Below are 66,691 nucleotides of genomic sequence, written 5' to 3' on the forward strand. Positions count from 1 at the left end.
ATAGTATGTAAGACAAGTTTTCCACTGCATCTCACCAATCAACCAATTCCAATTCCAATGGCCCAACTTATCCATGCCAAACAAGGTAACAGCCCATGACCTCTTGCTGTAGTCCCACTCAACTTCAATGGAAAAAGCCTGCTTGCATTTACCCTATCTCATAATTTTGTATACCACTATCAAATCTCCCCTCAATCTTCTATGTTCCAAGGAATAAACTCCTAATCTTTTCAAAATTTCCTCATAACTCAGGTCCTCCAGTCCCAGCAATATCCGTGTAAATTTTAACTGTACTCTTTCAACCTTATTTACATATTTCCTGTAGGTAAGTGACAAAACTACTCAATACTCTAAATTAGGCCTCACACCCAATGTCTTCTACAACTGAAACATAATACCCCATCTCCTGTAATCAATGCTTTGATTTATGAAGGTCAATGTACCAAAGCTTTCTTTATAAACCTACCTAACTGTGACACTACTTTCAATTAATTATTGGCCTGTATTTCCAGATCCCTTCGTTCTACCACACTCCTCAATGTCCAACTGTTCACTGTAAGACCTACCCTGGTTGGTCCCACCAAAGTGCAACACCTTGCACTTCTTTGCATTAAATTCCATCTGCCATTTCTCCAGCTGATCCAGATCCCCATGCAAGCTCTGATATTCTTCCTTGCTGTTTGCTACACTATCAATCTTGGGGTCATCTGCAAATTTGCTGATCCCGTTAACCACCTTATCATCCAGATCATTGATATGGATAACAATCAACAACGGATCCAACACTGATCCCTGCGGCACTCCACTAGTCACAGGCCTCCAGTCAGAGAGGCAGCTACTACTACCATTCTCTGGCTCTCCCACAAAGCCAATGTCTAGTCCAATTTTTTACTTCATCTTGAATGCCAAGCAACTGAACCCTCCTGACCAACCTCCCATGCGGACCTTGTCAAATGCCTCGCTAAAAACCATGCAGACAACATCCACTGCCTTGCCTGTTGATCTGCCTCTCTACTAGAGGACTTTAGGTTCAGACCAAGGGAATAATTGTCAAACACAGTTTACTTAAAATTACATACTGTCCATTAGCAAGCTTGCGACTCAGTTGATATTACAGAGCCCCGTTCATAGAGCCTGGAAATCTGTAATTAAGTGAGTCCTGAGCACTCTCTGGGGCTGCTTGTTAAACATTCGCTATCACACACGTACTCTGATGATTGCCAGACACCCTTGATTAGTGTTTATGCAAAGCAGCTGTCACATGCAGCATGCACTCCTTTGTTCCTTGCATCTACCCCACGGTTAGCAGATTAGTTACCTTGCAACATTCAACACCATCGTCCCAGAAATCCTCCACTCCAAACTCACCCAGCTCACTGTTTCCCCCGCCATCTGTCAGTGGATCACAAGCTTCCTGACTGACAGGGTGCAGCAAGTGAGGCTGGGGAGCATCATTTCTAGCACCCGGACAATCAGTACCGGTGCTCCCCAGGGATGTGTGCTCTCCCCACTGCTCTTCTCCCTTTACACTAATGACTGCACCTCACAGGATCCATCTGTTAAACTCCTGAAGTTTGCAGACGACACAACTGTCATTGGCCTTATCCGAGACAGTGATGAGTCTGCATACAGACGGGTGGTGGAACGGCTGGCCCTCTGGTGTGGTCATAACAATCTGGAGCTAAATACGCTCAAGACTATGGAGATGACAGTGAACTTCAGGAGGAGCCCCCCAATACTCCTCCCACTCACTATACTCAACAGTATTGTGTCTGCTGTGGAGACCTTCACGTTTCTAGGTGTCACAATCTCCCAGGACCTGAAGTGGACACCCAATTCGGACACTCTTATGAACACTTGAATTTTAGTCTATTATAAACCAAGTCCACCTGTACATACACAGGTATACCTCATTGTAAATAGTTCACAATTATTTGCACTATTGTTTTGTTTGCTTTTTGATTCTGTACAGCGAGAGCTCAGGGAAACCGGCATCAAATTCCCTGTATGTGTCCACATACTTGGCGATAATAAAGGATTCTGATTATTCTCATAGCACGACTAGTCAAGCTACAAATGTCAGTCAGGTTTTAGCCCTTTTAATTCTGTATATAATTCCGCATGCCTTCATAACTTTCCTGATAACTTCCTTGAAAAACTCGACCAACCATGCACAAAGCCTAGTCAGTCCATGTCTATCCTAATACTCTCTGTATACACAGTGGAGTTTCCAGCATCGCTGCCTCTCTCCCAGATGAGCTAAATCTTTTCTACACTCAATTCAATGTCGCCAACACTGAGCCCCTGAGGAGACCTGCAGCTGATGTGACCTGCAGCATGGTCATCTCTGAGGCCGAAGTATGCAGGTGTTTCCAGCGAGTGGACAGTTGCAAGGCTGTAGGACCGAATGGCATCCCAGGGCAGGTGCTCAGAGTGTGCGTGGCACAACCGGCAGGTGTGTTTACAGACATTTGTAATCTCTCTCTCTCTCCCAGTGTAGAGTGACGTCCTGCTTCAAAACATCCACCATTGTTCTGATACCTAAAAAGACCAAGGTAACATGTCTTTACCACTAGCATCCTGTCGCACTCACCTCAATAATAAGCAAATGCTTTGGGAGGCTGTTCAAGGACGACATCTGCAGCTTGCTACCACCCACACTGGACCCCCCTACAATTTACCTACCAAAACAAACAATCGACAGATGACGCAATAGCCACAGCTCTACACACCCTCCTCACACACCTGGAAAAGAGGGATGCTTATGTGAGAATGCTGTTCTTGGACTACAGTTCAGCATTCAACACCATAATTCCCTCCAGGCTTGACAAGAAGCTCAAAGACCTCGGCCTTCACCCTGCCTTGTGCAGCTAGATCCTGGACTTCCTGTCAGATTGCCAACAGGTGGTAAGAGTGGGCTCCCTCACCTCTGTCCCTCTGACTCTCAACACAGGTGCCCCTCAGAGCTGTATACTAAGCCCCCTCCTTTACTCCCTGTTATACCCATTACTGTGTCACCACCCACAGCTCCAATCTGTTAATTAAGTTTGCTGACCACACTACATTGATTGGCCTAATCTCAAATAATAATGAGGCAGCCTGCAGAGAGAAACTCATCACCCTGACACAACTGTGTCGAGAAAACAACCTCCTCCTCAAGCTCGCAAAAACAAAGCAGCTGGTTATGGACTACAGAAGGAATGGAGACAGGCTAACCCCTCTTGACATCAATGGATCTGGGGTTAAGAGGGTGAACAGCTTTAAGTTCCTCGGCATAAACATCACCGAGGATCTCATGTGGTCTGTACATACTGACTGTATGGTGAAAAGGGCACAACAGTACCTCTTTCACCTCAGATGGCTGAAGAAGTTTGGTATGGGCCCCTAAATCCTAAGAACTTTCTATAGGGGCACAATATGAGCATCCTGACTGGCTGCATCACCACCTGATATGGGAACTGTACTTCCCTCAATCGCAGGACCCTGTAGAGAGTGGTGCGGTCAGCCTAGCACATCTGTAGATGTGAACTTCCCACTATTCAGGACATTTACAAAGACAGGTGTGTAAAAAGGGCCCGAAGCATTATTGGGGATCTGAGTCACCCCAACTACAAACTGTCCCAGCCGCTACCATTTGGGAAATGGGACAGTAGTATAAAAGCCAGGACCAACAGGCTCTGGTACAGCTTGTGTTCCCCTACACAAACTTCTGTCATCTGCCCAGTCCTATTCCCTAATAGGAAATCAAATATTGCACATTCTTAAAGATTTACAAGGATGCTACCAAGATTCGAAGGTCAGAGTTATATGGAAAATTTAGGCAGACTCGAACTTCGAGAGGTTGTCATGGATGACATGCAGGTGGATACTAATTGGTCGGCATTGATAAGTTTGATCAAAGGGTCTGTCTCTGTGCTATATTACTCAAATGACTACGATCTATAAATTTCTGGATATTAAATATTCAATAGGTAAAGGGAAGGGTGGATAATAGCACTGCTGCAAAGCCAGGCTTTGTTGAAAGATGGAGCAGTTTTAAACAGGAAAATGGCCAGAATCTATTTCTGACCGTCACAATTTTATATATCTCGCCTTATTACAGCAATAGAAGTAATTGCTCTCAAAATATATTCTGTGTATGTCTGTCACCCAGCATGGAAAGGACGCGCAAAACGGCCCAGCCCGCTGCCGTCAGTTACGCCCCTCACAAAGATGGCGATGCTGGTGAATCGTTTCCGCGGTAACGGCGTGGAGTAACTTATGACGTGGCCTACGTGGCTGTTTAAGGCAGTGGGGTCGAAGGTGTGCTGCTTTTGAATGTGTTTGCTGCACATAGTGGCCCGCGGATCGCCAGCAGGATAAAATGGTGAGATGTGACGGTCGCGAAATTGGGCTGTCCAGGCGGGAATGTCGTTCCATCTTCTTTAAGTTCCGTGACCAGGTTACGGTCGCCCCTCAGTGGAAGGCCCGAGTGTTACACCGGAGAGGCCCACGATGCTTCTTCGTATTATGAGAGCCTGGTCCCTGAACTTCAGTGAAGATAAGGGCCTCTGTGAATCGGAGGTCACCTGTAGGAAAAAATGACAACGGTCACGATTTGTTTTGATACACTACAGGGAAGCTGTCCCTCTTAGTATTTGTGTGGTTTCAAACCTGTAACGCCGACCGTCTATTTCACTTCACAGATGCTGCCTGATGACCTGCAAAGTTCTCCAACATCTTACTTGTTGCCCCCATTAGCAATTTAAGGTTGCACACTTAAAATTTTCCGCAGGGTGTGTGTGATTCATGTTGACCGTGCTATGATCTGGAATTCATTGCTGAAAAAGTATAAGAAAATAGATGAGGGAAAATGTTTTGATATATTGCTTTATTGTCACATGTACTGAAGTACAGTGAAATATTTTGCTTTGCACACCATCCCATACAGATTACTGTATTTTATTACAACATTCAGGTAGTACGAGGGAAAACAATAACAGAATGCTGAATAAACTTACAGTAATAGACAAAGTGCGTTACAGGCAGCCATTAAGATTCAGGATCCTAACAAGATAGTTTCTGAGATCAAGTATCATTGTAGGGGACCATTAAGTAGTCGTATAACAGTGGGATAGAAGCTGCCTTTAAGGTAGAAGAGAGAATATCCAGCGTGAGTGGAGTCAGTGATTTTTTTGCCTGTTCTACCAATTCAATGAGAAGTGCTGACCGAGTACACGAAGGAGAGGGTGGTTTCTGGGATGTGCTGAGTTGCGCTCAGAACTCTGCAGTGTCTTGCAGTCTTGGGCAGATCTCTCCATACCAAGTCATGATGCATTTGGATAGGATTCTTTCAATAAATATTGGTGGGAGTCAAAAGAGATATGCCATATTTCTGTAGCCCTTTGAGGAAATAGAGGTGCTGGTGCTGGCGTAGTTTCTTGGCCCTGGCGTCTATATGGTATTTTGCAGGGTTTTAGGGTGGGATCTGATGGGATTGTTTGACTCAGACTTAACAGGCTGAATGACCTCTTGTCCTCTAATAATTTCATTGTAATGGCCCATTCCTAAACTGGAATTTGTACTCTGGACGTTAGTTTGTAAAACTGAAAGTATGATGACTCCTAAACTCCACTCAAGACAGGTACCAATGGAGGAAAAAAATAATACATCGCAACAGAAGTTTTGTTCTGTTTTGAAACTCAGGAAGGAAGTTAGTTAACTCCATTTTTAAAAAATAATGCTGGAGCTAATCAGTATGTTAGGCAACTTCTACAGTATGAGAAGCATAATATTTCAGGTTGATAACTTTTCTTCGACTGACCTGTCTTTTGTTTATAATTTGAAGTTCCAACATCTTCAATATTTGCTGTTGTGTGTAGTTATGATGATTGGAACACATTTGTTTCTGATGCATGGGATCCAGGGTGAATTGGGAGTTTGTATTCAGAACCAGCTTGTCCATAGAAGATAGAGAGTAGGATGAAAGGCTGTTAAGGTCGGTGATCATTGTCATTCCACAAGGGCCAGTGCTGCGATCTATGTTGTTTGTTGTATGTATCAATAATTTGGATGAAAATGTTGGCGGATGAGCAAGTTTGCAAATGACACCAAGATTGATGGAGTTGTGGGCAGCATTAAGTACCTTCAAAGAATACAGCACAATGTAGATCTGTTCTAGACATGGACAGAGAAATGACAGATGAAGTTTAATCTGGAAAAGTGTGAGATGTTGCACTTTGGGATGTTAAATGAAAGGAGAAAGTACATTTAATACAGAGGCAAAGAGTGGGAATAAATGGGGCCTTTGCTGGTTGACTGCCAGTGATTAGTGGTGTTCTGCAGGAATCAGTGTTGGAACTGCTTCTTTTCATGTTATATGAGGGCACAGCCTCAGATGGATGCCCCTTTAGATCAGAGATGAGGATGAATTACTTTAGCAAGAGGGTAGTGAATCTGTGGCATTCATGCTACAGTTGGCTGTGGAGGCCAAGCCATTGGATATATCTAAAGTGGAGGTTCTTGGTAGGTCAGAGTGTCAAAGGTTACAGGGAGAAGGCAGAAGGATAGGGTTGCGAGGGAATAATAAATCAGCCATGATAGAATGGCAGAGCATACTCTGAATGGCCTAATTCTTCTCCTATGTCTTATGGTCATAATGGTAGACTTCTTAATTGCACCCGAGGTACAGAGGGATCTTTGGATCCAGATCCATAGTTCACTGAAAGTTGTTATGTAAGTGAATAAGGTGGTAAAGAAGATATTTGGCAAGCTTGCCTTTATTGGTAAGAGTGTTAAGTATAAAAGTAAGGAAGTTCTGCTGCAAATATATAAAACCGTAGCTAGACCCCACTTGCATTACACGTGCTTTCCTGGTTCTCCCATTATAGGAAGGATGTGGAGAAGGTGCAGAAGAGATTTACCAGGTTGCTTCCTTAATTAAAGTGTATGTTTTATAAGGAAAGGTCGGACAAACTTGGGCTTTTCTCCTTAGAGCATCAGAGGCTAGGGAGAAATCTGACTGAGATTTTTTAAAATATGAGAGGTGTGAATAGAGTAGACAGTCAGAATCTTTTCTCCAAGGTAGAAATAATCAAACAGCAGAAAACATGCTGTAAGGTTGGGGGCATTTAAAGGTAACTCGGGGCATGTTTTTTTAATGCAGTGAGTGGTAGGTGGCTGGAATACTTGACCAGGGGTAGTAGAGGAAATAGGCAATATAGTGGAAATAGGCTTTTAGATAGACATATGAATATGAAGCGAATGGAGGGATATGGATGATACACAGGAGAAGGACATTTCATATCGATGGCATCAAGATTGACGCAACATAGTGGGCCAAGTGCCCTGTCCAGAGCATATGTTTAACAAAGTCTCCCAAACTTGCATAATGTGTCACTCAGTGGGTCAAGGGCAGCAAATGTGTGGGAATACCAGTACTTGCAAGTTCCCTTAAAGTTCAGCTCCACTCTTGAGTCTCCAGATAATTAGTTGATTCATCTGTGGTGCTGTAAAAATAATTCTCTTCAATATCATCTTCAAGGCTTCTTTGCATTTTATTAAAGTACACATTAAAAGTTGCTCTAGTCATAGAGTTGCGTCTTTCTCCAATTGGTCTACTAATTCCTGTTAAGCTCTCTATGAGCTCATCCTGTGATTTACTACTTACTGCCTTCATCCTTTTTCCAATAAGAATTTCCCTTCTTGGCTCTTGTGTTAGCTAGTATTATTAACAGCTTTCTTTCCTCGGGTACTGTTAGCTTCACTAACAAAACCACCATCATCATATCTCCTCAGAAAACCTCTTGGTTTTTTGTTCAGCAGCTGTCATCTCATAACTAACTTTCTTTTCTCCAAAAACATAGCCTCAATTTTTTTTGCCCCTCTTAGTGAGTACTTCTGGTGTGAATCCTTCTGTCAAGTTTTTGTTCTTCGTATGGTAACAAAGCATTGAACACAGCACTGGACAAGATATTTCAAATGACAAGTCTTCCCAAAGCGTCATCTACCTCTTTTTGTTCTGCACCTCTATTTCCTCCTTTGAGGTGCTTCTTATAACCTATATCTTATAAATTGGCTGTCATAAATTGATTTTTAAATGAATTAGAAAATGCTAGAAATATAACTTTAGAAAACTAGTTAAGCTACATCTGGAGTATTGCATTCAGATGTGGTTGCCCCATTATAGAAAAGATATTGAAGCTTTGGATAGGGTGCAGAAGATGTTTACCAGGATGTTGCTTGGATTAGAGGATGTGTTATAACGAGAGGTTGGACAAATTTGGGTTGTTTTCTCCGGAGCAGCAGAGGCTTAAGGGTGATTTGATGGAGGTGTACAAGATTATGAGAGACACAGATAGAGTAAGACAATAGTTTTTTCAATGGGTTGAAATGTGTACTACTAGAGGTCATGCATTAAGGTGAGAAGGGATCATTGCAAAGCAGATCAGAATCAGGTTTATTATCACGGGTATGTGATGCAAAATTTGTTAACTTAGCAGTTTAATGCAATACATAATCTATGAGAGAAAAATAATAAATAAACAAATCAATTAGGTATATTAAATAGATTTTTTTTAATGTGCAAAAACAGAAATACTGTATATTTTTTTAAAAAGTGAGGGAATGTCCATTTAGGAATCGGATGGCAGAGGGGAAGAAGCTGTTCCTGAATCGCTGAGTGTGTGCCTTCAGGCTTCTGTATCTCCTATCTGATGGTAACAGTGAGAAAAGGGCATGCCGAGGTGCTGGACGTCCTTAATAATGGACGCTGCCTTTCTGAGACACCGCTCCCTAAAGATGTCCTGGGTACTTTGTAGGCTAGTGCCCAAGATGGAGCTGACTAGATTTACAACCTTCTGCAGCTTCTTTCGGTCCTGTGCAGTAGCCCCTCCGTTCCAGAGTGATGCAGCCTGTCAGAATGCTCTCCAAAGTACAACTATAGACATTTTTGAGTGTATTTCTTGACATGCCAAATCGCTTCAAACTCCGAATAAAGTATAGCTGCTGTCTTGCCTTCTTTATAACCACATGGATGTGATGTGAGGGGCATGCTTTTTACACAGAGAGTGGTGGGTGCCAGGAATGCACTGCCTGGGGTGGTGGTAGAGGCAGAAACATTAGGGACTTTTAGAGATGTTTAGATACCACATGAATGTGAGGAAAATGGAAGGATATGGACATTCTGTAGGTAGAAGAGTTTAGCCATTTGATTACTAATTTAATTGGTGTGGTACAACATTGTGGGCCTATTACCCTGTTCCTGCACTGTACTGTTCTATGTCTTAAATAACAAGGTTGGTAGCATCTGTGGAGAGCAGAAGAATTAATGTTTTGGACCTTTCTCAGTCTGACCTGAGTGTTTCCAGCATCAGATATTGTCTGTGCTTGAATTGTTTCTGCTTGACACGCTCCTCAGAATTTTGGCTATGTTAAAATAATTTTAATTTTTTTCTTATGACATAGAAGGAGGCTACTCAGCCCTTTGGGTTTGCCATTTCCATTAGTCGTATTCTCTATTTATTTCTCTAAGAACTATTCTTTATTATGTGCACACTAATTGTGCCTTGATTATCCTGCTACCCATTTCCATTCAGTTTATTTTCAGTAGCCACTAAACATACCAGCACAATATTAAATCAGAACACACAGGGTAAACCTCCCTCTTAATATCATCAACTGATTTAAATTATTCAGACCTACAATTCAAGGAATAACGCACTTTGTGATATTATAGGTACTTAGAAGGCCAAAGGACATTAAAGCCTATTGGCTCAAATGGATATTTTTGCTTCCACTCTGCAAATGTTCATTCTTTAATTCTTCTGTGATCTTGTGTCAATAGGTAATCTACTAATAGCCTCTTTAGGCAGATTTTTTTTACCAAAGATTTCTGCATTTGAACAAAATTCATTATGTAAAACAAATAGATAAATGATTCTGTTGATTGTCACTCAGCCATTCAGATTTTAAGTAGGAGACCTATGACTATTGTGTCCATGCTAGAATGAGTGTTCGGTTAATCCTAATTTTGGTGGGAGGAGAAGATGGCGGCATGACGCAGCTCGCAGCAGCCGCTCCGGTGGTGATGTCTGTTATTTGTCAAGTTGGGTGCTGTGCACAATCCTGATTTGATGGAGACGGACGTGAGAGCACAGAGGAACATCTGGTGAAACTTCTGAAATGCCTGCTTTGCTGCTGCTACTGTGTGGTCCAGAATCTCCGGAGGAGAAGGCCCTGAGTCCTGGGCTTTGCTTGTTGCTCGGCGGCCGGGGAGGGGTCGAAGCGCTCGGCAGAGGATGGTGCTTGGAGGGGCTGGTCGGAGGCTCGAAATTTTCGGACAGACTGAGAGTCCGCTGCGCTTGGGTGCTTCCAATGGTGCTGCATTGGCAAGTTGGCGGCGCTTGGAGGTCCATGGCAGGGAGAGTTCCTCCCTTCTGCCGGCTGCGTGAGATGATGAGCCTATCGGGACTTTGAGACTTTTTTTTACCGTGCCCATGATCTGCTCTTTATCAAATTATGGTATTGCTTTGCACTGTTGTAACTATATGCTATAAGTTATGTGGTTTTGTCAGTTTTAGTGTTGGTTTGTCCTGTGTTTTCTTGTGATATCATTCTGAAGGAACATTGTATCATTTTTTTTAATGCATGCATTTCTAAATGACAATAAACGAGGACTGAGTGTCCTCATAATCTAATCTAAAGCTCTTGTTTCTCAGACTATTATTGCTTAATTAGATACTTTTTAAATGTAAAGAGAGCTTCTGTTTCCCCCACTATTTCAGGCAGGCTGCCACAATTCATCAATTGAAATAAATTTTCTTAACTTCCTACTAATCTTTCTGCCAATTAACTTTAATTTCTGTTCCTTATGCATAGCTTATCTATTAAGAGAAGCAAGACATGAGCATGAGAGATTCTGCAGATGCTGGAAATCCAGAGCAACACAGAGGAACTCAGCAGGACAGGCAGCATCTATGGAATAGTTGATGTTTTGGCTCAAGACCCATCATCAGGATTGGAAAGGAAGGGGGAAGATGCCAGAATAAAATGGTAGGGGTAGGGGAAGGAGGATAAACTAGGAGTGATAGGTGAAGTCAGGTGAAGGGAAGTAGCTGCCTACCATTCACCTGTCTTGGCTCCTCAGATTTATATAGACTTGTACAACAGATTTACTAATGGCAGGACTTAGTTTTGTAGATAAATGAGGATGCTTTGTTTGTTTGCCTTGGAATAAAAGAGGTTGCAAGGCAATCTAGTTGAGGTATCTCAAGTTATTAACAGAGGACATGGGTGAAGTTAATTAGCAATAGAGGAAAAAAACATAAAGTGTGGTTAGTGCCTGGAATGCAGTGTTGGGGATAATGGTAGAGGTAGATTTAGCTGTATTCAAAAAGGAGGCGGATATGTATCCAAAATGAAAGAATGAGGAGGGCTTTAGGGAAAGGATAAGGGGGTTGAAGCAACTGACCTGCTCTTAAGTAAAACATACTTGACCTCCTTCCATGATGTAACATTTCTTTAAGTTGTTGGTCAGCTATGTTTAGTTGAACCTCCTGATGTTTTTCTCATGGGATATTAGGCCAGATAGATTTTCCTGAGTGTGGATAATTTTGTAGATGTAAATAAATGGATCTAAGTTTCTGGACTTACTGAAGAGTATAAGTGTATGGCCAACACCCGTTGCCCAGGAGAGAAGTCTTCATTGTACACACAAAACTTTACCATCTATCTAAACAGATTACTTTCTTTGAATCAATTTATTTCAGCTGCCACTTGATTCTGCAGATTTGTTGTTTCGTGTAAAGGGAGGAATTAATCTGGATGGATTTGTGAGCAAAACAGATGGTGAGTTTTTAAAAATCTTAAACATATTTTTGTCATTTTTTTCTTTCTCCTTGAAATATTCAGAATCTTTAACACATGTTAAGTGAGATATTGTGTGAGAAAATTATGTTCATTACTTTTGACTCAGACCAAAAAGAGTGTCTAAATATTATTCAGCTTACTTTATTTTTTTAAGAATGGTGATCTGGTGCTTTTTTTGATTTTTGCAGTTTTGTTGCCCAGTGATACTAAGAACATTCCATTCCAGCCACTTGGTTTTCTTGGTTGTACATAATCATTTGAATTGATTACGGTGATGTTATTGTAGCCTAAAGCTAACAAAGACAGTGAGTGATGAAGCTGTCTCAGTAGAATTCTTAAGAATGTAACAAAAAATTCAGCTTAGAAAATATCCAACTTGCAACCAATAGCATACTGAATTTTGACAGAAAATGTTGGAAATACATAGCAGATTCCTGGAGGGTAATAAATGGAAGCACAGAAAGTGCAAATGGTAGACTTTGATTTATCATCATCACCATCAGGTGCCGTGCCCAGTTTGAGCTTTGACTGCCATGGCCCACAGACTCCTGTTACGGGTCAAGTGGATCAATTAATTGGTATTCATTTCCATTTCTCTGGCTGCTGTCTCCATCGTCATTTGTCTTTGTCTTCCTCTTGCTTTCTTCCCTTCAATCTTTCCCATAATTACCATGCATTCTAACTCCTCTTTCCTAATCACATCTCCAGTGAAGTTATGTTGCCTTTTCATGATCTCATAGATTATTTCTCTTTTTTGTGTGTGTTCATGACATCCTCGTTAGATATTCGTTTCGTCCATGATATTCTTTGCATCCTCCTTAAAAGCCGTATCTCTGCTGCTTCAATTTGTTTCCTCATATTATTAGATATTGTCCAACATTCTGAGACTTTGATACAGTGCCTATAAAAAGTATTCACTCCCCTTGGGAGTTTTCATGTTTTATTGTTCTACAACATTGAATCACAGTGGATTTGATGTGGCTTTTTTTGACACTGATCAGCAGAAAAAGACTCCTTCATGTCAAAGTGAAAACCGATCTCTACAAAATTATCTAAATTAATTACAAATATAAAACAGAAAATAATTGTTTGCATAAGAATTCACCCCTTCAAGTCAGTATTTAGTAGATGTATCTTTGGTAGCAATTACAGTCTTGAGTCTGCGTGGATTGGTCTCTATCAGCTTTGCACATCTAGACACTGTAATTTTTCCCCATTCTTTAGAAAACTGCTCAAGCTCTGTCAGAGTGCATGGGGATTGTGAATGAACTGCCCTTTTCAGTCCAGCTACAAATTTTCAATTGGATTTGAGGTCTGGATTCTGACTTGGCCAGTCCAGGACATTAACTTTGTTTTTAAGCCATTTCTGTGTAGCTTTGGCTTTATGCTTGAGGTCATTGTTTTGCTGGAAAACAAATCTCCCAAGTCGCAGTTCTTATGCAGACTGCATCAGATTTTCCTCCAGGATTTCCCTGTGTTTTACTGCATTCATTTTACCCTCTACCTTCACAAATACCAAACATATTGTTTAGTCTAATGACCAAAAAGCTCAATTTTAGTTTCATCAGACCCATAGAATCTTCTTTAGAATCTCCCACATGCCTTCTGGCAAACTCTACCCAAGATTTCATGTGGTATTTTTTTTTTCAACAGTGGCTTTCTCTTTACCACTCTCCCATAAAGCTGTGACTGGTGAAGCTCCCAGGCAGCAGTTGTTGTATGTGCAGTCTCTCCCATCTCACCCACTGAAGCTTGTAACTCCTCTAGAATTGTCATAGGTCTCTTGGTGGCCTCTGTCATTAGTCCCATCTTACATGATCACTCAGTTTTTGAGGACGGCCTGCTCTAGCTTGCTATCTGCCATAATAAATCCTTGCACGGCTATGTCATATTTTGTTAAATAACTCTTGTGGAGTATTTAAGGATTATGACAATTTTCATGAGATTAGTAACCATAGTAGGTCATTCCAAGCTAGTTCACACCAAGCAATTTTAATACTGCAGAGTTACAGGAGGATTTGTAAACAGGAAGGACAGTTTTAAAACCGAGACATTGCTTAACCAAGACCCAATAAATATTAGTAAATATCAGGATGTTGGATAAATGGAACAGTGTAACTCCAGATTCTGGAAATTTGAAATGAAGACTGAAATTGTGGAAACACTTGGCAAGTCGCTTAGCATCTGTGGAAAAAGAAACAGAAATGTTGCTGGTCAAAGAACCTAATGAGAATCATGAAAAATGTGATCTGGTGTCCAAATTTAAGATTAGAATCAGATTTATTTATCACATATATATCAAAACAAAAAGTGAAATGCATTGTTTGTGATAACAACCAACACAACTAGTAGCATGCTTGCTGGGGGCAGCCCAGTGTTGCCACACATTCCGGCGCTACATGGCATACTCACTATGCCATTAGAACAACATAGAACAGAACAGGCGACAAAACAACAGCAGCGAATCAAGACCCTTTACTACACACACGGGCTATTCTCTATCCCCAGGACAGGTCTCCAGGCTCCAGGCTTCATCTTGCAGACTTCCAATTGACTTTCGGGCTCCAATCTTCGCTATCATCTCCTGGACCTGCTGATGATAGGACCCCAAACTCTGGGCACCATAAGATATCAGAGCAGAATTGGGCCATTTGGCCCATTGAGTCTGCTCCACCTCTCACCACCGTTCAATAATAGCTGAACCTATTTGCCCCCCTCCTCAGACCTACTCCCTGTAACCTTTGATGTCATGGCCAATCAAAATCCTAACAATCTCTGCCTTAAATACACCCAACAACACAACTGCCTGTGGTAACAAATTCCACAACTTCACTCTCTGGCTAAATAAATTTCTCTGCATCTCTGTTTTAAATGGATGACCCTCTATTCCGAGGCTGTGCCCTCTTGTCCTAGACTCCCCTCCCCCACCATGGGAAACATCCTTTCATCTGCTCTGTATGGGCCTTTCGACATTTGGGAGGATTCAATGAGATCCACCCTCATCCTTCTAAATTCCAGCAAGTACAGGCCCAGAGCGATCAAACGTTCCTCATACGATAACCCTTTCATCCCCATAATCATCCTTGTGACCTCCTCTGAAATCTCTCCAATGCCAGCACATCTTTTCTTAGAAAAGGAGCCCAAAACTGTTCACAATACTGATGGTGAGGCCTCACCAGTGCCTTATAAAGCCTCAATATCACATCCCTGCTCTTGTATTCTAGATCTCTTGAACCTCAGATTTTGGATTTTCTCCCTGTTAAAAAAAATAGTCTACACATGTATTTCTCTTACCGAAGCACATGACCATGCACATTCCAACATTTTACTTCATTTGCCACTTTTTTGGCCATTCTCCTAATCTGTCTAAGTCCTTCTGCAGCCTACCTGTTTCCTCAACACTACCTGCCCCTCCACCAATCTTCGTATCATCTGCAAACTTGGCAACAAAGCCATCTATTCCATATCTAAATCATTGATAATACAGCATAAAAAGAAGTGGTCCCAACACTGACCCCTGTGGAACACCATCAGTCACTGACAGCCAACCAGAAAAGGCTTTTATTCCCACTCGCTGCCATGCTAGTAACTTTCCTGTAATACCATGGGTCTTAACTTAGTAAGCAGCCTCGTGTGTGGCACCATGACAAAGACATTCTGAAAATCCAAATATCCAACATCCACTGCATCCCCTTTATCTATCCTACTTGTAATCTCCTCAAAAGAATTCCAGCAGGTTCATCAGACAAGATTTTTCCTTAAAGAAACCATGCTGACTTTGTCCTATGTTGTCCTGTGTAACCAAGTACTCCATAATCTCATCCTTAACAGTTGACTCCATCATCTTCCCAACCACTGAAGTCAGGCTAACTGGCCTACAATTTCCTTTCTGCTGCCTCCCTACTTTCTTAAAGAGTGGAGTGACATTTGCAATTTTCCAGTCCTCCAGAACTATGCCAGAGTCCGATGATTTTTGAAAGATTGTTTCTAATGCCACCACAATCTCTAACACTACCTCTTTCAGAATCCTAGGATGCAATTCAACTGGTCCGGCCTGAACTGTGGATGTTCTGATTACCCGTCAATGTTGCTAGACTTTGAAAGTGAAGTGGAGGCCTAAACTCTTAACTCCTATATTCCTGTCCCTAAACCCTAACCTGTCCTCTCTTTCCACTCTTTGTCCCTGAAATCATCCCTACAAACTTAAAAGAAAATTAAGTTCTAGCCACGATTTCAACCTTGACATGTGCATCATACAATGAAGCAGACTCACCAGGAGTAAACTGGAATAGTTATGTTTTGAAGTTATGAAAAGCTAAATAATGGTTTTAGCAGAAACCAATAGGTTTAGTCATGAAAATGACGATTTGTTATCAAAGAGGCAATTGATAGATTATGTGGTTCAAATGGTAGTTTAAAATTGCTTAAGGTAACAGAACTGAAAAACAGTTTGCTTCAGCCTCAAACTGTGATAGGGAGGAGGATGGACTTGGAGTTCATGGTGGGGTCAGAAGGTCTGTGCCTTGGTAGCTGCATTATTGATTACTGAATATCCATTAGTGGATGAGAGATGAGCAGACTCGTGAGGGCAGGTTCAAGGCAGGTGGTGAGAGAGAACTGGGTTATGTCTTAGCAGAAATGAAGAAACTCTCATTGCTTTTTCAGATATTGTCATTGAGGGCAGACTGCAGAGAAGGAATGGCTGGAATGAAGGATCGGTCCTTGGGGAAATCCGAAGGAATAGCTTAGGAAATGGATGCAAAATCATTGTGAATGTTTTTTTTATGGATAAGGTTGGATAGCTAAGTGCAAGGCATGGGCACTTTTGCCTTGCTAGATAATCCAGAGGATGTTGTGTCAATCACGTAATTGTATAACTAAATTTTAAATATGAATATCGGGATTTACAACATTTAATATAATTGTTTTCTTCTCTGGAATTAGAAAGAGGAATTATAAAAGGTGTCTCAGATGCCATCTCAGATGCCATTAATAAGGTGAATTCACAAGGTATCATCCTATTTGGTGTGGAAAGTTCCCTGTTTATGTGGTCTGCATCTCATAAGTCTACACAGCCTTCAGAACTGCACGAGAATAGTAGCTGCAAATCCATCTTAAAATTTGTTCCGTAAGTAACAGTGGAATAAATTAAGTATATTAGTAATAATTTTGTGTAATGTTTTTGGGACTATCATTAGGAATTAGTACTTGAAGTGTGGGTACTAAACCTTTTTAAATTACAGGTGAATATCTATATTTTAAAGTATTTGTTTTTTTTCCAATTTTAATTTGCATTTGGAGTCACTGAATTCTTTGCTATTTCATTCACACAAGAACACTTTTATTCAGTCTTGTTGAGAATCTGTAATTTTAATTCCTTTACCTTTGATGGTCATGCTATTTTAGCCAAGACTCTTGAAGTTCTATACCTCATCCTCTCTGGTCTTAACCTTTTTTCCATTAAGATGCTTCTTAAAGCCTATTTGTCAGATTACATTTATCCTAAAGGCTGTCTCTGTGGCTTGTTGTCACTCTTTGGGTTGATTTGCCCTTTTTTTTTCAAGCGCTATATACAGTGGCATGCAAAAGTTTGAGTACCCCGGTCAAAATCTCTGTTACTGTGAATAGCTAAGCGAGTGAAAGATGAACTGATTTCCAAAAGGCATAAAGTTAAAGATGGTACATTTCTTTAATATTTTAAGCAAGATTACTTTTTATTTCCATCTTTTACAGTTTCAAAATAACAAAAAAGGAAAAGGGCCCAAAGCAGAAGTTTGGGCACTCTGCATGGCAGTAATTAGTAACACCCCCTTTGGCAAGTATCACAGCCTGTAAACGCTTTTTGTAGCCAGCTAAGAGTCTTTCAATTCTTGTGTGGGGGATTTCTGCCCATTCTTCCTTGCAAGAGGCTTCTAGTTCTGTGAGATTCTTGGGCCATCTTGCATGCACTGCTCTTTTGAGGTCTATTTTAACTTCATCAGTCCACAGGACTTGTTTCCAAAATGCATCAGGCTTGTTTAGATGTTCCTTTGAACCTGTTGAATAGAACTTTTTGGCCGCAATGAGCAAAGGTATGTTTGGAGAAAAAAGGGTGCAGAATTTCATGAAAAGAACACCTCTCCAACTGTTAAGCACAGGGGTGGATCGATCATGCCTTGGGCTTGTGTTGCAGCCAGTGGCACCGGGAGCATTTACTGGTAGAGGGAAGAATGAATTCAATTAAATACCAGCAAATCCTGGAAGCAAACATCACACCGTCTTTAAAAAAAAGTCAAAGATGAAAAGAGGATGGCTTCTACAACAGGATAATGAACTTAAACACACCTCAAAATCCACAATGGATTACCTCAAGAGGCACAAGCTGAAGGTTTTGCTATGACCCTCACAGTCCCCCGACCTAAACATCATTGAGAATCTGTGGATAGACCTCAAAAGAGCAGCGCATGCAGGACGGCCCAAGAATCTCACAGAACTAGAAGCCTTTTGCAAGGAAGAATGGGTGAAAATTCCCCAAACAAGAATTGAAAGACTCTTAGCTGGCTACAAAAAGCATTTACAAGCTGTGATACTTGCCAAAGTGGGTGTTACTAAGTACTGCCATGCAGGGTGCCCAAACTTTTGCTTCAGGCCCTTTTCCTTTTTGAAACTGTAAAAGATGGAAATAAAAAAGTTTTCTTGCTTAAAATATTAAAGAAATGTGTCATCTTTAACTTTATGCCTTTTGGAAATCAGTTCATCTTTTACTTGCTTAGCTATTCACAGTAACAAATTTTGATCAGGTGTTCCCAAACTTTTGCATGCTACTATAAATGCATTTTGACATAAAGATTAAAGATTAGGTTAGCCTTTTTTTTTGTCACATGTACATTGGAATTTATGGTGAAGTGTGTCATTTGCATCAAATCAAATTGGTGAGGATTGTGCTTGGCAGTCAGCAAATGTTGCTATGCTTCTGACATCAACATAGCATGCATACAATTTACTAACCCTTGCGAATCTTGCGAATCTTGCGAATATGGGAGAAATCTGGAGTACCTGGAAGAACCCCAAGCAGTCATGGGGGAAACGTACAAGCCCTCTACAGACAACAGCAATAATTGAACCCTGATTGGTGATTGCTGGCGCTGTAAAGCATTTGGCTAAACACTACACTACCATTCCACCTTCATTTATATCTCCCCGTATTCATCAGCCCCTTTAACCATGCATCCCTCTGCAAGTTCTTGACTCTCAGAGTTTAAACATTGATGGGCCCTTGTTTAACTGCCTAGGGTCAAGGTCTGGAGTTTCCTCCCAAACATTTCTCCCTTTCGACCTCTCTAACCTTCTAAGAGTTCCTTAAGAATGAACCTTTGTACCAATCTTTTAGTCTCCTTGTGAGGAAATGGGTACCATAAGTTTCTGAGCAGCAAAGGAGACAGCGGTCCCATGAGTTTAATAGAGTTGGTCAGAGTTTGATGAACAAGGGAGTAAGTCTGCTTTCATTTTAAAAATGACTCTGTTTCAAGTTTAAATTCTCGGAGCCATATATTTTTATCACAATGAAATAAAATGGCAAGTAAAGTAGCACGAGGAGATAAAGCACTTTATTCTGCAACTATTTCATATATTTGTATGTCCTAATGAAGGGCCTCAGCCCGAAATATCAACTGTTTATTCGTTTCTATCGATGCAGCTTAATTTACTGAGTTCCTCCAACGTTTTGTGCACTTTGCCTTGGATTTCCAGCATCTGCAGATTTTCTTATGTTTGTCATTTGTTTGTATGTAGCCTTTATTCTCCTGGGTAATTGGGTAACTATATAACCATATAACAATTACAGCACGGAAACAGGACTTCTCGGCCCTTCTAGTCCATGCCGAACTCTTACTCTCTCCTAGTCCCACCGAACTGCACTCAGCCCATAACCCTCCATTCCTTTCCTGTCCATATATCCATCCAATTTAACTTTAAACGACAACATGGAACCTGCCTCAACCACTTCTGCTGGAAGCTCATTCCACACAGCTACCACTCTCTGAGTAAAGAAGTTACCCTTCATGTTACCCCTAAACTTTTGTCTTCTAACTCTCAACTCATGTCCTCTTGTTTGAATCTTCCTCACTCTCAATGGAAAAAGCCTAACCACATCAACTCTACCAATCCCCCTCATAATTTTAAACACCTCTATCAAGTCCCCCCTCAACCTTCTATGCTCCAAAGAATAAAGCCCTAACTTGTTCAACCTTTCTCTGTAACTTAGGAGATGAAACCCAGGCAACATTTTAGTAAACCTCCTCTGTACTCTCTCAATTTTATTGACATCTTTCCTATAACTCAATGACCAGAACTGTACACAATACTCCAGATTTGGCCTTACCAATGCCTTATACAAATTCAACATTACATCCCAACTCCTATACTCAATGCTCTGATTAATAAAGGCCAGCAAACCAAAAGCTTTCTTCACCACCCTATCTCCATGAGATTCCACCTTCAGGGGACTATGCACCATTATTCCTAGATCCCTCTGTTCTACAGCATTCTTTAATGCCCTACCATTTACCATGTCTGTCCTATTTTGATTAGTCCTACCAAAATGTAGCACCTCACATTTTTCAGCATTAAACTCCATCTGCCATCTTTCAGCCCACTCTTCTAGCTGTCCTAAGTCTCTCCAAGCTTTGAAAACCTACCTCATCATCCACAACACCACCTATCTTAGTATCATCTGCATACTTACCAATCCAATTTACCACCCCATCATCCAGATTATTAATATATATGACAAACAACATTGGACCCAGTACAGATCCCTGAGGCACACCGCTACACACCGTCCTCCAATCTGACAAAGTTACTCACCACTACTGTCTGGCGTCTTCCATCTAGCCACTGCTGAATCCATTTTACTACTTCGATATTAATGCCTAACGATTCAACCTTCCTAACTAACCTTCTGTGTGGAACCTTGTCAAAGGCCTTACTGAAGTCCATATAGACAACATCCACCGCTTTACCCTCATCAACTTTCTTAGTAACCTCATCAAAAAATTCAATAAGATTTGTCAAGCATGACCTTCCATGCACAAATCCATGTTGACTGTTCCTAATCAGACCCTGTCCATCTCTAAGAATACTTTCCATCAATTTACCCACCACTGACGTCAAACTCACAGGCCAATAATGCCAGGTTTACTCTTAGAACTCGTTTTAAACAATGGAACCACATGAACAATATGCCAGTCCTCCGGCACCATCCCCGTTTCTAATGACATTTGAAATATTTCTGTCAAAGCCCCTGCTATTTCTACACTAACTTCCCTCAAGGTCCTAGGGAATATCTTGTCCGGACCGGGAGACTTATCCACTTTTATATTCCTTAAAAGTGCCAGTACTTCCTCTTCTTTAATTGTCATACTTTCCATAACTACCTTTCTTGTTTCCTTTACCTTATACAATTCAATATCCTTCTCCTTAGTGAATACCGAAGAAAAGAAGTTGTTCAAATTCTCCCCCATCTCTTTTGGCTCCGCACATAGCCGTCCACTCTGATTCTCCAAGAGACCAATTTTATTCCTCACTATCCTTTTGCCACTAACATAACTGTAGAAACCCTTTGGATTTATTTTCACCTTACTTGCCAAAGCAGCCTCGTATCTTAGCTTTTCTAATTTCTTTCTTAGATTCTTTTTACCTTCTTTATATTCCTCGAGTACCTCATTAACTCCAAGCTGCCTATATTTATTGAAGATCCCTCTCTTTTTCCGAACCAAGTTTCTAATATCTCTTGATAACCATGGCTCTCTCAAACTTTTACCTTTCCTTTCAACCTAACAGGAACATAAAGATTTTGAACCCTCAAAATTTTGCCTTTAAATGACCTCCATTTCTCTGTTACATCCTTCCCATAAAACAAATCCACTCCTAATTCCTAACTAGCTAGAATTGGTTAATTGAAGTCATGTAGTACAACAAAACTGATACCAGGCAGCTAAATCTATGAAACCAGCTAAAAATAGCTTTTTTTTTTGTTAGTACACTATCTTCTGAGTGCAGTGTCCGTAGAGTGTGTCCCTCATAGTTGTACAGAAGAGAAACAAACCTTTGGCCCACAGCATCTATGCTATTTTTTGTCCATCTAATCCTCTTTCCCCCTCACTAAGTCTGTATCATTCTATGCCTTGCCTTTTCAAATGTATGTCTAAGTGTCTCTTAAACCTAGTGGTTGTATGTGATTCCAGCACCTCCTCTGACAGCGAATTCCAGATGTAAGCCATTATCTGTAAAAAGAAAATTTTTCCCTCAAACCCTCTTTAAAATTCCTTACCTTCACCTTAAACTAAGGCTTCTTGTTTCTGATACCTCTATCTTTGGAAGGCCATATGCCATCTTCATACTACCTAACTATCCGCCACTTTAAGGGAACTGTGTACGAGTGAAGCCCAAGTTTCTTCTGTTCATTAATTGTTTCTTAGTGCAGTACAATTTACTACATATGTCCTACTCCTGTCTGACTTTCTAAAATGCATCAGCTTACACCTGAGGGGGTTAAATTCCGTCTGCTAACTCTAATCCACCTTTCCATCCTATTTACATCCTGCTGTAGCGTTGGTAAACCTTCTCGCTATCTACACGTCACCAACTTTCATATCACCTGCAAATACCTTCTCCATTCATGTCCCAGTAATTGATGTAAATGGCAAATAACAAGGTCCTAGCATTGATCCCTCAGTCATAAAATTCCTATCAAAAAGGTATGCATCCATCACCATCTCTGACTCCTATCACAACCCAGTTTTGGATCCAATCAGCCAGTTCAACTTGGATTCTATCTTCTGGATAAGTCTACCATGTGGGATCTTGTCAAGTCCATTTGGACAAAGTCTACTGCCTGCACTGCCTTCATTAGTCAACTTAATTAATTCATAGTCATAGAAATGTACACCATGAAAACAAGCCCTTTCAGACTGACCGTTACATGAATCTTGCATTAATTCTAATTCCCCTATCCATGCTTCTTATCAACTAGCCCCAATTTAACCACTCATTTGCATACTAGGCACAATTTAGAATGGCCATTTAACCTATCAACCTGCTTTGGGATTTGAGAGCACTGTGAGGAAGTCCACACTGTCACAGAAGGAAAGTGCAAACTCCACACAGACAGTAAGAGAGGTCGTAATTCAATCTGTGTCACAAGGTCTGAGGTAGTGCTTAGTTGTAGCCATCTCCTCAAAAATCTCAATCAAATTAGTGAGGCAGGACTTTCACAAAATCATGCTGACTGTCCCTGATCAGCTCTTGACTTTCCAACTGTACAGAAATCAAGATTTTCTTCATTAATTTCCATACCAGTGATGTAAGGCTCACTGACCTGTCATTATCCCTACTACCCTTCTTAAATAAAGGAATAACATTAAATATCCACCTCTGTTCTGGTACCTCACCTACGATGAAAGGAGATGCAAAAATCTCCAATTAACTTAGGTACTTTGAGAGGTAAGAGTGACTGACAAAATTAAATAAAGTGATTAAATTAAATTAATTATTTTAAAGCAGAAGTAGTATAACGTGATTTGTTGCAGGTCTAGTATGTAGGAGTTGATGATTGACCATGAGCTGAGTATGTTTGGAACTACAGAAAATGGAATGAGGCTTTGAATAATCAATTAATAAACCTGGTGTGCAATTTTTCATCATAGATGCCAATGTTTAAGTAAAAATATATTAATGGAAGATGTTTAACAAATTGGTTGTTAAATGTATGAGTGAATGAACTGCATTTTTGCAGTTGTTTCTATATGTGTATTGTCTCATCACAGATTTATAATTTTCTTGCAGCATTGAGGTCAATGACTATCTGAAAAAGATTCCCAAAAAGAAAACTCTGAAAATTGAACCTGTGGTAAGCATACAGGTTTTGAGAAATGTTTGCTTTTACATGTATTTCTGATGTAAAATATGTAATGGTTTAATCATTTTGTATTTGTGTCAGTATAGTAGTAGCAATACACATTTGGGGCAATTTACCATGACTTTAATTGTACAGGATTTTGCCCTTGCAGAGCAATTTATTGATTTAATATAGCACAAATTCACATACAGTAAATTTATTGCACTGAGTTAGAATCACAGTTCTCCCTGAAACTGTTTGGTAAGTTGTTTAAAACATCAAGACTCAGCAGTGTTGTCAAAGACAGAATGTTTAAATGGCCGAATGCTATTCCTAAAATAGATAATCAATACCTGCCTGGTATTTTTCTACAGAAGGCCATTTTTTACATTAAATATACAATTTTTGGAACTGATTAATTCTCAAGTAAACCATTAGATCAATTACACCACTCTCATAGATATTCAATTACAACAGGAAGAGTAAGGTGAGGGGTGGGCATGGGTGCCTGCATTTCTGTTGTTGGCATGAGCTGTTGGATCTAATGTACATTATGTGACATTTCCTAGCAAGTTGACTACATATTGAATTATCAGATGTTGCCCGTTTCTGGACCATAGCGAAATTATTTTTTGGTTGAAACTTGATTGACTCCTTTGTTTCTGAACTTGTATTAATCTACTTGTAAGATCTTGAAACCTGTAAAGAATTACAAAGTGTTTTTTTTACCCTTTTCCTTAATGCCATTGCTTTTTGTTATTAAAAAAATTATTAAGTAGAGATTTATGTTGGTTCTAAATCATTTTGAAACTCTTTATTCAGGGATTTTCCATGTGTGTGCTTATTTTACAGAAGCAGATTGCTTGTTTTTTTAATACTATTTATTACATGGTTTTATTTTTATTTTTGTTTTAATTATTTTAGTTGTTTAGTTAGGAAATTTCAGCAAGATCCAATTTTCTGTTGGAGTGTATAGAAAGTCCAACTGGGAAATGGTGTTGGAGCTCAACTCGTCCACCCAAGACTTCAACACTTGTCAGAATCCTCAGAACTAAGCAGAATTTATTCAGAAAATATAAAATTTTCCCAGCAGATGTCATATTTTCTGTCCTTTTTGTTTGTCGGCCCATTGTTTTATGCCAGAATCGTGGAAGTATTTATTGACATTAAGAACTGCCTAGCAGCAAGGAAGAATGAGCTGAGTATTAATTAGATTTGTAAGCTAAACTTCACATATATGACTCTTTTTGCTGCATTAAAAGTAGCATATTTAAATATTATTTTCAATGATTTGAACTTCTATATCTTGTTAAACCATATGATAGTTTAATTACCTTGATTGTGACATTACTGTTTCTATTTTTCAGCGAGTCATAAACCTGGAGCTTTTGTTTGAGATGTCAAGGCCTGGCACAGTTGAAAGTGTGTTCATCCAGCAGGATGCCAAGTCACGGTTACATTTTAAGCTGACTCTTCCTATTGATGTTGTAATATTTGCTAATCCAGATGACCAGTGGGCAAAGTATGTGACATTCTAAATACTAAGTAGTTTCTGAATGCATGTACATGGCTAATGACACTTGGATAAAATAGAATTTGGCAGGTTTGCTCCATGATACTAAAGTGGAATGTTTGCAACAGGATGTGAAATTTGCTGTCCAAGTTTGTTTGCTTTTATTCTGAGGCATTAGATTTATAATTATTTAATTTTCTTTAGCATTGACTTATGCACGTCCAAGGAAAGATTTTTAAGCATTCTGATACACTGTTAATTTATGGACTCCCCTCTAAAGATCAGTAGCAAATATCAACTTGTGTCTATAGATTTATAGAGTCACAGCACAGAAACAAGCCATTTAGACCATTGAGTCTGTACTAACTATTAACCATCTATTTTGTATTAATCCTACTTTAATTCCATTTTCAATTTTCCCCACATTATTACCAATTCCTTCTATTTTCTACTGTTCATCTACACAACAGGGGCAAATTACGGTGGTGAATTTACCCACCAACTTGCTTTTAAATTCAGAGCACCCAATGAAAGCTGCAATCATTGCAAACCAGCAATTAGAAGAGAATATGCAAAGTCCACCCAGGTAGAACCCAAGATCAGGACTGAGCCAGAGTCTCTTGTGTTGTGAGGCAATGGCTCTATTGTAACTCAGTTGACATTGGCTACTTTCTGTAACAGGGAGGCACTTTTTCGTATGATGGAAATGTTAATAAACCCTGAAGAAGCGCAGAATCCAAAATCCAATTTAAATATGCTAATTCTGAGTAAAAACTGAGTAGATTTTTTGTATTCCTCTTTTGTCATCAGATTTCCGTACAACTATTTTGTCATTGATGTTGGTATGCAGGATATTTATTAAGAATTCTATTGAAAAACAATATAATTTTATCATGAATTTTTCAGTGAATTGTACGGGCAAGCAGTAGTGGACTTTCTGCCATAATGTCCATTAGTTTAATGTGATGTTGAACTGCTTAATGTTGCAACCTATTTTGTCACAGCATGTTTTAGCATTATGTGAATTGCCTTCTAAGGGTAGTGACTATGGAGATGGGGTTTGGTGAGTAATGGGATTATTTCAGCTTTAAGTTAACCATTAAAAGTTTCTATTTCATATGGTAACCAAGTAATAAAAATTGATAAATTGCAGGCTTTAGCTTGCCTGGTGATTAAGTTAACTAGCTTCAATTGTTAGTAGAAAATGGCTGACTTAGAACTTGAACAGGTAGGTATTTAAGTCTCTGGGTTCTACTAAGGCTCAGGTTGCTTTACTATAATGCCTGTTAACTATATCTTTTGCATGATATGGACATTGAGTAAGAGGCTGTCAAGATACGGGAAATGATGTAGTTTTATTCTTAAATAATTAGATTTAAGCAGGCATGCATGAGCAGTTGACGTAGTACGTGGGAACTAATAGAAAGCATTTATTCCATGGCGACAACATTGCAGCTTAAGTAATGTAGCTCAAAGAACTTTAGGCCAGAATTGATAAGTTGTAGTTGGAGATTTGGGCACTGCAATTTTTTAGAGAGAGGGAAAGCTTTTTGAAAGAGGCAGTTGTACCTCTTAGATTAAGTACTGCAGAATTGATCCATCATTATGACCCAGGCTGGCATGGGGTTCTAAAGGGTAGTACTGCAGCCGTTGTTCATCAGGTACAAGGTTCTTGTAGCCTGTGTGGAGCAGGGAGAATGAGCAATGATCACATGACTGTGGTACAGAAGGACATTCAGCTTGGGGAATGAAAATGCATGTAGTAATACTTGGAGATAATGTAGTAAGGGGGAATGACGCTGTTTGCTGCAGTCATATGATTCAGCCCCAGCTGTGTTGACTACCCACTGGCAGGATTAAGGAAAGGAGATTAGTGTAGAAAGGAAAACATCTGATTGTTATAATTCATATGAAAGACACTACATTGATAGGACCAAGGAGGAGATTCTGTTGAAAGAATCTGAGAAATTAAAAAATAAAATCACAGAAGTATAATCTCCGGATTATTTCAAAAGCAGTGTGTAAATTGGCATTGTGTCAATAAGATCAAGAAGATTAGCTGAATTTAATATGTATCCCTTACAGAACTTTGAAACACGCCTTGAAATGATTTCTTTTGGCACAAGTTACTTTGACATGGGAACTTTTCATATCCAGGGCAGACACACTGCCAAACAATGCAGTTTATTTGTCTGCATTGATTAACAAGACATTGTTTTCACCAGATGGCAGGTCAATCTGTGGTATTGCCTGACAGCAAAGATTTAAGGTCAGGTTTATTACAGGTTTGCATGGGTCATTTTAAGACAAAATTTTTTCCTTATTTTCAGGATTTTAATATTTAAAGAAACAGTTTTAGTATGATTCCACAAAGGATATTAATTACTATGAATAAAAATGAAAAGAACATTGACTCAGAAGTTAGTAATTATAAACTGATGTTTTACTACCTGCTTAACTAAAACATAATAATTTCATAAAGAAAATTCACAGGTTTGAGTGCTGAATTTAAGAAAGGGGAGATAAATGGCACACAAAATAGAGAACAGAATTTAAATCCTTTGGGAGCTTTGGGAGGAAATCCATAGTTCCCTCCTTAATAGAGAATGATACAATAGAGAATGATTGTGGAGGTGTATGCGAGAATACAGAAGAGATTCACCATGATGTTGCCTGGATTAGAGAGTATTAGCTTGGGTTCTTTTCCCTGGAGTGTCAGGAAAAAAAAAAGAGACCGGATAGAAGTAGTTAAATTTATGAGAGGAATAGATAGGGTGTTTCCATGGTGGAAATGTCTGATACTAGATACAAAGCTTTAAAGTGAGGAGGGGAAATGAAAGTTACAAGACACGTTTTATTTTTACACAGTGGTAGGTGCTTAGAAGACATAGTCAGGTGAAATGGTGGAAGTAGATACAATAGCAACCTTTAGAAAGGCACATGAACAGGCAGGGAATGGAAGGATGTAGGCTATGTGCAGGCAAAGGGGATTAGTTTATATTTGCCCAGAAATTGTAGGCTTAAGGGCCTATGTCTTTGCTGTATTTTATGTGTTCTATGTTTATCATCATCTGAGGAGAATGAGCAGTGGCTGAGAATGAGTGGACTGGAAAACTAGTCTTTTTAATAAAATTATGCTATCAAAAACATTTTAATCAATTTTTTTTTTTGCAGACTACTGGATCGAATTGTAGAATCAGTTTCTTCACAGCTAACTGAAATGGAGAAGTGTATTCAGAGATATACAAAAGGACAAACTGTTCCAATACCACAAGCATTTCACTTTGAATTGCCAGAACAGCCTACTCTTACTACTGTAATATATCCTGCTGGAATCACTGATGAAGAACTGGAACCACAACGCAAAGTATGGTTAGAGACGTATGCATTATGATGTGTACAGATGAGCAAATTATAAATTTTAGATATAATTTTTTAGTTTTAAATTGGTATTTTTTATCATTTCAAGTGTATTTGAATTGGGCATTAATGGGTAATATAACCATATAACAATTACAGCATGGAAACAGGCCATCTCAGCCCTTCTCGTCCGTGCCGAACTCTTACTCTCACCTTGTCCCGCTGACCTGCACTCCCATAACCCTCCATTCCTTTCCTGTCCATATATCTATCCAATTTAACTTTAAACAACAACATGGAACCTGCCTCAACCACTTCTGCTGGAAGCTCATTCCACACAGCTACCACTCTCTGAGTAAAGAAGCTCCCCCTCATGTTACCCCTAAACTTTTGTCCTTAACTCTCAACTCATGTCCTCTTGTTTGAATCTTCCCCACTCTCAATGGAAAAAGCCTATCCATGTCAACTCTATCTATCGCCCTCATAATTTTAAACACCTCTATCAAGTCCCCCCTCAACCTTCTACACTCCAAAGAATAAAGACCTAACTTGTTAAACCTTTCTCTGTAACTTAGGAGATGAAACCCAGGCAACATTTTAGTAAACCTCTTCTGTACTCTCTGAATTTTATTGACATCTCTCCTATAATTCGATGACCAGAACTGGACACAATACTCCAAATTTGACCATACCAATGCCTTATACAATTTCAACATTACATCCCAACTCCTATACTCAATGCTCTGATTAATAAAGGCCAGCGTACCAAAAGCTTTCTTCACCATCCTATCCACATGAGATTCTACCTTCAGGGAACTATGCACTATTATTCCTAGATCCCTCTGTTCTACAGCATTCTTCAATGCCCTACCATTTACCATGTACAGGTTTCCCCCGCCATCTGAAGGTAGAGCGTTCCTATGAAACGGTTTGTAAGCCGAAATGTCGTAAAGTGAAGAAGCAATTACCATTTATTTATATGGGAAAATTTTGTGAGCGTTCGCAGACCCAAAAATAACCTACCAAATCATGCCAAATAACACACAAATCCTAAAATAACAGTAACATATAGTAAAAGCAGGAATGATATGATAAATACACAGCCTATATAAAGTAGAAATACTTCTCTACAACAATTGCCTGCACAGATCTCCGTAGCAAAAATCTCACGCAAGCGCTGTTGGCATAAACGCGCTCTCCAATAACCTTTAAACTATGAAGCTGCCTAATCTACCAAATAACACAAAAAATACACAGCCTATATAAAGTAGAAATAATGTATGTATAGTGTAGTATCACAGGAATTCGGAAGACATCGAGCACACTGATGATGGTGTGTTAGACTGAGTCGTCACAGGTTGGGGGTGGTGCAGTGGCCCCCACCCTCCAGGCAGCCAACTGATACATTGCCACGAAGCACGCAGGGGTAGCCGGGAGGCACACAGCACATCTTCAAGAAAACAGCTGAAATAAACATGCTAATTAATTAGGTGCTGCCCGGCACGTAAATGTCGGCGCAGATCAGAGGCGATTGCCGATTGCATCGGCACTGGTCTGGGCCGGCAATTATGTGCTAGGCAGCACCTAATTAATTAGCATGTTTATCTCGGCTTTTTTCTTAAAGATGTGCTGTGTGTCTCCTGGCTACCGCTGCATTCTCCGCGAATCGGTACAGTATCTGTCCAGGGGGTGGGGTGGTGGGACACGGGGGTGTCATCTCATCGTCGATCAGGGCAGGCAGCTCATCTTCTCCTATGACTGCCTGCCTTGATGTCAAAGGGTTCGTCGTCTGCTGTGGCTGATGTGGAAGGCTTACTTGACTGCTGAGCCTCGAGCATTTTTATATCACACAGTTCTTTGTAAGGACTCAAACCATCTTGTAAATATCCCCTAAACCTACGCACCCTTTCAAAATTAAAGTTGTACTTTATCATTGCAGCAAAAATCTCACACAGTTGCTTCACGTTCAGTTCCTGGACGACTTCACTTTCGCTACTGCATTCGGTTTCAATTGTTATCCTTTCCTCTTCCAATTGCATCAGTGCTTCATCTATCAGTTCTTGATCATGGGATGCGAAAACCTCTTCAACATCATCTTCGTCAACTTCCACAAGCCAAACTCACTTCGTCCTTGCTTCGTTCACCACGATCGAAACGCTTAATTATGTCTAGTTTTACGCTAAGTGTAACACCCTTATGAGCTCTTTCAGGCTTTTCCGACACCTTAGAACTCATCTTGCTAACGGCTGTTCAGTGCAACGTGTTTAAGCAATGCCGTTCCGAATCCGGGGGAGAGCGGCTGCTTGGGGTGCGTGCTGCCTTTTATCGCGCGCTGCCTTTCTTCATAACAGTGAAAACACCTTCTGAAAGCGAAAACAGGGTACTAATGTAGGTCTTTCATAACAGTGAGGTTTCGTAAAGCGAATGTTCGAAAAGCGGGGGACACTTTTTATGTCCTGTTTTGATTAGTCCTACCAAAATGTAGCACCTCACATTTTTCAGCATTAAACTCCATCTGCCATCTTTCAGCCCACTCTTCTGACTGTCCTAAATCTCTCTGCAGCTTTGAAAACCTACCTCATCATCCACAACACCACCTATCTTAGTATCATCTGCATACTTACTAATCCAGTTTACCACCCCATCATCCAGATTATTAATATATATGACAAACAACATTGGACCCAGTACAGATCCCTGAGGCACACCGCTACACACCGTCCTCCAATCTGACACACAGTTATCCACCACTACTCTCTGGCGTCTTCCATCTAGCCACTGCTGAATCCATTTTACTACTTGCATATTAATGCCTAACGATTGAACCTTCCTAACTAACCTTCCGTGTGGAACCTTGTCAAAGGCCTTACTGAATATGGTGTAATATTGCATATATTATAATATTGTGATGAAGTGTTAGGTGATTTTTCTGCTAATATCTTGAATAAGTAAAAAAGCTGCTGTATTAAGCTACTGCTAATTTTTGCTTTTGGTCTCTACATTAGACCAATTTTGAATTTGCTTCAGTTATATAGGGTATTGGGGAGATCAGAGCTCGAGTACTTTGTAGAGTATTCTCCCCTTATTTATGGAAGCAGTTTAGAGCAGGTTTCCTAGACTGATAGCTGAATGAGTTGGCTGTCTTATAAGGAAATGCTGAACAGGGTATTTGCTGGGGATTAGAAGAGTGAGAGGAGACTTGCTTAAAACATCCAGCTTTCTGTTGAGCTTTGACTGAGTGGATGTGATTAATGTTTCCTTTTGTAGAAATGTGTTGAACTTGGAGTTACTGTTTTCAAATACAAGCTGCTCCTGTGTTGTGAAAGCCCATCTTGTAGCATCTCCACGTACAATGGAGCTCCCATAATATTAAATTCAAAAATCCCACGAACAGTAAAACAGGTTTCCCCTTTCTGTAACTTTAAATTATTATTCTTATCAGTTTTGAACCTTTGACATTTATTGGAATACTGCAGAGGTATGGTTGATTTTTGTGTATTTGTATTTATTTTATCTCTTGCATCCAAAGAAGTAAAAATCTTTTATGTTGTGTCTCTGTCACAATGTACAAGCAATAAAGAGGGGAAATGTGGGACAATATTGCCCAAACACTAAGATTGAATACATTATTGTTTTATATACATGGTGTGTACGGTCAGATTTGCAATCAGATCAATGCGTATTGGTAAATCTGATGGCCTGGTGAAAGCAGCAGTCCCAGAGCCTGTTAGTCCTGGCCTTAATGCTGCGGTACTGTTTGCCAGACGGAAGCAGCTGAATCAATCTGTGGTTGGGGTGGCTGGAGTCCCTGATGATCCTCGGGGCCCTTTTTACGCACCTGCTGCTGTAAATGTCCCGAATAGAGAAAAGTTCACATCCACAGCTACGCTGGTCTGTCTGCACCACTCTCTACAGTGCCCTGCGACTGAGGGTAGTACAGTTCCCGTACCAGGTGATGACACAGACAGTCAGGATGCTCTCGATGGTGCCTCTGTAGAAAATCCTGAGGATCTGGGGATTTGTGCTGAACTACTTCAGGCGTCTGAGGTGAAAGAGATGCTGTTGTGCTTTTTTCACCACGCAGCCACGGTGTATAATGTAGGTGAGATCCTCAGTGATGTGTATACCGAGGAACTTGAAACTACTCACCCTCTCAACTACAGTCCCATTGATGTCAATAGGGCTAGCTTGTCTCCATTTCTCCTGTAGTTCACAATCAGCTCCTTTGTTTTCTCAACACTAAGGGAGAGGTTGTTTTCTTGGCACCACTGTGTCACAGTGTTGACTTCTCCTGTGAGGGCCATCTCATCATTGTTGAAAATGAGGCCTATCAATATCGTGTCATCTGCAAATTTGATGACATGGATTTTATAACTTGCAAACAAAACTGAGTTCAGAATATCTGTAAAAATGGAACTCATTCTTTACATGGGTTTGACTCAAAGGGCTGCCCATTTTAAACAGATATTAGGCATATTTTTCTTTGGGCGGATATCAGTCTTAGGAATTCTCTGCTTCAAGAGAAGCAGTGGTTTTGAATATTTTTAAGGCAGAAGTTATTAATGAGTAAGAGATTAATGGGAACACGGAGTTACGGTAGCCCAAAGCAGCTAGAAGGTCTTACTACTCCTAATTGGTCTGTTTGAGTGGATGAAGTGGGACCTCTGCACTTTCTCTATTTTAGGTCCCAATTCCCCAACATGTAGTTTTTTGCCTTGCAGTTTGATATGAGGAAAATGGGTGTGGGCCAGAGACCACAAGTGGCCTGCTCCTGCTCCTTTTACTTGTGTTAGTCTACTTAACTTTCTCCAGGCAGTTGATCACTTTCATTCGCATAAATACAGCTTGTGTATTTGTCTTTATGTAAATTAAACTGGTTAATTAGTTTATTATTGTCACATATTCCAAGGCACCATAACTGCAGATCAATTCATTTACAACAGTGCATTGCAGTATTACAAGGTAAAACCATAACAGTGCAGAATATACAGTATCTTACAATTAAAGAGAAAATGCTGTTCAGGCAGACAGTGAGGTGCAAGGTCATAAGGCAGATTGGAGGTTGAGTCCATGTTGTCTTTCTATAGAAACATTCAAAAGTCATAACAGCAGAATAGACACTGTCCTTGACCCTGGTGGTATGTGCTTTCAGAGTTTTGTATCATCTGCCTGATAGGAAAGGGAGAAGAGAGATTATCTGGGCTGCCTGAGGTCTTTGATTATGCTGGCTGCTTTTCTGAAGCAGCGGGAAGTATATACAGAATTCATGGAAGGGAGGTTGGTTGTCATCATGTGCTGAGCTCAGAAAACAACTGGCTGCAGTTCCTTCTGGTCTCAGGTAGAATAGTTCTAGTACCAGGTCATGATGCATCTTAACAGGATGGTTTTATGGAGCATCAGTAAATGTTGGCAAGAGTCGAAGGGCACATGCCAAATTTCCTTAGCCTCTTCAGGAAGTAGAGACACTGGTGAGCTTTCTTGGCCTTGGCGTCAACGTTGTTTGACCAATATATATATTGGTGATATTCACCCCTTGGAACCTGAAGCTCTGAACCCTTTGATCTCAGCATCATTGATGCAAACAAGAGCATGTACACTGATAACCCCGAACACCCCACCCCCACATCTCCACTTCCTGAAATCAATGTCCAACTCTTTTGCTGATATTGAACAAAAGATTGTTTTCATGTACACTGTCACTGTGCTCTGTAACTCCTTCTGTATTTGAGATGTACCTGACTATGGTGGTATCATCTGCAATCTTGTAAATGGAGTTAGAGTAGAATCTGGCCGTGCGGTCATAAATGTACAGGGAGTAGAGTGGGGGGGGGGTAAGAACATGGCCTTCTGGGTCACCTGTATTGAGGATAATTGTGGTGGAGGTTGCGTATCCTTACTGATTGTGGTCTGTCAGTCAGGAACTCAGGGATTCAGCTGCAAAGTGAGATTTGAGTCCTAGGTGTAGGAATGAAATGGTGTTGATCTGGCACTATAGTCTAGGCTATCAAAGCGGTTATATTTCACATGTGGCCAAAGAGCAAGCAGTTAACTCCTGCTGAAATAACTTCTCTATTCTTGAGCAAGGCACAGAATCCAAACGGATGCCCAACTTACTACTTTTGAATCCCTTACAACAGGGGTCCCCAACCTTTTTTGCAGTGCGGACCGGTTTCATATTGACAATATTCTTGCAGACCGGGGGGGGGTGGGGGAGGGGGGATGGTTGCCAACGGACAAGAGTACGGTAGCAGTCAAATACATTGTGTTTACCCCGAAAAGACTACAATGACCATGAAGCCTTGCGCGGGCAACAGTGCGCATGCGTGACTTGCGTATGCGTGCACGTGCCGTTTTTTGTTACAAATCGTTTTTGGCGATTCTGTTCGGGAGGGGGGTGCTGTTAATCACGACCGGAATATCGGTGATAAGTGGCTAATACACTCAATTTCGTTTCTAAAAGGGTTTATCTAACAAATTTAATATTAAACACACAGCGCATATTTTCCTCGCATGAATATAGCGATAAGTCAATTATCAGGGAGGACAGGGGAGTTTGAAATACGTGTTGAGCGAACTCCCAGTAGAACTGGCAGAAGCAGGTTCGATATTATCATTTAGAGCTAAATTGGATAGGTATATAGACAGGAAAGGAATGGAGGGTTATGGGGTGAGTGCAGGTCGGTGGGACTTGGTGAGAGTAGCATTTGGCACGGACTAGAAGGGCAGAGATGGCCTGTTTCCCTGCTGTAATTGTTATATGGTTATATAAGTAAGTCAATAGCATCATAACATTTTAAGTAACATCTGGATATTAAACACACAGCACTTATTTTCCCCTTATGAACATATAAAATCATTGCAACGCACCAATATCGCTGAATCAGTGGGAGCCCTGGGCTTGTTTTCCTGCAACAAGACGGCCCCATCGAGGGGTGATGGGAGACAGCGATACTCGAATGGGTTCCTTATGTCCAGTCTACTCCACAATTTTGTTTTTGTTACATTCATCACAGAGATAAGTTGGAAATGGAAGCAACGTTTTCAGTACTTCCGTGGCTATCTCAGGATATTCGCCCTTGACTTTGATCCAGGATGCCAGCAGAGATGTTATGGCAAACATAATTTTCAGCCCGCCATCATTTGCAAGCTTGAGGAGTTGATCTCCTTCCCGCGCTGACATGGACGATGCGTGGGTAATGACCTCGCGTGCATTCAAGCTCAACAGTGCACGTGACAGGGAATGAGGAAAGGTGCAGCTGACTCATATCGCCAAATCATATTGTTTCCTCGCGGCCCGGTAGCGCTTGCCTTGCGGCCCAGTACTGGTCCGCGGCCCGGTGGTTGGGGACCGCTGCCTTACAATACACACGCACAGTCACGACATTTTACTAGGACTGTATTCAATTTGTTACATTGTTTTGAATGCGGACCCACCCCCACCACTCTGCTCCAAAACTGCTGTTGAGCTGGCCTCTCAACTTCCCTCCCATCCTTCAAGCTTTGCAAGCCTTCTAAATCAGGAATCTGTGCAAGTTTTCTAATGCGGTTCAGTCAAGGATGGGATTTTTCCAGAAAGTTGTTTTGTTGAAATTAACAGCCATATTATGGAGAGGTTGGGTGTGTGTAGATCTTGTTCTGAGTTGCGACTTACACAGGTGCAAGCTATGCAGTGAAGTTTACATTTTTGGCTTCTAAATTTTTATTATTTAACATCTCCAGGTAGCCACAAGTTAGTTTTTGTCTGTGTCTCTCTTGTTTCCATTTATTTTGCTGTTTCCAATTGACCGTTGCAGCTTTGCAGATTTTTTTCTTTGTTCTTTCCAACACTCACCTTCTGCAAATTAAAATATGCTGTTTCTCCAGCATTTTGTGTTATTTTGGAGAACAGGGATTCACTTCCAGATGAGCTCAGTGCTTTCTATGCTTGCTTTGACTGCCAAGACATGGGGGAGCCACCACAAACTCCCGCAGCACCTGATGATCCTGTGATTTCAGTCTCTGAGGCCAAAGTGTGAGCATCTTTAATGACTGTTGCCCAGTAGCATTTACATCCATGGTAATGAAGTGTTTTTGAGAGGTTGATGATAAAACACATCAACCCCTGCCTGAGAAGCAACTTGCATCCGTTGTAGTTTGCCTACCGGAGCAACAGGTTCCCAGCAAATGCCATCTCATGGGCTGTTCACTTCATCCTGGAACATCTAGACCGCAAAGGTGCATACATCAGAATGGTCTTTATCGGCATTCAACACTATCATCCCCTTAATGCCAATCAGTAAGCTTCAAGACTTTGGCCACAATTCCACCCTGTGCAATTGGATCCTCAGTTTCCTCACTTGCAGACTTCAGTTTGTTCAGATTGGCAATATCTCCCCCACAATCTCTGTCAGCACAAGTGCAGCATAAGGCTGCATGCTTAGCCACCTGTTCTACTCACTTTACATTTGTGACTGTGGCTACTCAAGTTTGCCGACAACAACACTGTTGTACGCCAAATCAATGGTGGTGACGAATCAGCATATAGAAGGAAGATTGAAAATCTGACTGAGTGGTGCCATACCAACAACCTCTTACTCAATGTCAAGGAACAAGAAACTGATTATTGATTTCAGGAGGAGGAAACAGGAAGTCCATGAGCCAGTCCTCGTATGGAGGATAAAAGGGGGAGAAGATCAGCAACTTTAAACTCCTCGGTATAATCATTTCAGAGGATCTGTCCTGGGCCTAGCAGTTAAGTGCAATTAAGAAGAAACCACCGCTACTTCCTTAGGAGTTTGTTAAGATTCAGCATGACATTTAAAACCTTGACAAACTTTTATATATGTGCAGTGGAGAGTATATTGACTGGCTGCATCACAGCTTGATATGGAAATACTAATGTAAAATCCTACAAGAAGTAGTGGATAGGGCCCAGTCCATTACAGGTAAAGCCCTCCCCACCACTACAAGGAGTGTTGTCACACGAAAGCAGCATCCATCATCATGGACCCTCATCACATAATTCATGCTCTCTTCTCACTGCTGCCAATAGGAAGACGGTACAGGAGCCTCTAGACTCACGCCACCAGGTTCAGGAATAGTAATTACCCCTCAATCATCAGATTTTTGAACTAAAGGAGATAACATCACTCAACATCACTTGCCTGATCACTGAACTGTTCCTTCAACCTATGGACTCGTTGTCAAGGACTCTTCTACATCTCATGTTCTCAATTTTTATTGCTTATTTATTCATTTATTGTTATTGTTAATATTACTTATTATTGTATTTGCACACTGGTAATACGTCCAGTTTGTGTATGTCTTACATTGATTATTGTGGTTATTGGATTTATTGAGTATGCGCTTAAGAAAGTGAAACCCAGGGTTGTATATGTATTTGCTAATAAATTTACTTTGAAATTGAATTTATAATTTTGGATTTCCAGCATCTGTAAAATCTCTTGTGTAACTTAAGATGTGCTTGATTTCTCCCTTTTCCAATTCTGATTAAGAATCCTTCACCAGGACTGTAATCTCTGCTTCACTCCTGCGGATATTGTGTGACCTTCTGAATAGTTAGAATAATTTTTTTTGTTGTACCATAATGCTGATTATAGTCTGGGATTGGAAAAAGAAGCGCAATTAATTTGAGTGCAAAAATTTTCTACATTAAATAACAATCTTCAATTGACTAAGAAACTTGTATTAAAATTAGTGTTTGCAGATTTTTCATCTATAATAGTACATTTGTTACACAGTATTCTTTAGAAGTAATGCAAGTCTATTAACAAAAATTAAATTTTTGATTTTTGTAGGAGCTGCATGAGGTACGTGGTCTTGATGATAAGCCCTACTTTCGGCGTACTATGGCTTATAATTTTCCAAATGAAGAGTTGATGAATAAGTATCTGAGAGATATACACAAGTACATTTTTCTTCCTGATGCTGAAGAATTCCAGGTGCATATCTAAATATATAGCTACATGCTGTGTGTGTCAAAAACTATATAAACATTCTTGCAATTACAAATAATGTAATGCTGCCTAAATCATTTGAAAATCATAATTTCACTGGATATTTTGCACTTCTAATCAAATATATTTTGTTTATGAATAGGTTCATCTGGTGCATGGTTCATACAACTACCATCACTATGTACAGGATAATATAAATGACAGTGGATGGGGTTGCGCATATCGTGCTTTGCAAACTATCATTTCCTGGTACAAATTTCAGGGATATCTCAACATCGATATTCCATCTCATAAGGAAATCCAAAAGGTATGAGAAAATTCCTCTGAAGGGCATTTTCTTTTTTCCATTTTTATTTGTGATTTTAGCCAGGAATCCTGGTACAACAAAATGCTTACATTTTTATTTAATGTTTGTTTCAGCGTTAGTTGTGATTTTGTGTGTGGCACTCATCTTTTGAATCAAAAAAGGTCATGGTCCAAGTGCCACTATGGAAGAAACATGGGACACATTTAGATTTGTGCTGTAGTGCAGGAATGTACTTTTTTCCGGAGGATATCAAGCCAAACTGCTATCTGTTCTCGTAGTTGTAAAAGATTCCATACACTATTTCGAAGAAGAGTAGGAAGAAACAGATTCAGATTATCTGGATGTTAAAAACACATTGTTATTTGTGCAATATACAAGTTGGCTATTGTACTTCCTACACAAAAATCATAGCAAGATTTTAATATTAGGGAATAAACAAATACAGACATTGTGCAAGGGTAGATGGCATTAGTTGAGTTTTGCATCATGGTTAGCATAGGCATGGGTCGCCAAAGGGCCTATTCCTATGAAATTATTGTATATTTTTGTGCTAGAATATGTAAAAGTAGGTATGAAGATGCTTTTTTTTTCCCCAAAAGAACTATTCGATGATAGGGAAAGATAATATGATAAATTCACTTGGATGAAAGAATTTCTTCCCTTTATAACTGCATGATTGAAACTCCAATGTGTCAGTAAATAGATAGCTTTGTGAAATCATTCTAAGTTTAAACAAGGTTTCGGCAATTAAAGGCAATGCCCAATTTTGTCAAAGATAATAGACTTGGTGTGTGGTTGGTGGTATCACAGAGCTCTCTTAATCTCTGTTGGTGGTTGTCATTTAATCATTGTATATTAAAGTAAAACTCAATGTGAAACAGTTTCATTGGCAGGAGCATGAGACAAGATGGAGTTGCTCACATATCAAATTCATTTGATTAAAATTAACAAAACTTGGCTCTGCCCCTAACACTGAGCTACACAATCAAAAGATTCTGATTTAAGCAGAGTTGCATGTTTGCAGCAGGGAAGTATAAAGTTAATTTTCTTGGTGAAGAAGGAGTAATTGAACTCTCTGAAAATTTATTTATCTTCTCACATGCAATATGTGCATCTCTAAAAGCAGAGTGAAAGTCTGATTTACTCATATGTGATACTGTCTATGGTCAAATGTGTTGTCGCTATAAACTTGCACAAAGGATCACCTAATTAATGAGATGGTGGTTAGTACTCTATCAAAGTACAGGTACATAATTAAATGAAGGACTGACCTGCAGAATACTCCTGGAGTTCAGGACCTGCTACTTATGATGCTGAATCTGTGGTACTGCAACATACAGTTATCCATAATAATGCATAATTAAGCAACCACCATAGTGATGAAGTCTCTATGAATATCATCAATTTAAAAGTGCATAGATTTGTGGGCATATGGTATCAGGATTTAAATAAGTAGTTCAAAAAGGAAAGGGAAAATAGAAAATAGTGAGGTGGTGTTCATGGCTTCACTGTTGGAGGGGAAGAAGCTGTTTCCGAAACATTGAGTGTGTGTCTTCAGGCTCCTGTATCTCTTCCTTGATGGTAACAATGAGAAGAGGGCATGTTCTAGATATGGGGTCCTTAATGATGGATGCTGCCTTTTTGAGGCATCGCTCTTTGAAGTTGCCCTTGATGCTGGGGAGGATATTGCCCATGATGGAGCTGGCTGAGTTTACAACTTTCTGCAGGTTTTTCCAATCCTGTGCAGTGGCTCCCTCCATACCAAATGATTTACAGTGATCTTCAGCCCAAATGCTGATTGAATCAATCTTCAGTCTCTTCCTACAAGCATCACCATTGCAACTCTTGTCTCCAGCTTGTAAATGATTGTCTAGAAACCACTCTGCAGTAGATGCAGCATAGAATATGGGTTCCTGCAGTGTCTGGAATGGTATATTTAAGACCTATGCTCTAGATCAAACTTTTTTTTTGCCAAGCAGTTCCACTATTGTTGCAAAAAAATTGCCTAGGAGTGTTCTGTTGACCAAAAAAAGGAGTACCTAGTGCACAAGGCTCTGTTGTCAGCCAAACAAAGTGGTAAAACGAATTGACATTTATCAGTTTCAAATGGCATTTGCTCCTAAATAGATGACACTTACGGAGACCATTCACTTGCACCCTCATTCTACTCTTGTTGCAGGGGGCGGGGGGTGGAAAACTAGAATGACCAACTGATACTTAGAACAAAGAAGATGATTATCCATTTGGAGACCAGGATGATGTATTAGGACCAGTTACCTAAAGCTGCTTCAATAATAATAACCCTTTTATATTAAAATCAAAAAAGAGTTGTGGTACTTATTGCATAGTGTTCTACTATACTTGAAACTCTTCTTTTTCTAAAACCAAAATCTCTGAATGGTGTTTACATATGTACTGTATGACCTGTACCAGTTGCATCATAAAAATGTCCGGTTGTCATTTTGTAGTTATTGGCAAAATTATTTGTCAGCTTTCTGAGCAGTTATGCATTGTATCACAAATACAATCTTAAAAATCTGGACTCGGACTTTGGAGTGGTATGATGTCAATGAGGCAGAACATTGAGGAGGTGAATGTTATCATGAATTGGAGTAATGATGCATTGGGAGGGGCACTGATGAATCAAGTGAATAGATTCCTTGTTGAGCTGTTTTGCAAATGAAGCCTTACAGTGAGAACTCTGTAACTTCTGTCGATTTTACAGCAGTTATTTGCCAAAGGGTTTTGGGAATGATTTGTGATACACCAGAAGTGCAGTGTGTAATGAACATGTGGCCATTATGTCGATAAAAGCCTTGAGATGCATGCTTCTGGGTTTTCTGCACTTTGCTCCATAAGTTGTCAATGCACTTAACAGATTTTGATAACAGAAATAAAAAAAATTCTGAACTGAACCAAAATAAAAACTGAAACTTTACTTACCAACAATCTCCTCAATGTTTAATTCTTCATTTCACCCTCACAGATTTAGCACCTCACACATACTGTTCAGATACTATACGCAGCAGCTGATTCAGTCACAGCAGCTAGAGACAGTGCTGAATTTGTCGTCTGGTTTTACATTTTATGCATTGAACCTTGCTACAGTTAGAAAATAATGTGACCTGAAGAATCTTGTTATGTATAATTGTCTTTTCATTTCCCTTCTTGCTCATCCTACCTTTTTAGAAGCATTTACTGCTTGGATAGCTTCTTGTCACTTGGCCACTTTCCCGCCAAGCAAACCCTCCAACGGCATTCACAAACCTCTGTGCAAGAATATACCTGCAGGTTTTACCACCTGCTGGAATGCAACCAATCCATCTGGTGCAGATGGCATATTTCCAAATAATCTTAAGTCTCCTGCACCAGCACTGCAGTCATGTGTTGATCTGTACCAGCCATTGATTTTTGCCTTCACCTATGCCCCATCCCCACTGTACCACTTGGAAGCACCTGAAGGCTTTAGGCAAACTTGGATTAACTTTTTGTGGCCACAAATACCCTAACTATTGAATCCCTTATGAATGTAGCTCCCCTTCCTAACTCTTCTCCGTAAAGCTGATTTAACTACAGCTTGATATTGGCTGTAGTTCCATGAGGAGCTATTGCTTCCAGGATTCAGAAGTGAATACTAATTTATTATTTATAGACAATGGGTGCAGGAGTAGGCCATTCGGCCCTTTGAGCCAGCACCACCATTCACTGTGATCATGGCTGATCATCCACAATCAGTATCTAGTTCCTGCCTTATCCCCATAACCTTTGATTCCGCTATCTTTAAGAGCTCTATCCATCTCTTTCTTGAAAGCATCCAGAGACTTGGCCTCCACAGCCTTCTGGGGCAGAGCATTCCATATACCCACCACGCTCTGGGTGACAAAGTTTTTCCTCAACTCCGTTCTAAATGGCCTATCCCTTATTCTTAAACCGTGGCCTCTGGTTCTGGGCTCAACCATCAGCGGGAACATGCTTCCTGCCTCCAGCGTGTCCAATCCCTTAATAATCTTATATGTTTCAATATGATCCCCTCTCAGCCTTCTAAATTCCAGAGTATACAATTATCATCAATTAATGATGTATTTCTGGAAGGTCTGGTTGTAAGGTGTTAGCATATTGCTAACTAACACTCAGTCTGGCTGATACATTGTAAAGGTGCTAGCTCTTGCTTCTGATCCAAAATCTGGATCTTGATATCTTCCATTTAATGATAATTACTGTACTTGTGGTTGTGCAGGACAGGAGTATGCCGTCTTTCCTACAAGGCAAAGAATCAGAATTCAATGTAACTTATTCCTGATGTGCTTCTGGAGATGAAGAATTAAAATCAGAAACGTTCTTGGGTCAATACTTGCATATCCTCGGGCTGTTTTGCTAGTTTAATTGGCAAATGATTATCTTCTAAGAAGCACCTCTGTTCTCCTTTTCACTGAATTTCCATGCTTGTCAAATCTTTTATTGCAGTAACAGAATCGAACAGATCTAATATTAGTGAGTGGTGTAATGAGACATCAGTAATAAGGCTGTAACCGTTTTTCTGTTAAGGTTGAAAGGATAAGTAAATGCCTTTTTAATGTTTCAAGTATTTATTGATATAAATTGTCTATGTTTACATTTTCAGAAATTGGTCGAGGCTGGAGAAAAATCTCCTGATTTTGTGGGATCATCAGAATGGATTGGATCTTTTGAGATACAAGCAGTTTTAAGTACAATGAATATTACATCGAAGATCTTGAACATCCAGTAAGAAAATTAACAAAGTAAAATCTTTTCCAAATGTATCAAATTACACACGTCGCCTTCCCTGCTCAACTACTCTGCTTTAACTTTCTGTAATATCACTTAATATCTACAAACATAATAACCACATTGTTTCAGAATGAAAGAGAGCAAAGTTACTGTATCAGCACTGTTTGATTCTGCTAGAATTTAAACACTTCATTTAGACTGACTAAATTTTGAAACCCTTAGGAAATGTATGCAAAGATTATGAAGTCTTCCATTGTAATTTTATTTTTTACTTTTGTGACATTTTTATTTTCTTGAATTTCAGCTGCTAATATACTCTTACTGAATTTTAGTACCAAACATACTTAAATCAAGCACTAGTGAAACTGAAACATAACTTTAGCGCCTGTTCACTAAACTTTAGTGCTTTGTGGAAACACCAAATTCCGTTAATGTTCTGCAAGTAAATATTATGATTTGTTTTTTCTTGAACCCAGAATGGTAAGCTCACATTGACCTCCCAGCGGCAAAGTTTTACCCACTCAATTTGCCTCTGGTCCTTTGCAGCTTCTTGCACCTGTTGAGTTGTTGGCCTCTGAACTAGCTTATTCTGCTTCCAAACAGGTTTTGTATCCAATTATTTTTTGTGGCCAGTCTAGTTCTACTGTTGGCTCAATACAAGACTATCTTCCCAGGCAAAACTCTTCATAAATTCCAACTTGCCAATAGTTACTCTGTCTTCAACTTGCTGTTATTGACAACTTCAATTTTTGTTGTACCTTTTTCCCTTTATCCCTAGAAATCCTCTTCCAATTGTGTCTGAGATATTTTGCAAAAGTTGCCTCCATTTCAGTTCTCAAAACTTAATTTAGGTCTTCTTTGTCAATATTACAAATCTAGACTAATTATTTTACTTTTTGGGTTCTATCTTGTTGAGTTATTGCATTAATGTTACCAAATATAAGTGTAAATCATTGTGATCTCAACACTCATTTTTTTTTCTTCTCAAGGAGATAATAATGCTCCCAATGTATGTCCCCGGTTGCAGTGACTCCTTTGTATCTCAATCAATTAACAAAGTGTGTGAATGTGGCCAGACCACTCACCTAAATATCAACTAACAGCTGTACTTTACATTTCTTTGAAGGGTCTCAACCCGTAACAGTGACCATTCCACAGGTGCTGCTTGATCCACTGAATTCTTCTGACATTTTGGGTTTGTTTTTTGGCAATCTCTTCTGACTCTTAATTTCTGTACTCACCAGATGTCTGCAATATTTTTTTTTACATAGAAAACCTACAGCACAATACAGGCCCTTCGGCCCACAAAGTTGTGCCAAACATGTCCCTACCTTAGAAGTTACTAGGCTTACCCATAGCTCTCTATTTTTCTAAGCTCCATGTACCTATCCAAAAGTCGCTTAAAAGACCCTATCGTATCCGCCTCCACCACTGTTGCCAGCAGCCCATTCCACACACTCACCACTCTCTGCGTTTTTAAAAAAAAACTTACCCCTGACATCTCCTCTGTACCTACTCCCCAACACCTTAAATCTGTGTCCTCTTGTGGCAGCCATTTCAGCCCTGGGAAAAAGCCTCTGACTATCCACACGATCAATGCCTCTCATCATCTTATACACCTCTATCAGGTCACCTCTCATCCTCCGTTGCTTCAAGGAGAAAAGGCCAAGTTCACTTAACCTGTTTAAGCATGCTCCCCAGTCCAGGCAACATCCTTGTAAATCTCCTCTGCACCCTTTCTATAGTTTGCACATCCTTCCTGTAGTGAGGCAACCAGAACTGAGCACAGTACTCCAAGTGGGGTCTGACCAGGGTCCTATATAGCTAACATTACCTGTCAGCTCCTAAATTCAATTCCAAGGTTGATGAAGTCCAATATATCCTAGGGGGACCAATATCCTGGCAGGGAGATTAGCGGGGGCTACTGAGGTGACTTTAAACTAGAATGGTTGGGGGGTGGGAATCAAATTAAAGCGGCTAGGTGTGAGGAGGTTAGTTCACAACAGAGGGATGGGAACCAGTGCAGAGAGACAGAGGAGTGTAAAGTGAGCGTAGAAGCAAAAAGTACAAAGGGGAAAAGTAAAAGTGGCAGGCCGACAAATCCAGGGCAAGCATTAAAAAGGGCTAAGAGAGTTGTAAAAGAGCGCCTGAAGGCTTTATGTGTCAATGCAAGGAGCATTCGTAATAAGGTGGATGAATTGAAAGTGCAGATTGTTATTAATGATTTATGATATAGTTGGGATCACAGAGACATGGCTCCAGGGTGACCAGGGATGGGAGCTCAACGTTCAGGGATATTCAATATTCAGGAGGGATAGACACGAAGGAAGGGGAGGTGGGGTGGCGTTGCTGGTTAAAAAAGAGATTAACGCAATAGAAAGGAAGGACATAAGCCGGGAAGATGTGGAATCGATATGGGTAGAGCTGCGTAACACTAAGGGGCAGAAGACGCTGCTGGGAGTTGTGTACAGGCCACCTAACAGTAGTAGTGAGGTCGGAGATGGTATTAAACAGGAAATTAGAAATGTGTGCAATAAAGGAACAGCAGTTATAATGGGTGACTTCAATCTACATGTAGACTGGGTGAACCAAATTGGTAAAGGTGCTGAGGAAGAGGATTTCTTGGAATGTATGCGGGATGGTTTTTTGAACCAACATGTCGAGGAACCGACTAGAGAGCAGGCTATTCTGGACTGGGTTTTGAGCAATGAGGAAGGGTTAATTAGCGATCTTGTCGTGAGAGGCCCCTTGGGTAAGAGTGACCATAATATGGTGGAATTCTTCATTAACATGGAGAGTGACGTAGTTAATTCAGAAACAAAGGTTCTGAACTTAAAGAGGGGTAACTTTGAAGGTATGAGACATGAATTAGCTAAGATAGACTGGCAAATGACACTTCAAGGATTGACGGTGGATATGCAATGGCAGGCATTTAAAGGTTGCATGGATGAACTACAACAATTGTTCATCCCAGTTTGGCAAAAGAATAAATCAAGGAAGGTAGTGCACCCGTGGCTGACAAGAGAAATTAGGGATAGTATCAATTCCAAAGAAGTAGCATACAAATTAGCCAGAGAAAGTGGCTCACCTGAGGACTGGGAGAAATTCAGAGTTCAGCAGAGGAGGACAAAGGGCTTAATTAGGAAGGGGAAAAAAGATTATGAGAGAAAACTGGCAGAGAACATAAAAACGGACTGTAAAAGCTTTTATAGATATGTAAAAAGGAAAAGACTGATAAAGACAAATGTAGGTCCCCTGCAAACAGAAACAGGTGAATTGATTATGGGGAGCAAGGACATGGCAGACCAATTGAATAATTACTTTGGTTCTGTCTTCACTAAGGAGGACATAAATAATCTTCCAGAAATAGTAAGGGACAGAGGGTCCAGTGAGATGGAGGAACTGAGCGAAATACATGTTAGTAGGGAAGTGGTGTTAGGTAAATTGAAGGGATTGAAGGCAGATAAATCCCCAGGGCCAGATGGTCTGCATCCCAGAGTGCTTAAGGAAGTGGCCCAAGAAATAGTGGATGCATTAGTGATAATTTTTCAAAACTCGTTAGATTCTGGACTAGTTCCTGAGGATTGGAGGGTGGCTAATGTAACCCCACTTTTTAAAAAAGGAGGGAGAGAGAAACCGGGGAATTATAGGCCGGTTAGCCTAACGTCGGTGGTGGGGAAACTGCTGGAGTCAGTTATCAAGGATGTGATAACAGCACATTTGGAAAGCGGTGAAATGATCGGACAAAGTCAGCATGGATTTGTGAAAGGAAAATCATGTCTGACGAATCTCATAGAATTTTTTGAGGATGTAACTAGTAGAGTGGATAGGGGAGAACCAGTGGATGTGGTATATTTGGATTTTCAAAAGGCTTTTGACAAGGTCCCACACAGGAGATTAGTGTGCAAACTTAAAGCACATGGTATTGGGGGTAAGGTATTGGTGTGGGTGGAGAATTGGTTAGCAGACAGGAAGCAAAGAGTGGGAATAAACGGGACCTTTTCAGAATGGCAGGCGGTGACTAGTGGGGTACCGCAAGGCTCAGTGCTGGGACCCCAGTTGTTTACAATATATATTAATGACTTGGATGAGGGAATTAAATGCAGCATCTCCAAGTTTGCGGATGACACGAAGCTGGGTGGCAGTGTTAGCAGTGAGGAGGATGCTAAGAGGATGCAGGGTGACTTGGATAGGTTGGGTGAGTGGGCAAACTCATGGCAGATGCAATTTAATGTGGATAAATGTGAAGTTATCCACTTTGGTGGCAAAAATAGGAAAACAGATTATTATCTGAATGGTGGCCGATTAGGAAAAGGGGAGGTGCAACGAGACCTGGGTGTCATTATACACCAGTCATTGAAAGTGGGCATGCAGGTACAGCAGGCGGTGAAAAAGGCGAACGGTATGCTGGCATTTATAGCGAGAGGATTCGAGTACAGGAGCAGGGAGGTACTACTGCAGTTGTACAAGGCCTTGGTGAGACCACACCTGGAGTATTGTGTGCAGTTTTGGTCCCCTAATCTGAGGAAAGACATCCTTGCCATAGAGGGAGTACAAAGAAGGTTCACCAGATTGATTCCTGGGATGGCAGGTCTTTCATATGAAGAAAGACTGGATGAACTCGGCTTGTACTCGTTGGAATTTAGAAGATTGAGGGGGGATCTGATTGAAACGTATAAGATCCTAAAGGGATTGGACAGGCTAGATGCGGGAAGATTGTTCCCGATGTTGGGGAGGTCTAGAACGAGGGGTCACAGTTTGAGGATAGAGGGGAAGCCTTTTAGGACCGAGGTTAGGAAAAACTTCTTCACACAGAGAGTGGTGAATCTGTGGAATTCTCTGCCACAGCAAACTGTTGAGGCCAGTTCATTAGCTATGTTTAAAAGGAAGTTAGATATGGCCCTTGTGGCTACAGGGGTCACGGGGTATGGAGGGAAGGCTGGGTTCTGAGTTGGATGATCAGCCATGATCATAATAAATGGCGGTGCAGGCTCGAAGGGCCGAATGGCCTACTCCTGCACCTATTTTCTATGTTTCTATGTTTCTATACCGTATGCCTTCTTAACTACAGAGTCAATCTGCACAGCTGCTTTGAGCGTCCTATGGACTCGGACCCCAAGATCCCTCTGATCCTTCACACTGCCAAGAGTCTTACCATTAATACTATATTCTGCCATCATATTTGACCTACCAAAATGAACCACTTCACACTTAACTGGGTTGAACTCCATCTGCCACTTCTCAGCCCAGTTTTGCATCCTATCAATATCCCGCTGTAATCTCTGACAGCCTTCCACACTATCCACACCTCCAACCTTTGTGTCATCAGCAAACATACTAACCCATCCCTCCACTTCCTCATCCAGGTCATTGATAAAAATCACGAAGAGTAAGGCTCCCGGAACAGATTCCTGAGTCACACCACTGGTCATCGACCTCCATGCAGAACACAACCCGTCTACAACCACTCTGTGTTCTGTGGGCAAGCCAGTTCTGGACCCACAAAGCAATGTCCCCTTGGATCCTATGCCTCCTTACTTTCTCAATAAGCCTTGCATGGGGTACCTTATCGGATGCCTTGCTGAAATCCATATACACTACATCTACTGCTCTAGCTTCATCAATGTGTTTAGTCACATCCCCAAAAAAATTCAATCAGGCTCGTAAGGCATGACCTGCCCTTGACAAAGCCATGCTGACTATTCGTAATTATATTATACCTCTCCAAATGTTCATAAATCTTGCCTCTCAGGATCTTCTCCATCAACTTACCAACCACTGAAGTAAGACTCACTGGTCTATAATTTCCTGGGCTGTCTCTGCTCCCTTTCTTGAATAAAGGAACAACATCCGCAACCCTCCAATCCTCCGGAGCCTCACCCGTCCCCATTGATGATACAAAGATCATCGCCAGAGGCTGAGCAATCTCCTCCCTCACCTCCCACGGTGGGCTGGGGTATATCTCTTCCGGTCTCGGCGACTTATCCAACTTGATGCTTTCCAAAAGCTCCAGCACATCTTCTTTCTTAATATCTACATGCTCAAGCTTTTCAGTCCGCTGCAAGTCATCACTACAATCACCAAGATCCTTTTCCGTAGTAAATACTGAAGTAAAGTATTCATTAAGTACCCCTGCTATTTCCTCCGGTTCCATAAACACTTACCCACTGTCACACTTGATAGGTCCTATTCTTTCATGTCTTATCCTCTTGCTCTTCACGTACTTGTAGAATGCCTTGGGGTTTTCCTTAATCCTGCCCGCCAAGGTCTTCTCATGACCCCTTCTGGCTCTCCTAATTTCCTTCTTAAACTCCTTCCTGTTAGCCTTATAATCTTCTAGATCTCTAACATTACCTAGCTCTCTGAACCTTTTGTATGCTTCTCTTTTCTTCTTGACTAGATTTATTACAGCCTTTGTACACCGTGGTTCCTGCACCCTACCATAACTTCCCTATCTCATTGGAACATACTTATGCAGAACTCCACACAAATATCCCCTGAATATTTGCCACATTTCTTCCGTACTTTTCCCTGAGAACATCTGTTCCCAATTTAAGCTTCCAATTTCCTGCCTCATAATTCCCCTTACTCCAATTAAACGCTTTTCTAACCTGTCTGTTTCTATCTCTCTCCAATGCTATTGTAAAGGAGATAGAATTATGATTACCCAAAATGCTCTCCCACTGAGAGATCTGACACCTGACCAGGTACATTTCCCAATACCAAATCAAGTACAGTCTCTCCTCTTTTTGATTAGATCATTGGATGGAGAATGGAAGGTCATCTTTTTTCAACTCATTTCTTCCTCTTTTGCAATTGTTAATCTCAAGTGAGTCTATTTACAGCAGGGACCTGGAATCCAAACACAATTGTTCTTTCTTTCTCAGTGTGTTTGTACTTTATACAGTGACACTGAGTTACTAGAATTATGTATTTTTATCCAGTCTTAGACTGGTTTTGTATCTCTATTTGTATGGTTGGCCCATATAAGGTTCTAATCTGTACTTTTCAGTAATCACACACTTATTGAACTGATAACCACACAGTGAATATTGGTATATGAGGAAAATGTTGCCCCCAATTACTCATCTACATTTAGATATGGGTTTAGACTATGACAACTGGCTACTTGTATAATTCACTTTAGTGCTGAATGAACCTGACACTTTTTAAGTAAACAAAATAATAACTTTTAGTTGAGATGTACAGAAACTAGTGGAGAGAATTAATTAATTTCCCCACATATTTATTATGGATCTACTCTCTTTTGTATTGGGATTTCTTGTATCATGGAGTCTAAAGCAGATATGAATGATTTTGTTATTGATTTAATGCCAACATTGGGAAAAAAAACTTCTTACAGACAAGGTTCTGAGTTTGCGTTGCATGCCAGGGAACTTTCTGAGCATTTCGATATGCAAGGATCTCCAATTATGGCTGGTAAGTTTATCATTTCATTCTTACAATTGCCTTCTGACGTGAACTTTTAATTTTGCATAAAATATGGTAGTTAACTTGCATAATTTAAGACTTATCTAGGGGTGTATAATTAAATATTGTGGCTGATCTGCATATTGCATATTTGCAGAGTTTTTAGTGATCTCAAAAGAAAACTCCAATTAACAATCATTTTAGCATTTCTCGGTAGAAAATTAGGCATAAGAAGAAATTGAAAATAAAAACTGACTAATTTTGGTGTTTTGACTCTTGAAGCAAGTATTAGTAATGGATTAGTAAATAACTGAAAATGTCTAATTAAAAGAGCATAAATACTTCAGGTAATAACAAAATGCTGCAAGACCTTGGCCAATCAAAAGAGATCCAATCACAAACAAGGAAAAATCTACAGATGCTGGAAATCTGAGCAACACACAAACTACTGGAGAAACTCAGCAGGCCAGGCATCATCTAGGAAAAGAGTACAGTCAACATTTCGGGCCGAAACCCTTCGGCAGGACTGGAGGGAAAAAAAGCTAAGTAGTAGATTTAAAAGGTGGGGGGAAGGGAGAGAGAAACGCAAGCTGATTGGTAAAACCTGAAGGGGGAGGGGATAAAATAAAGAACCAGGAAGTAAATTGATGAAAGAGACAGAAGACCATGGAAGAAAGAAAAAGGGGGGCGGAGCACCAGAGGGAGGCGGTGGGCGGACAAGGAGATAAGGTGAGAGGGAAAAGGGGATGGGAAATAGTGGGGGGGGGGGCAGTACCGAAGTTCGAGAAATCGATGTTCATGTCATCAGGTTGGAGACTACCCAAATGGAATACAAGGTGTTGTTCCTCCAACCTAACTGTGGCCTCATCACAACATTGGAGGCTATGGATAGACACATCAGAATGGGAATGGGAAGTGGAATTAAAATGATGGCCACTGGGAGATCCTGCTTTTTCTTGCGGTGCTCAGCGAAGTGGTCTCCCAATCTACATCAGGCCTCACAGATTTTCAGGATGCCACACTAGGAGCATCATACACACCCAACAGAAAGTGAAGTGTCGCCTCACCTGGAAGGACTGTTCAGGGCCCTGAATGGTAGTTGGAGAGGAGGTGTAGCATTTGTTCCACTTGCAAAGATAAGTGCCAGGAGGGAGATCAGCAGGGAGAGACAAATGGGTAAGGGAGTTGCATAGGGAACGATCCCTGAAGAAAGTGGGGTGGGGGGGAGAAGGGTAAAGGTGTGCTTGGTGGTGGGATCCTGTTGGAGATGGCGGAAGTTTTGCAGAATTATATGCTGGACACAGAGGTTGGTAGGGTGGTAAGTGAGGACACGAGGAACCCTATCCTTGGTAGAGTAGAGGGAGGATGGGGTAAGAGCAGACATGCATGAAATGGAAGAGATGCAGTTGAGGGCAGCTTTGGTGGAGGAAGGGAGGCCCCTTTCTTTGAAAAAGGAGCATGTCTCCTTCATTTTAGAAATAAAAGCCTTATCCTGAGAGTAGATGCGACGGGAGCAGAGGAATTGAGAGAAGGCAGTGGTATTTTTACAAGGTGGGAAGAGGTATAGTCCAGGTAGTTTTGAGAGTCCATAGGTTTATAATAGACGTCAGTGGATAAATTGTCTCCAAAGAAGACAACTGAAGGAAGTGGGAGGGCCAAAGGAGAAATTATTTAGAGTAAGGACAAGTTCCACTAGGCAAAGGAGAGTGGTGGTGGAGGGGAACTGGTTAGGTCTGGTGTCCAGAAAAAATGGAGAGCTTTGAAGCTTTCCTGGTGAGGGATAGAGGTGTAGAGGGATTGGAGATCCATAGTAAAAATAAGATGATAGGGGCCAGGGAACCTGAAATTATTGAAAAGATCCAGATCATGTGAAGTGTCACAGATGTAGGTAGGAAGGGACTGAACTAGGGGGGATAAGCAATAGTCGAGGTATGCAGATATGAGTTCAGTGGGGCAGGAACAAGTTGAAAGAATGGGTCTACCTGGACAAGGGGGTTTGAGGACCTTGGGTAGGAGGTAGAAACGTGAGGTGCGGGGTGCGTGAACTATGAGGTTGGTGGCGGTGGTTGGGAGGTCCCCATCATCAATAAGGTTGATGATGGTGTGGGAGGTAATGGCCTGGTGCACCTTAGTGGGGTCCTGTTCGAAGGGTGAGTAAGAGGAGGTGTCTGAGAGTTGGTGCTGGGCCTCAGCAAGGCAGATGTCAGTATGCCAGACTACTACAGCACCTACCTTATCTGTGGGTTTGATGGTGAGGTTCGGATTGGTGTGGAGGGAGTGGAGAACCCAGCGTTCGGAAGGACTGAGGTTGGAATAGGTGAGAGGTGTGTTGAAATCTAGACGGTTGATGTCCCGTCAGCAGTTGGCAATGAAAAGGTCCGGAGCAGGCAGAAGACCAGGGCGGGTTGTCCAGGAAGAGGAAGAGGGTTGTAGACAGGAGAAGGGGTGTTTCTCTCTCTTCTCCCCTCCCCCCACACCTTTTAAATTTACTGTTCAGCTTTTCTTTCCTCCAGTCCTGCTGAAGGGTTTCAGCCCAAAACGTTGACTATACTCCTTTCCTAGATGCTGCCTGGCCTGCTGAGTTCCTCCAGCATTTTGTGTGTGTCCATGGAAAGAGGAATCAGTCACTTTTTCTACTTGGAGACTGCAGATGATAGAATCTGAGGCAACAAAAAATCTGCTGGAGGAGCTCAGCTGGTCTAGCAGTGTCACAGCATCTGTGGTGACAAAACGGATCATTGTCATTACGAGCTGAGACTCTGCGTCAATCCATTTTTTTTTCTTCTTTCTTTTTTTTTGGCAACATTTCTGTTTGGCTGGCTAAGCTCTTCCAGCATTTATTTTATTATTTCAGATTCTACCACCTGTAGTTTAATTTGTTTTCCAGCATTGTGATTGGAGAGGGTTGTGGAATTGGAGGCATTTTCTTGAGGGAGAAGTAAGTCAAGGAGAGATTTAAAGGTAACAGAATTTTGAAATCAAACCTATTCTGAAATAGGAACCAATTTAGGTTAGTGAGAATACAGTGTAAGCAGTTTAGAATGTTTTGGGATGTAAAACAGTCAATTTTAGGAAAGAGTTATATTAATCACTTTTGTGATTATCTTTTTAAAACAGTTGTTTATTTTGAAACGTATTAAATTGTATAATTCTGCTTTTTCTAACATGAATTCCCTAACTTGTATCCTGCCATTTTTAATGCTTTTGCTTAACAAATCAGGTAGTGAGACTTTAGCACACATTCTTCTGGGAATTGCATGGAATGAAAAGTCTGGGGTAGCAAAGTTCCTTGTCTTGGATACACACTACACTGGAGAGGATGATTGGCCCAGTGCAGTTGAAAAGGTATGTGAAGGGAAAACAGCTATGCAAATTATATTTCCAATTGGGTAAAATTTACAATCATATAAATGGTGATAGTGAAATCATTTATGTTTGCAAGTTTTTTTTTCAGATTTTTTTTAATGTTTTAAATATAGCTTCATCTAGGGATAAAGCATTGTTTTCAGTGGATTTATCTGGAAAATTTTTATTTAATGCCATCCTGCCTTTGCTGTATTAATCACTTTTTTTCTCTTCCTGTGTACCTCAATTCAGATATTCTTGCAAATAAGGAGATTTTGTGGCAAAGAAATATTAGAGATGTTATCCTTGCTGTAATACTCATTAATTTTAGGAATTCTGTGTCATATTATCATAGAAAATAGTGGATTTTGTTTTCTCAAGTATCATTTTTCTTTAAAACAGGATGGCTTTGCTTCACTTTAATAAAGTGATTTTTTTTGGGTTTAGTACATTTATTTTTAGCAAATTACTTTGGCGCAAGTTTTCAGATCTGTAAATTGTAGATTTCATTTGAAGTGCAGCTCTGAACAACTCTAAAAGCCATGAATCCCAGACCGGACAATGCTGATTAAAATGCATTTGGATGTCTGTGGTGTGTGTATGAACCAGAAGCTGTGAAGTTTGTGTGTAGTTTCAACGAAAGCATTGTAGATAGATTGTAAATATGGAGTTGTCCTTTAATGTTTAGCATATAAAGTATTGAGCCCAGTGTTAGGCCAGCTAGACCTTTCAGCCGAAAGTGTCTCCATATGATGCCTGCTGTATCTTGTTTTGTTAAATAAAGAAGCTCCTTCATATCTACAAGTACTTTGTTTGGTGACTTCATTGAAATAATAACAACTTGAAGTGTTTAACAGATCAAGCAGCTTCTGTGGAGCAAAAAACTGGATTAGCATTTTTGAGTGCGTGAAACCTCTTGAGACATTGTTAACACACAAAACTAACTGCTTGAAAGTTTTAAAAGCAGAGCATTAGAAATTATGAAGCTTCCCTTCAATCAAAGAGTCTTCATTAAATGGCACGATTGGCCAACTGATTTGTACTGCTAGTTGAATTGTCAAGTAAGGGAATGTCCAGAGTTGGCCAATCACATAAAGCTCTTCATTTAACCATTCTTGTACATTTTGTTTTAAGGGTTTGAAAAGACGACAGCCTTTGGTTGATGTTAAACCATTGATGCAATTCATCCATGTCTGAGAGGTTCAAAAGCTGAGACATCAACTTTGTTTTTGATGGTAGTGAATATTGGTAGCTCAGGTTGAAGTGTTTGATGTTAGTGTTCGCTGACTTTGGCAATTAGCTTGCAGTGTTTTATCACCAGCTGAGGTAACAACCTCAGTGCACAGTTGTGGTGTTTTCCTCTGGGAGAGCTCGCATTCACATAGCGTTCGCTTGCCTCGGTACTGGTTGGCTACCCCTACAATTGACCTTTGAAATCTATTGGCTCACATTACTTTGGCTCTTAGGGGTTCACAGATGACATCTATTTCGATATGTTTGTTTACAGAGTTATAAGAGAGAACCATGCTTGTAAAAACTCTTGTGCCTGCTTCATGTTTGATTGCACCAGAATCTCCGTGGTGTCCCAAAGTGGTGTCCTCCTTGATCTTCATGTGCCGACAGTGGATCATGTCTTCATACCACCAGTTTGTGTTCCTATAAACAAGTTGAGAGTTTATGTCCTGTCTGGCCAACATAGTTCTTTTTGCAGTCTCCACAGGTAATCCTGTACACCACATTGCTTTCATTGGCTGTCTTTACTGGTACCTTGGTTCTTGAGACAAGCTTCCTTAAAGTCACCGTTTGTGAATGATTGTGATGCTTTGAGGTTCGAGCAGTCAAGCTGTCATTTCTGAAATATTCCTGATATAGGGCAATGTCGCATGTATCAATGCTCATTGATTAAGGTCTGTGTGACTTCCTTTCCTTAGAAGGCATCTCCTGATGAAATTCCATGGGTAACCATTGTTCTAGAGCACTTTGAATATGTGCTTTTATTCCCTGGCTCGGTTTGGTGGTAAGAATGTGTAAAATATTGCAGAGGAAAAAGACTTCCAGTAAGACAGCAGCGCCACAGGAAGCAGCGGCTTCTACGGGGGTCAACCAAAGGTGTTACTGTCTTTTTTAAAACCTATTTTATTACAATTACAAGCCCCTGCTGGACATTAAGAATCTAAAGTATTTCAGGTCTTAAACCATCAGCGAGTTGCTCGTTGGTGGAGTAACTAATGTAGCTGGACTTGTGCAGGTCATGTTGCTGCCTGTGACAGAGATGTCAGTACTTGAAGATGGTGGTGTGCAACCTAACAGTGAGTGATCATCTTTGTCGCTTTTCTTGCCTTTTGGACATTGGAGGAATGGAATGCCACAAGTACAATTCATTTGTTCATTGGCAAACAGTGGAAGTGGATGGCAGGGAGCTGTGTGACCTTGGTTGTAATGGACTAGGCCTTAAGCTACAGTGTCACTTGTTTGCACCCACCCGGGGGAGGCGTCGGAGTCGGGCGCTGCACCAGAGTGCCGGAGGCCGTGTGGCGTGACGTCCATGCTGCAGTGTTTGCTCAGCAGAAGACAAGCTATATTTTGTTCAACTGCAGACTGCTGCAACATTCATGGATTCAGGGACTTGGACTATATTTTTTGTGTGTGTGACTGTATTTTACTGCCATCTTATACTGTGTGTGTTTGCTATCTTATATGTGCCTTGTGCTGTATGACTGTTGATACTGTGTTTTGTACCTTGGCACCAGAGTAATGCTGTTATATTTGACTGTATTCATGGGTATTCATGTATGGTTGAATGATAATTAAACTTGAACTTGAAAAGTACACCTAGCAGTCTGGATGCCAGCCAGCCATATTTAACAAAAGGATGCTAAATGTTGTCCAGAAAAGTTACTGCAGATTTTTTTTGAGTTTGAATTCAATAGGAAGGCAAATTCCTTATCAGATTTTATTACAAAAGGAATGGATTTTAAAATGTAAATAGAAAAGATTGTAGATGCTGGAATTTGAAGGAGGTTAAAAAAAAAAAAGCACCTTTGGAGGATCTCAGTGAACTCAGGAACTCAAATTACCCATTCTGTACTTGGCTTCTCTAGTATAGAGGAGACAAAATTATTAGCTTGGGGAAAAAATGCAAGTGAAATGCTAGATAGAATTTAGAAACCAAGAGATATGGGATTGGTGCATGAAAGGAACCATGAATTAGAATTTTTTTTTGCATTTATTCTACCTCTTCTGGAGATGGGCTCTGGCTGTGCCAAAAGATTTTGGTGCAGCCTGAGTCACTGAAGATGGAGATTTCCCACCAACACAAGGGCTAGGAGATGAAGCTGCCAATAGAATATTTTAATAGAAGAAGCATATTCTGATAATACGTTAATCCAAAAATAAGCTCATTTATAGATTGGATGATCTTGCTGTAGAACCTCACACTTAAGTAACCTTTTACTTTATTTCAGGGAGTTGATTGGAAATCGGAAGACTTCTGGGTGGCAAACGAACCTTACAACCTCTGCCTGCCACAGAGACCAGTGGGTGTTTAGAGCCAGAGCCACTTCAGTGTTTATGGATATGGAACTTTGGCTGGAAAGAAACATAAATTTCAAATCGAAGAACTTCACCACCAGCCTGTGTGTACTTGAGACCAACTGAGAACACAAGGGTTGCATACACGTGTTTTACAAATACTGCAATAAAAACCGCAGCTAAATGTGTTTTCAATGTTATTGCTTGTACAACAACATATGCAATATGATAAAAATTTAAGACACTTAAGATCACATACTTATTAAAAGGTTCACTTTCATTATATTTTTAATGATTAAATGAGGGTTCTTGCTGTTCTCTCTGATTATTGTAAATGTGGAATCAGAGGAAATGCTAAATTTTATGAAATCTCATCAAGATAAGTAGGGCATAACTTGGTCCAATAGACTAAATTTAATTATCATGCATCCCATTTAAGTGTTAATAAAATTTAGCTACTTAATAAAAAACATGTTACCTAGTTTATTGGTAAGGCTGAAGTTGATGTGACTGAACAATTTTTGATTCCTAAAACAGTTTTAGTGTGAGGGGAAGGGATACAATAAAGTAGCGCAGTAGTATTTTTTATTCATGTGTTCCATTCTTCCATAGAAAAAATCTCTCAGTATTCTTTCTTTCATGCTGTGTCCAGCAGCATCCTGGAAAACATTGGATTTTTGAAGGAACATTTACTGCCAGAGCTACTAACTTCCAAGGAAGATGTTTTAAAAAGAAGTGTCTGTTCTGTCTGACTCAAGTCTGCTATTTCATGATGATATAGAAGATCCTATAGATCCTATTTTTGAAAATATGCTTAAGTTATCAGTGTTGTAGGCCAAATGTATTCTGTTACAGTTGCTAACAGATAATGGGAACATTAGATTCATTGCTATTTATGGGATATTGTCATTCCTGAATTTGATGATGTGATTCCCTACGGTAACAGATCATTGGGTAGGAATGCTTTAAAACATGTAATGTTATCAGAGCTGCTATAAAAAATGCAAGTTGTTTGTAGTAACAGAATTCCTTATTTGACAGGCAGCATTTCATTGAACACTTGCATATCCAGTATAACTAATTTCAATGGCAGACTATTTCAAACTTTGGCCTGTTTTGATTAAATAACATCTCTAGTTTAAATATTCGTATTGTGATGCATTATTCTGACTTGAATTGTACCGTGCCTGGGGAATTTTAAGTTTTAATTAATTGTCTGATCAGCTCCAGTCTACAGGTATACTCCATTCTGATATTGTCTTTTGTACAAATCCTCAAATTATGAGGGGTATAGATATGGCAAAAACAGACTTTTTCCACTGAGTTTGGGTGAAACTAGAAGCAGAAGTCATGTGTTAAGGGTGAAAGTTAAAATATTTAAGGGGAAGATGAGGGGTAGCTTACTCACTCGGTGGTGAGGGGTGTGGAACAATCTGCCGGCGGAAGTGTTGAATGTGGCTTTGACTTCAATATTTAAAAAGTTTGGTGAAGTACATGAGTGGGTGGGGTGGGGGGAGGGTTGTGGTCCAGATGCAGGTCGATGGGACTAGGCAAAATAATAATGTGGCAAATGGACCAAGGGGCCTGCTTATTTTTTATTTTTTTGGCTGTATTTCTCTGAATGTACTGCACATAGTAGCAGGGTGCAAGATGCTGGCAAAGACAGCATACACTGAACGGCACAACCAAGTTGCTGGAATTGTGTACAGGAACATCTGCACTGAGTATAGATTGGACACTCCCAAGTCCAAATGGGAAACACCTGAGAAGGCAGTGGAGAATGACAGAGCTAAGATCCTGTGGGACTTCCAAATACAGGCTGACAAGCAGATACTGGCCAACCAACCAGACAGCAAAACTGGACAAGGAATAGAGAAAGCAATAGTAATAGATGTGGCAATCCCGAATGACAGTTATATCAGGAAGAAAGAATGAAAATGTGGAGAAATAAAAGTGCTTGAAAGAGTAGATGGAAAGGATGTGGAAGGTTAAAGCCACAGTAATCCTGGTGATAATGGGAGACGGCGTAGAGGAGATTTACCAGAATGCAGCCTGATTAGAGAACGTGCCTTATAAAAGAGGGTTGAGTGAGCTTAGGACTTTTCTCTGGAACAGAGGATGAAAAATGACTTGATAGAGGTGTATAAGATTATTAGAGGTAGAGTGCCTTATTCCCAGGCAGCAATGGCTGTACTAGATGACATCCTTTTAGGTGAGTGGAGGAAAATTTAGGGTATATATCAGAGGTGGAATCCTTACGTAGTGAATGGTAAGTGTCTGGAATGCACTGATGCACAAGGAACATTTAAGAGGATCTTGGATAAACAGATGGATGTAAGAATGGAGTGTTGTGGGTTATATAGGAGGGAAGGGTTAGATTGATTGTGGAATAGATTAAAAGACTGGCTGAACATCGTGGGCGAAAAGACCCATTCTGTGCTGTAAAATCATGTTAAATCAAAATAATAGCACAGACATAATGAATGACCCTTGTTACAGAATTCTTTTAAATGCTTATGAAATCTGACAGATGTTCTGAAAATTGTCATGGGCCATGCCACACAACTGACTTTATTAGTTTATCTTTCTTTGCCCTGAGTGACTGCATTTTTATTAACAATTGGATGTTATACTTAACCTTTCCATTATTTTAATCATTCCATTATTGAGAAAATATCTTCTCTGATTAAAGTTTGGGAATGCAAAGCAATTATTGCTTTCAAAATTTAAGTATCTTAAATTCTTTCTACCTTGTTATTTTTCCCATTTCATAAGAAATAAGTACATACGATAAACCTCTTTAATGCAAGGCAAATACAAAAATAGATTCAGAATAGTAAAGTGATTAGTTTTTGTACACCACCAAATAAATTAGAGTATACTAGATTATTTTTGTTTGTGTTTATTTGAAGCAAGCCCAAATATGATTAAATTGGAATGCTCTTCTATTTTAAACTAGTTGGGGCGTATTTGAATATCTCTACCATTCGGCAAGAAAATGGTTTAACTGCAAACTCAACTACACATTCCTAGTTACCTCCGGTACCTAATCAAAACTAGCAGAAAAAAAATTGCAGATGATGGAAATAAAAACATAGAAAACCTACAGCACAATACAGGCCCTTCAGCCCACAAAGCTTAGAAATTACCTAGCCCTTTATTTTTCCCAGCTCCATGTACCTAGCCAGGAGTCTATAAAAAAAAAACCCTATGGTATCTGCCTCCACCACTGTTGCCAGCAGCCCATTCCATGCACTCACCACTCTCTGCATTAAAAAAAACTTACCCCTAACATCTCTTCTGTACCTACTTCCAAGCACCTTAAAACTGTGCTCTCTTGTGATAGCCATTTCAGCCCTGGGGAAAAAGCCTTTTGACTACCCACATGATCAATGCCTCTCATTTTATGCACCTCTATCAGGTGTGGAATCTGAAATAAAATCAGAAAATACTGGAAGCACAGTGCGACAAGCCACATCTGTGGGGAGAGAAAGAGGGTGAAGGGCTCTTCATTAGATTTACATGAATTTGTATTCCTTTTGGTAGAACAGCTAATAGAGCTACTGCCTCCCAGTACTAAAGATCTAGGCTCAATCTTGACCTGTGTGGAGCCTGCATGTTCTCCCTCTGATTGTGTGGGTTTCCTTCAGGTACTCCATTTTCCTCCCACATTCCAAAGATGGCAGATGAATGTTACAATCTGGGGGCCATTGATCAAAATGTAGAGAATAAATACAGGATTAATGCAGGAATGGCATGAAAGAGGTGGCTGATGTTTCAGAGTTGGAGAACTTGTTTCCATGCTGTATCTCTATGACTGAGAACTGAAAAAGTGAAAAACAAGCATGTTTTAAATTACAGAGGCAAAAATGGAGAGAACAAAGAATCGTGATAGTGTGCAAACAAAACTCACTATACTTTTAAAAACCATCTGTTGGTAACTGAAGAATGAAAATGAAATAAAAGTACAGTACCAAGATAAGGTGATTGGGGAAAAGGGAATGACCATCTGAGATGTTTAATCCGATATTACAGTAAACCGAGGACTCCGTCGTACCCAAACCTTTTGTTGCAGCTCATCGAGGTTATTGGGTTGATGATAGGTCAGATTGAGAGTGGAATGAGTGAAGCACCTTCAATTACTCCAAAAGACAGGTTTGGTAAAATACTGAAAGGCTTTTATTCGCTGTACAATACGACCTCCACAGTGAGTGTCTGCCCCCGGACTGAGGGGGAGGGGCAAGGCGAACACCTTTATACAGGACTCTGAAGGAGGAGCCACAGGGGCAGTCAGCAGAGGGGTGTGTCCAGACCGGTAACCGAGTTACAACATATATACATGGTTTACCACAATGAGATGCTGATGAAGAGTGCTAGACTTGAATACTAGCGCGAATGATTCACTTTCCAATAATACTGTCTGAATTGCATTTTCCGTTTTAATTTCAAATAAAGGATGATTTCGGAGGTGGTCTGAGCAATGAGCGACTGCTTTTCAATTACCATAATGAGCGACTGCTTTTCAATTACCCAATTTTCAATTGGGTTGCCCCAGCTCACCATGTCAGGGACTTGTAGCTTGCGGCAGCATCCGGAACATAACAAAGAGGCGGACTTCCGGCCGCCTAGCAACGGCGTGGTTGCCGGTCTCCATGGGAACAGGTAGAGCAGCAATTTCTGAAATGCGGCGAGGCCGCAGCGCTGCTGCTCCAGTGCGAGTTCCACGGGGCAGGTGGATGGGATTGGGGTCGGCGCCTTCTCTGTTACAGCCCCTCAGCACCGAGAACGAAGATGTGGTGAGGTTATACGCTAATATATGGAGTGCGTGGAGCAGCGAACTATCAGTGCAACCGCAAACGCAGAAAGCCCTGTGAAGGAAATGTGACACTGTATGTTGGAAGGATTAATACATATAATATTTATATCTAGTAAAAATGTTGACTTTATAACAGAAGTTAATATCACTGTCAGTTGGTCGGAACATTATTGGTTATATTAAAAAATTGAAATGTTATTTGAAGTATTTTATATATTTTTTAAACACCTGCAAAGTATTTTTGACTAAAGTCTTCCACTATTTGTTTGGCCCCGATATTTTCCGCGGAAAACATTTCTGAAGATTTCTAATAAAGGATTGATGGAGTGCTTCACACGTCGCGGATGTCCGAAATTGTTGAAATAGATTAAGTACTTTTTGAAGTTCTGTTAACCTCGGATTAACAAGTGTTTTTTTTACCCAAATCCAAAAATGACAGAACTGAGCCAAGCGCGTATAAACACTAAAAGGAGCTCCAGATATTTAAACGCCCCTTTCATCTCTCCGGAGAAGTTGAGAGTCTTTCTCTGCCATTTGACGATGTTGTTCATCATTGGATGTTCATTTCATTAACTGAGCATCACTGCTGATTATTGGCACAATTTGGTTGTAACAAAGGGTCTCTGACCTGAAACATTAACTCTGCTTCTCTTCTCACAGATGTGTCCTGACCTTGCTGAGTATTTTCAACGTTTTCTCGTTACTTCAAATTTCCAGCATCTGTGTGTTTTTTTTTCTTTTTATGATTTGGTATGATTGTTTTGTCATTTCACTGCTTTGCAATGAGCTTGCAACAGCAGTCTGATGACATTTTTCATAAGTGGATTAGTTTACAGACAGAAAACAAAAGGTGAGGATCATTTGTGAATGATTTTCAAGTTGGCAAGCTGTAATCAGTGTGGGGTTACCTTGCAGATCAGTGTTGGGCCTCAATTACTTGCAGTCTAAATTCAGGACTTTAATGAAGGGACTGGTATCATGTATACAAGTTTACTGCTGGAACAAAAATAAGTGGGAAACTAAATTATAAGGAGAACCTAAATATAATGGGATATACTGGGTAAGAGAGAATGGGGAAAGAAAATGCCAGGATAAGTATAATGAGGTGAAATGTGAGGTTATTTAATTTAGTAAAAGAATATTCAGAAAGTCAGAAGGCATGGGATCCAGGGAAGTTTGGCCAGGTGGATTCAGAATTGGCTTGCCTGCAGAAGGCAGAGGGTCGTGGTGGAGGGAGTACATTCAGATTGGAGGATTGTGACTAGTGGTGTCCCACAAGGATCTGTTCTGGGACCTCTACTTTTTGAGATTTTTATTAAAGACCTGGATGTGGGGGTAGAGGGGTGGGTTGGCAAGTTTGCAGATGACACAGAGGTTGGTGGTGTTGTAGATAGTGTAGAGGATTGTCAAAGATTGCAGAGAGACATTGATAGGATGCAGAAGTGGGCTGAGAAGTGGCAGATGGAGTTCAACCTGGAGAAGTGTGAGGTGGTACACTTTGGAAGGACAAACTCCAAGGCAGAGTACAAAGTAAATGGCAGGATACTTGGTAGTGTGGAGGAGCAGAGGGATCTCGAGGTACATGTCCATAGATCCCTGAAAGTTGCCTGACAGGTGGATAGGGTAGTTAAGAAAGCTTATGGGGTGTTAGCCTTCATAAGTCGAGGGATAGAGTTTAAGAGTCGCGATGTAATGATGCAGCTCTATAAAACTCTGGTTAGGCTAGAGAGTACTGTGTCCAGTTCTAGTCGCCTCACTATAGGAAGGATGTGGAAGCATTGGAAAGGGTACAGAGGAGATTTACCAGGATGCTGCCTGGTTTAGAGAGTATGCATTATGATCAGAGATTAAGGGAGCTAGAGCTTTACTCTTTGGAGAGAAGGTGGATGAGAGGAGACATGATAGAGGTGTACAAGATAATAAGAGGAATAGATAGAGTGGATAGCCAGCACCTCTTCCCCAGGGCACCACTGCTCAATACAAGAGGTCATGGCTTTAAGGTAAGGGGTGGGAAGTTCAAGGGGGATATTAGAGGAAGGTTTTTTACTCAGAGAATGGTTGGTGCATGGAATGCACTGCCTGAGACAGATACACTAGTGAAGCTTAAGAGACTACTGGACAGGTATATGGAGGAATTTAAGTGGGGGCTTATATGGGAGGCAGGGTTTGAGGGTCAGCACAACATTGTGGGCTGAAGGGCATGTACTGTGCTGTACTAGTCTATGTTCTGTGTTCTAATAGGAATGCAGTATATTTATATGATGTGAATGAAGTATAGAGGTTGTTAAGGAGCTATGTTAAAGATTGTTTTTTTTTATTGCAAGGTTGATTAAAGACTTCCTGTGACTCTATAGAACTGTGGTGGAGTTCTCATCCAGTTTTTCTAAAGGGGCAGAGGCAGTGTAGAGATCTGAGTAAATAAATTCCAAGAATGAACTGATTATCTCATGAGGAAAGATTGAACAGAATGTTTGTAGGATTTGGAACAGTGACAGAGAATCTCACTGAAACTAATAAGATTCTAAGGAGTCTTGCTGTCTTAGAATCAAGACTTGTGAGATAGCTTGCCTTGGTAGTGGAAGTAAAGAGTCTGCTTTCAGCATAAGCAATCAAACCACTTAAGACCCAGATGAGAAAGAGGGTTTCTCATCAGAGAAACTCAGAGTTGCAAATCTTTGCGAGCAAGTCAGCAGATTTAAAGCTAAAATAAACTGACAATAAAATCAGTGTAATGGGAATTAGACAGGAAATTTGATTTCAGACCTTAAGACCTAGGAGCAGAATTTGGCCATTCAGCCCATTGAGTCTGTTTCACCGTTCCATGGCTGATTTATTATCCCTCTCAGTCCTGTTCTCCACCTCTCCCTGTAACCTTGACACCCTGACTAATCATGAACTTCTCAACCTCTGCTTTAAATATACCCAATGATTTGGCCTCCACAGGCTTCTATGGCAAAGAATTCTACAGTTTCACCACCCTCTAGCTAAAGAAATTCCTCCTCATCTCTGTTCTAAATGGACGTCCCTCTATTCTGAGGCCATTCTCTCTGGTCTTAGACTCCCCCAATAGGAGACATCCTTTCCACTTCCTCTTTATCTAGGCATTTCAATATTCAGTGGATCTCAATGAGATCCCCCCTCATTACTGTAAACTCCAGTGAGTACATGTCCAGAGCCTTCATACATTAACCATTTCCTTCCCAAAATAATTCTCGTGAACCTCCTCTGGATGCTTTCTAATTCCAGTAGATCTTTTCTTAGATAAGGGGCACAAAACTGGCATTTTCTCCGAGTTGGGTAATCAACGTGACGGAGTGTGGAAAAAGAGCTCTCTTTCAATCAGGACCCATGACCAAGATTTAAAAGGCAGAGCTTTGTGGAAGTTTCTTTGAGTTGGGCAGCAACCAATCAACGAGAGCGTCACTGAATAATTAGAAAGGGCCAATAAAAATAATGCAGGGTCAAGCAGAATGGCCATTCTTTTGAATGTGCCAGTTTTAGAGTGGCTTTGGCTCATCAGGCTTATCAGGCGAGATCAGACTTGGGCAAGGTAAAGTATCTGGTAAATTGCTGTCTTTCTGCTCTTATTTGTTCATTCCTCATAGTAGTGTAGTGAGAATGGCTCCATGGGCAATGTTTTGTACTGTGTGTGGGATGTGTGCAGTCTTGGAGGCCTCCAGTCTCCCAGATAAACACATTTGCACCAGGTGCACCTTGCTATAGCTCCTGAGAGAATGTATTAAGGAACCCGAGCTGCAGCTCAATGATCTTCGACTCGTATAGGAGAATGAGGAGGTGATAGATGTGAGATACAGGGAGGAAGTCACCCCTAGATTGCAGGAGACTGGTAACTGGGTGACTGTCAGGAGAAAGAGGGGTAATGCACAGCTAGTGTAGAGTACACCTGTGGCCGTTCCACTCAATAATAAGTATACAAATTTAGATAATATTGAGGAGGGAC

The 66,691-nt window shown here is 40.5% G+C and overlaps 1 protein-coding gene across 1 annotated transcript; it reads left to right on the forward strand.

Annotated features, from left to right (window-relative positions):
• Positions 1 to 4,211: 4,211 nt before the first annotated feature.
• ufsp2 (ufm1-specific peptidase 2) lies at positions 4,212 to 59,349 on the forward strand. Its single transcript, XM_063049388.1, has 12 exons — positions 4,212 to 4,366; positions 11,748 to 11,826; positions 16,792 to 16,975; positions 23,671 to 23,734; positions 25,090 to 25,244; positions 28,410 to 28,602; positions 38,393 to 38,536; positions 38,694 to 38,858; positions 43,480 to 43,601; positions 50,971 to 51,047; positions 54,259 to 54,383; positions 57,848 to 59,349. The coding sequence occupies exons 1-12, from the start codon at positions 4,364 to 4,366 to the stop codon at positions 57,929 to 57,931; spliced, it is 1,395 nt and encodes a 464-aa protein (XP_062905458.1). The 5' UTR covers positions 4,212 to 4,363; the 3' UTR covers positions 57,932 to 59,349.
• The last annotated feature ends 7,342 nt before the right edge of the window (positions 59,350 to 66,691 follow it).

This window comes from Mobula hypostoma, chromosome 5, assembly GCF_963921235.1.
Source record: "Mobula hypostoma chromosome 5, sMobHyp1.1, whole genome shotgun sequence".
NCBI classification, from domain to species: Eukaryota; Metazoa; Chordata; class Chondrichthyes; order Myliobatiformes; family Myliobatidae; genus Mobula; species Mobula hypostoma.

Bases quoted from the DNA above. Each gene is read 5' to 3' on its own strand.
- ufsp2 (XM_063049388.1), top strand. The intron at 25,245-28,409 runs GTATGTGACATT...TTTTTTTTGCAG, and splicing joins CCAGATGACCAGTGGGCAAA to ACTACTGGATCGAATTGTAG. The intron at 51,048-54,258 runs GTAAGTTTATCA...TTAACAAATCAG, and splicing joins AGGATCTCCAATTATGGCTG to GTAGTGAGACTTTAGCACAC.